The sequence below is a fragment of the Mauremys reevesii genome, linkage group 4, assembly GCF_016161935.1.
Source record: "Mauremys reevesii isolate NIE-2019 linkage group 4, ASM1616193v1, whole genome shotgun sequence".
Lineage (NCBI taxonomy): Eukaryota > Metazoa > Chordata > Testudines > Geoemydidae > Mauremys > Mauremys reevesii.
The window spans coordinates 76,008,310-76,080,398 of record NC_052626.1 but is presented as its reverse complement, the minus strand read 5'-3'; the positions used below and the strand labels follow the sequence as shown (position 1 = coordinate 76,080,398).

General features: G+C 41.6%; 1 long non-coding RNA gene across 3 annotated transcripts; it reads left to right on the top strand.

The window, feature by feature from the left end:
* Nucleotides 1-29,214: 29,214 nt before the first annotated feature.
* On the top strand, nt 29,215-65,190 carry LOC120405355. 3 transcript variants are annotated; one of them, XR_005598519.1, is made up of 5 exons: nt 29,215-29,329; nt 29,464-29,545; nt 47,279-47,424; nt 50,678-50,942; nt 64,952-65,190. It is a non-coding gene; the product is annotated as an uncharacterized LOC120405355 (long non-coding RNA). The 3 variants fall into 3 exon arrangements; XR_005598520.1 differs by lacking the exons at nt 29,215-29,329; nt 29,464-29,545 and adding an exon at nt 29,572-29,655; XR_005598521.1 differs by lacking the exons at nt 29,215-29,329; nt 29,464-29,545 and adding an exon at nt 34,352-34,426.
* The last annotated feature ends 6,899 nt before the right edge of the window (nt 65,191-72,089 follow it).

Here is a 72,089-nt window from a genome sequence, read left to right as displayed (position 1 = left end):
GTAAAATAACCTCAACTCCTATTTGAGATTTCCCAGTTTATGCATCCAAGATTGTCATTAGCCCTTTTAGTCAGAATGTCACAATGCGAGCTCATGTCTAACTGATTGTCCACCATGACCTGTACTACTTGTCTGATTCCACTGTTTTTTTCATCTGTTTCAGAGAAGAAAGACAATTGGTAATTTCAAGATAAGTTTATATCTGATAAGATTCTGCAGACCTTTCCTATTTTATTTTGGAATGATAAAATTTAGCCTGACTTAGTGTGCAATCCAGAGTAGAAGCTGCTGTGGCTCTAATAATACATATGTCTTTATTGCCCAAGTGCATAATTCAGGGTTGGCAGAGGTTTCACTAGCCACTGATTCTCCAGCCTGTGCTGTGCTAGCTCTTCTCATGGGCAATTTTATTTAGTAACAAGGCTCAGTGAATAGCTGTCAGGCACATTTCACCACTAGCACGCTTACGCCACACACCAGTGTAACCGTCCTGTATTGTGTCCATAAACAAGGCTGTGTCTACATGTATGAAAACCTACACACAGAACAGACTATCACAGAATCATGAAATCATAGAAAAGTAGGGCTAGAAGGGACTTCAAGAAGTCATCAAGTCCAGCCCTGTGTGCTGTGGCATGACCAAGTAAAGCTAGACAATCCCTGACAGGTGTTGTCCAATCTGTTTTTAAAAACTTCCACTGATGGGGATTCCACAACCTCCCTTGGAAGCCTGGTGCAGACCTTAACTACACTTATAGTTAGGAAGTTTTTCCTCTGACCTAAATCTCCCTTGCTGCAGATAAAGCCCCTTGCTTCTTGTCTTGCCTTCAGTGGACATGGAGAACAATTAATCATCATCCTCTTTATAACAGCCCTTAACATATTTGAAGACAATTATCAGGTCTGCCCTCCATCTTCTTTTCTCAATTCTAAACAGTTTTTTTTAACCTTTCCTCATAAGTCATGTTTTCTAACCCTTTTAACATTTTTGTTGCTCTCCTCTGGACTCCCTCCAATTTATCCACATCTTTCCTAAAGAGTGATGCCCAGGATTGTGCACAGTACTCCAGCTGAGGGAGAAGATAGGAGGCCAGCCAGCTCCCCCCTTCAAAGTCATCTGGAGAGCTGAGGTAGCTAGAAGATTAGACCAGGTACAGAAGGGGTCTCAGGTTGAAAGAGGGAGGGTAGTGCGGTGGGAACAGTGGTGGTAAAAGGGTACCAGGCCTGCCTAGCTCTTCCATGAGCTTTGCTGAACTGCAGTATATTTCAGGTTTGCATTGAAACCTTTAACAAAGTGAAACCAATTTAGGTGCAAAAATGTATTCTCAGCACCAGTGACAGCTAAACACCGCGCCCAGATTGTATGATCACAAGATTTTGAGAGCTTTAGTCAACGCTATGCAGACAAGCAGCCACAGAAGCTATAATCAATAAGTCATTTGCTGTTTACTCTTGTATCCACTTTTAGTGTATTAATTTGAATGCCTCTGAAATGTGAGACAAAATATTTACCCAGAAGATAATATACACTCAGAGTTCTTCATGATTATGGGTTTAATGTTTTATGTATGGCAACTTGGTTTTTTGGTTGTTTTTTGGGGGGGCGGGGGATTTGTTTGTTTTTTGGTGGTTTTGTTATTTTGGTAATTGGATGAATAATTTAACACGGGACTTAGAACTGATCCTTGCAAGAATCAGAGTCCTCACCTTAGTTCTGTGAGGTCCCCAGAGCAGGATTACAATAAAAGATAACAATACAATAAATAATGATATAATGGTTTTAGATGAATGAGTCATTTAAATAGGCTAGTAATAGTAATCAAGTGTACTTCACCAATAGAATCCATACACCTGTTCTTGAGAATTTGAGGAGTGGAAGAAGTGGGTCTTAATAGCTCTTAAATAAGTTGGCTTTTTAAACTTTTTTGCTTTCTGATTTATTCCATTTGGTTTCCAATGTGACATTGGGTAAGGTCAGCCAGGACTCCCCATGCGAAGATGGGATTTTATGTGTCCATTCCCATCTCACTTCCTGTTCACTGAGACCTGGATCCACAAAGAGACTTGGTTGTTGCAACACTGAGCATTGCAGGACCTAGAAAATCACAGGAAGAACACTGTGATCTACAAAGCCTGAGTTAGACACCTAGACTCCTTATACTATAAATGAGAAGAGATAAGCCCCTTAGAATTCTATCCACAAAAGCCAATATGCTAGGCAGAGGTCTGCATAAGCCAGCCAGTGGGAGATGTCGACAAGAGGGATGCATGCTAAATCCTGCACCTACCAGCAGCCTGGACTTTAGACACTTATCTCTGCATAATAATCTGTGAATGGGAACCTGTGTCCTGGAGTCAGGTAGCTTAGGTGCCTAAGTAGTGAGTTAGGTGCCTGCCTCACTCCACAGAGAGCAGCTGGGGGTGCCCACCTTATAATTTGTAGCCCAGTGGTTACAGCACTCTTCTGAGATGTGGTAAGCCAAAGTATAATTCCCTCCTCTGCCTGAGGGGGAGAAAGGATTTGAATCGGGGTCTCCCACTGTGACAGGTTAACCCCCCCTTTTGGGGTGCCACCTGATGTGCTGGGGTCTCAGTGAGCCAATCTTTTCCACCAGCCTGGATTTTCTTACCCTGTTCTTGCTGTGCTAGGCTCTCAAGCTTTCTGCAGCACACACACAGGAAAGGCCTCACCCAGCTCTAGACACAGAGTGAAATCAGCTCTGTGTGGGAGGACTTAGCTAGGAGAATGGCCAGCACTCACGTGCACATCTCCTTTGGGGTATAAACCCAAAATAATATTATCTTGTGCTGTATAGAAAGATCTGCACAGTGCAAGCTCATAAAAATTAATCTTCTCCCTCAATCTAGAGAGAGAGATGCACAGCTTTTTTGCCCTTTTTTTTAAATAAACAAGAAATAAGTTTATTAAATACAAAGGGTAAATTTTAAGTGATTATAAGGGATAGCAAACAGAACAAAGCAGATTACTGAGCAAATAAAACAAAACACACAAACTAAGCTTAATATGCTCAAGAAACAGGTTACAAAATATAATTTCTCACCCTACATGTTATTTTAGGCAGGTTGCAGAGTTTCTGAAGCTTAGAGTTCCAGTCCCCTCAACTTAGTTCCTTCTCCTTCAGATGTTTTTAGCAAACTTCCTTCTTGGACAGGGAGGCAATTGGGAAGAGTCCTGATTGATTTACTCCCCAGCCTTAAAAAGGTGGGAACCCTTTGTTTTCAGTGGAAAAATACCAGCAGTGTCCAAGGTGCTACTCCATACAAGGTGACATCATCAGATGACCCTGCAGTGTCAAAGCAACATCCCAGGAAGCTCCTCAAGACAGTGGGAGATTAGTATCTTCAAAGTTCTATTGTCCTTCTTAAATGGTTCATTCAGGCTGATTGCCTACTGACTGGTGGGCATTCCTCCAAGTACATAAACAGTTGTAATTGTCAATACATAGTCAATATTCCAAACTTCAGATACAAAAATGATACATATATACAAATTGAATAATCACATTCAACTAATCATAACCTTTCCAATGATACCTTACATGATGCATCTTGCATAAAATATATCTTAGTTATTCCATATTCATATCATAACAATATTTATATGAAGAATATGGGGTGTCACACCTACCTCTCAGGAAAGTGCTTTAATCATTGAACTATGGGATAGTCTGATGTGTGGGTCCCTCAGTCTCTCCTGTTGAAGTTGTTCCACTTTGGATAAATAATGAAAAAGTGATTGGAGCGGCGGGGGTTGAACCCTTCTCTCCCATCCTTTGGAACTTAGGTGAGAGATAAGTGCCTGGGTACCTAGATTTAGGAAGTGCGCATGCTGAGAGGCAGAAACTTAATCACTGAGAGAACTATTATCCTGAAAACTTAGGCACATAGTAAGTTGAGGTGCCTACAGAACTCAGTAGGATTGTTGTGGATCGCAGTGGAGTCTAAAACTGTGACTTAGGTGCCTAAGTACCTTTGCGTATTAAAGCCTAAATTCTTTCAACCCAGCTCTAAAGCAACCCAGCTTGCCCCTAACTGTGATACCATTACGTGTTCTTGTGACCCCATGCCCCATGTTCTTCATAAAGATATGTTTATGACACGCATATGTCATAACTAAGATATGTTTTATGCAAGATGGGTCATGTGAGGTATCATTGGAAAGGTTATGATTTACCGAATGTGATTATCAATTTGTATGCATGTACCATTTCTGTATCTGAAGTTAGAAATATTGACTATGTAATAATTACAACTGTGTTTTCATCCTGGGAACACCCACCAGACAGTATGCAAACAGCCTGGATGAGCCATTAGGAAGGACAATAGGACTTTGATGATACTAATCTCTCTCCTTCCTTTGACACTGTAGGGTTAAGTAATCGCGTAACCTGGTACTGGACATCATTTTGGACTTGCTGGAAGGGGGTGGGGGTCAAAATAGGAAACAAAGGATTCCAGACATATGAAAATCCTATTTAAGGCTGGGGAGTGAGTTAATCTTGGCTCTTCTCCACTGTCTCCCTGCCCAAGAAGGAAGACTGCTGAAAACACCTGAAAGAAACAAAGGAACTAAGCTGGGGGTCGGGGTGGACAGGGGCTGAGCCCAGGCGAGAAAGGTCAGCCTGTTAAATGAATACCTAGAGATTCAAGCTGCAAGCAGTGCATTTTACCTTCAAGAAACTCTGCCACCTGCATAAAACAACACTTAGGGTGAGAATTTGCTCATATTAACCACTTAATTTAGTGTAATAAACTTAGTTTGCGTGTTTTGTTTTATTTGCTCAGTGATCTGTTTTGTTCTGTTTGCTCTCCCTTATAAACTTAAAATCTGCCTTTTATAGTTAATAAACTTATTTTTTTGTTAAAACCCAGTTTGTGCAATTCTTAACTGGGGGAGGGGGCAAAAAGCTGTGTGTATCTTCCTCCACATCGAGGGAGGGAGCAAATTTCATGAGCTTATGCTGCATAGATCTCTATACGGTGCAAGGCAATATAATTTTGGCTTTATGCTCCAGAGGGTGTGTGCACCTGAGTGCTGGGCAATTCCCCAAGCTGAGTCCCTGAATGATTCTACAGCTGGGAGTGTCCCTACCTTTGTGTGGCACCCTGGAAGAGGGGTCCAACCCATCACATTCATTTCTTCTCAATCATTCACTGCAGGCAACGCTAATCCACATATATTCTCCCAGAATATAGTGCACCAAATGCAGCCTTGCTTCACCAGAGGTGTTGTATCGCTCACCTCGGAGGATTTTAGGGAGTATCTGAGATCCAAAGATACTCCTACAACTGGCTTAGCAAAAACTGATTTATCTACTGAAGAGGAATCAGGTGGGTGGAACTTAATATCAACTGAAGAGCATTTTCAACAAACCTGTAAGCTCATGACATCAGCAGTCCCAGCAGCATTCTGGCAAATTAGTGCCATGGGGAATTCCATATGTAGGCTATGTTAAAGGCACCCTCAGTCACACCACTCCTCTTTCTACTAGTTCATCTTTTGGACCACATGCAGTAAGGGGGTGACATAGAGATAAAGGCACTAATGGTGCTTCTGGCTGTTTGATCTACAGCTTCAAGGGACAGCAATAGAATTCATAAACAATAGCAGGCCAGGGAACAATAATGGAGAGGATAATATTGCAAACATATAGGGTCTAGGCCATTCGCTCATTCATCTTCTGCTAGCTGGAAGAAGGTCTGCAGTAAGTGAAGGATGGGCCAGCTGTAATGAAGCTGTCGGCAGCAACAAAAGTCACTTGTGCATGGCCTACCACTCTAAAATATTGCCAACTGCCTAAGCCAGAGCACTCATCAATCGTCGCAAATACACCTGCTGGGCAGGGAGACATGGACCATAGGGTAAGATATCATTATTTTCTCAGAGACCCCTATACTGGCTCTTCATTATCCCACATCCACCCTCTACATGAGTTATCATTGATCAAACCCTGTATTACTCCAGGTATGGCACCATGGTACATACAGTAACATCATTATTTTTTCTCACAGTTCACATCCACCTCTGAATTATTTCTTCCCTGCCACATGAATTATTGTTCAGCAGACTTTTTTTTCCTTGTGCCCTGAATACAGAGTGTGGAAAATGGGAAGCAATATCCCACTTAGCCCCAAGCTGTCTAGAATTAAATCATTCCCCATAACCCTTCCAGAACAGATGAGTGACAAGATACATTCTAGTTATCCCTAGCAAGCATCAGTTGCTCCTAGGGCCGGCTTTGAAAACAGGGTCCTGCTTGAGCCTATCCAGAGCATGAATTAAACCCTACTATTACTGGTTTGAGTTCAGAAGCAATGTTACCCTTGCTGAGCCCTGAGCTCTGTGAGCCCTCTGGGAATGCCTGGTGAGAAGACTGGCCACATGAGGAAGCTGCTAGACAAAAGAAGACTGAAATTCAATAACTTATATCTTGAGTATGAGTGGTAGGAAAAGTCAGTCCTTACGGACAAGTTTGACCAAGGTGGAAGCCCATCTGTGTGGCAAAAAGAATGGGCTGCTTGCGTATGTGGTTTACTAGGCAGGTCACAGGATGACATTTAAGTTGCAACACCACCATCACATCAGGTTTATGGTTTAGGCCAACTCATCTCTGAGCCTGAACCTCCTTGGGTTCATCCAGTCCAAGGGTCTGTTTCCTGTTCCAAGTTCTGCGTAGGTTTCTATAGGTTCTAGTTCAGCTATATGGGACCTGGGGATAACATGACTCTGTGTGTAAAGAGCATCATGTTCAGGGTCACCCAAGGAGGGGGGGAGGGAAGTGGGGCAATTTGCCCCGGGCCCCACAGGGGCCCCCACAAGAATACAGTATTCTATAGTATTGCAACTTTTGTTTATGAAAGGGGCCCCCAAAATTGCTTTGCCCCAGGCCCCCTGAATCCCCTGGGCAGCCCTGATCATGTTTGTGAATGCATAATCCTGACTTATTCCCTGACGGTATCTTCCAGTTTTCTGTGCTTTTGTTTCCTTTCAGAGCTGCATTCAATGGTTTATTATCATTCCCCATTCCTCTTTGTGAGATCTTTGATCAGCCTGAGCTTGACTGATCTTCCCCCCTCCCCCCACTTTTGTTGTTCTCATTTCCAAAATGTCTTTTCTGATAAGTAGGGATGTGATTCTATTATCTAAAGTATTGCTAAAATACCTATTGCAATCACCCTGCAGCACATTGGAAATCCACTTCAGACAAAATAAGAACTAACCCAAACTCTTTTCCAAAATTCAAAATGAACCTAAGCCAAACCGTGTTAGTTTTAGTTTTGTGTAATTCTCCACTTCCTGGTTATGGTGGGAACTATTAGTGCATGTGCCAAGATAGGGCTAGAAAACCTATCCTCACATCATCTTTTATGGCCAGATTGACAACAAAAAAGACTAGGAAAAGTTTGACTTCCAACCCAAACATATAGAAACAAGAGGTTTGCATAATTTAGCTAAAGATCTGAAATGTACTATGTTCATCCTAAGAATACCTGTTGACTTTTTGAGATTTCCCAATTACCAATGTTAAGAATGATCTCAGAGGGTATGTTTATACTGCAGTTAGACACCCACAGCTGGCCCATGCCAGCTCAGTCAGGCTCCCAGGCTATAGGGCTGTTTAATTGTAGTGTAGGCCTCTGGGCTTAGGGTGCAGCCCAAGCTCTGGGACTCTTCCACATTGCAGGGTCCTAGAGCCTGGGACCCAGTGCAAGCCTGGTAATCTACACTGCCATCAGGTCAGTACCTGAACCTTCACATCTAATTAAGGCTAGCAGTCCTTTAATTTAGAGCTCGCAGCCTCCTTCAGTCTCTTGGTTACTTTCTTAGAGGCAGCCTGGGGCACAGCTGTCTCCCCTTTGCTGTTCCAGGTCTTTCTGTTTCCCCTTCCTTCTCTGTACTCCCTCCTTTATAGCTGGCCTTTTTTCCCCATTGGTTGCAACTGTGGGTGTCTGTCTTCATGACTGGCAGCTCTGGCAGCTGTGTATGGGGTGTAATCAAGCTGCTAGCTTGTAAACAGGTGAGATTTTCTTCTTCTCGCCCTCCCCTGTCCAAGCTCAGTATGGGGTTTGTAGACACCCATTACAAGGGATTTTGCCAAAGAACAATTTTTAGTGCAGGTTGATAGATTAAAATGTGAAGGGGAGCCTGTCTGGTTTTGGAAGGAAGGATGCAGGCAATTTCTCTCAGCACATTGATTACAATTCTTTTCCCCAGCACAATGAATAGCCAGGGTCAGAGTCTGAATTATTATAAAGAGCATAAAAGCTAAATCGATTTCTTTATCTACCATTATTATAATAATAGTGTCCTGGAATCCTGAAAAATTGAACCTGGCAAATGCATTGCAAGGGCCTTCCCAGAAGAAGTAGGGGATAGGGCAGGCTAAAGAAAGATGGCAGAGGATGAATGGTGGTAACAAAACGATTATCCAAGATCAGATGTAACTAGCATTTTTAAGTCTGGTTTTTTCTGTTTCTCTCTTTTTCCCCACTGACTCTTCTGCATTACATAAACATCTGCTCCCTTTCAGCCCTTGCCATGATTTATCTTATTTAGGGGGCTTTGTCACTGGGCTAAACCCAGAAATCCTCATGCAGTCCTTCCTCAAGCAAAACTGCCATTGATTTTATTGGACTGAATTAGGATTTCAGTCATGGCCTTTAAAGCTCCTGCTTTGTTTGTGCACTCTCACCCATGGACCAATACTTCTGCCACATGATATGAGAAGGTCTCCTTGACTTCAGTGGGAACTCCTTGTATCTAGTGTCAGGAATACAGGGTCCATAGCATGGACTAGTCCTGCAAATGAGAAGAGGGGGCAGGTATAGGGACTATTCAATATAATTTGTTAGAGAAAACTAAACATGTTTTTGTAAAGGGAAATCATGCCTCACCAATCTACTAGAATTCCTTGAAGGGGTCAATAAGCATGTGGACAAGGGGGATCCAATGGATATAGTGTATTTAGATGTTCAGAAAGCCTTTGAAGGTCCCTCACCAGAGGCTGTTAAGCAAAGTAAGTTGTCATGGGATAAGAGAGAAGTTCCTCTCATGGAACAACAACTGGTTAAAAGATAGGAAACAAAGGGTAGGAATAAATAGTCAGTTTTCAGAATGGAGCGAGGTAAATAGTAATGTCCCCCAGGGGTCTATACTGGGACCAGTACTATTCAATATATTTATAAATGATCTGGAAAAAGGGGCAAACAGTGAGATAATACAAAACTACTCAAGATTGTTAAGTCCCAGGCAGACTGCTAAGAGCTACAAAGGGATCTCACAAAACTGGGTGAATGGGCAACAAAATGATAGATGAAATTCAATGTTGATAAATGCAAAGTAAGACACATTGGAAAACATAGTCCCAACTATACATATAAAATAATGGGGTCTAAATTAGCTGTTACTACTCAAGAATGAGATCTTGGAGTCACTGTGGATAGTTCTCTGAAAACTCAATGTGCAGCAGCAGTCAAAAAAGCTAACAGAATGTTGGGAATCATTAAGAAAGGAATAGATAATAAGACAGAAAATATAATATTGTCTCTATATAAATCCATGGTACACCCACAACTTTAATACTGCATGCACATGTGGTTGCCCAAAGATATATTGAGATTGGAAAAATTTCAGAAAAGGGCAACAAAATGATTAGGGGTATGGAACAGCTTCCATATGAGGAGAGATTAATAAGATTGGAATTTTTCAGCTTGGAAAAGAGACAACTAAGAGGGATATACTAGAGGACTATAAAATCATGACTGGTTTGGAGAAATTAAATAAGAAAGTGTTATTTACTCTTTTTCATGACACAAGAACTAGGGGTCACCAAATGAAATTAATAGGCAGCAGGTTTAAAACAAACAAAAGGAAGTATTTCTTCACACAACACATGGTCAACCTATGGAACTCTTTGCCAGAGGATGTTGTGAAGGCCAAGACTATAAAAGGATTAAACAAATAACTAAATAAGTTCATGGAGGATAGGGCCATCAATGGCTATTAGCCAGGATGGGCAAGGATGGTGTCCCTAGCCTCTGTTTGCCAGAAGTTGGGAATGGGTGACAGGGGATGGATCACTTGATGATTTACCTGTTCTGTTCATTGGCCTCTGTCAGAGGACAGGATACTGGGCTGGATGGACCTTTGGTCTGACCCAGTATGGCCATTCTTATGTTCCTATGTAAAAGCAAACCAAAGTTTGGTAACAATCACAGTCACCCTAGAAGTACATACATGGACAACAGAAACTTGATAATAGAGGGCTCTTCAATCTAGCAGAGAAAGATATAACAAGATCCACTGGCTGGCCATTAAAGCTAGACAAATTCAGACTAGAAATAAGGCACACATTTAACAGTGACATTTAATATTTAACCAACCAATACCAAGGAATTCTCTGACACTAGAAATATTTTAATCAAAAGTGGAACTATACTCTAATTTAAGCACAGTTATTGGACTTAAAGCAGGAATTAATGCAGGGAAATTCTATGGCCTGTGTGTTATGCAGGAGGTTATACTACACGATCACAATGGCCCCTTCTGGTCTTAAAATCTATGAATTGTTGGGGAAGTACAAGGAAACAGACAATATTGGAGAGGTTTTTTGAGGAGGGATCTGAAGGAGAATGATGAAGCAGGTTTGCTGATGTCTGTGAGGATCTCCTTCCAAAAATGAAGTGCAGCATGGGAAAAATCACAAAGGTGCTTGTTTGATGGATGGCTAGAAAAGGGCCATGTCTTAAAGATGTTATGCAGAAAGAATTGGCAAGATTATACATAGCCTGGATGTGAAGGCCTAGAAAGAGGTTTAAGTTGAAGAAGACACCCAGATTGTGGGCCTGAGTAACAGGCAGGATGTTGGTATCCACAGTGATTGAAAAAGGAGGTAGTGAGAAGAGCTTATGGTGGTGGGAAACAGTGATTGTAGCACACACAGATCATGTGTTGTGGCCCTGTGGAGGACTAGAGATCATTACATTTATTTACTTGGGGACAGACAAGTCTCCTCTGAAAGTTTAATTACCAGTGAATCAGACAACTTCTTCTGCATATTGAATGCCTCCGTTAACATGGTGTTTGTTTTGTCACCGTTCAAACTCAATTATTTCTTTTCCTCCTTATGCCACACTTGTGACTTATCACAGTCACTGTGCAAATCTCTCTCTCTTCCAGCGGCAGCTTGCACTCCGGCTAGGTTTGTGGTGTTGGCCTCTCAGCACGCACAGATTGCTCACCACTCAAAAAAGTCATTAGTGGCATTTGGATGACAGAAAAGAAAGAAAGAAAAACAAAGTGTTCAGAAATTGATTTTTGAAAAAAAGATACAAGTGAAACAGCAGTAATCAATAGGGAGTAATGCTTGAGTGGCCCCCAGAGGCTGCTGTGAGCATGGGCCAGCTCAGAGTGAGGTCGGCATTCATCCCAGCTACTGTGTAGTCTAGCTGAGAAAAGCCAGACACGCCCAAATCAACTCATCTGAGCAGAGCAAAGGACTCACAGTACCTGTGCCCAAAGGGCCCAGCCTCTGTTATTATTTAATTATTTGTATTCTAGAAGCAGCTAGAGACCTCAACTGACATCGAGACTCCCTTGTGCTAGGTGCAATCTTTGCCCTGAAGAACTTTTAATCTAAATAAAGACAAAAAAGAAGTATTATTATTTCAATTTTACAGCTTGGGTAACGAGGCACAGAGAAATTGAGTAATATTGCCTCTGTGTCAGAAGTAGGATCTGAATTCTGAGTCTCAATCCAGTGCCTTCATTTTAAGACCATCTTTCTTTCAACATACCCAGTGCTCTCTCTGTCACTAGCAGGAGAAATGTATACATCACAGATTTCAGAGTAGCAGCCATGTTAGTCTGTATTGGTAAAAAGAACAGGAGTACTTGTGGCACCTTAGAGACTAGCAAATTTATTTGAGCATAAGCTTTCATGGGCTACAGCCCCACTTTATAGGATGCATAGAATGGAACGTATAAGAAGAGTATATATATATACATACAGAGAAGATGCCATACCAGCTCTAAGAGGCTAATTAATTAAGATGACCTGTTATCAGCAGGAAAAAAAACTTTTTAGTGATAATCAAGATGGTCAATTACAGACAGTTGACAAGAGGTGTAGGGATAATTATCATAAGGAAAAAGAACAGGAGTACTTGTGGCATCTTAGAGACTAACAAATTTGCTAGTCTCTAAGGTGCCACAAGTACTCCTGTTCTTTTTGTGGATACAGACTAACACTGCTGCTACTCTGAAACCTATCATAAGGAAACAGATTCAAGTAGTGTAATGACTCAGCCATTCCCAGTCTCTATTCAAGCCAGAGTTAATGGTATCTCAGGCTACGTCTATACTACCCGCCCAGGTCGGCGGGTAGCGTTCGACTTCTCGGAGTTCGATATATCGCGTCTCATCTAGATGCGATATAGCGAACTCCAAACGCGCTCCCATCGACTCCGGAACTCCACCACCGCGAACGGCGATGGCGGAGTCGACGGGGGAGCCGCGGACTTCGATCCCGTGGTGTCTGGATGGGTGAGTAGTTCGAACTAAGGTATTTCGAGTTCAGCTACGCTATTCGCATAGCTGAACTTGCATACCTTAGTTCAACCCCCGCCCCAGTGTAGACCAGGCCTAATTTACACCTCTTGTCAACTGTCTACAATTGACCATCTTGATTATCACTACAAAAGTTTTTTTCCTGCTGCTAACAGGTCATCTTAATTAATTAGCCTCTTAGAGCTGGTATGGCATCTTCTCTGTATATATATATATATATATATATATATATATATATATACATACCATATATATATATATACACTCTTCTTATATGTTCCATTCTATGCATCTGATGAAGTGGGCTGTAGCCCACGAAAGTTTATGCTCAAATACATCACAGAGACATTTTATCATCTGTTTGCATTTTAATTGGTTCTTAAAAACAAAGAGAAAATGGCAAATATAATTTGTGATTAAGACTATGTTACTACCCTAGATAACAGCAACAAATTCCCGAGAGGAAAGTCTCTTTGGGGGAGTGTGTAATATTTAAAGACAATCCTTTTTCTTTTTCTTTTTCCATGGCAGATGAATACAAACCTCAGTGCAGAGCACCAAATGACTACCTGCTGGGGAGAACAGCAATTTGTGATGTGGAATGAAAGAGGTGATTCTTCTCCTGAGCTACACAAATAAGTTCTGGTGTGGTTTTTTTCTTGATCGTTCTCTCAGCAGAAAGCAATAATGGTTTTCTGGCCACGGACTGCCCTACCCAGCTCCACTGGCACCCATATAAAATGAATCAAATGTACCCATCTCTATGCTTGAGATCTAATAATTTAGCACTTCTAACCCCCTTTGCATCCCACCCCCAGTCAGCCTCTAATGGTCCTTACTTGGTGATATACAATTGCAACACCAATACAAATTGAACTTTCGATTGCTGCTCAAGTGCAACTTAATGACAAAGAGAATTAATCATTTAAAAGGAAAATGAAGATATTTCTTTTTTAGTGCAGTTCTGGTATATTAGCCTGTAACAGGAGCAAGTTAGACTGGAGACTGTGAGCCTTCCACTGAGGCAACTGTACCCCTCAGGATGAAATATCCACTTCCTTGCTTTGGGTTGCTGAACTGCCAGCTCATTGAATGCTAGATTGTAACTCTGGTGTACAGTATATAGCTATCTAACTCTAATGACTTTTGTCCGTACTGCATCTTTACATTTCCAGAATGCCTGGCTTCAGGCGCAATTACTGTTTTGTGAGCCAGTGTTCATGTAGCATGCTAGACAGGGAACACACTCTGAGCTCTCTCATGTGGCCTGTACTTTTGTTCTTTCTAATTTTGCTGTTTCCCTTAACCTAAAATAAAAGTTGTTGAGGGTGAATGTATACAGATGCTCTTTGTGTATTGAACACATACACATAACACGGAGCTGACTTTAATTGTGCACATACAAAAGCTTCTGTTTGACTATGGCCTGTAGTTTGCAAATCATTTTGTAAAGTTTGTTGAGTCCTTTGGGAACTTGGATAAAACATCAATTACTCTATGCTTCTTAAAGTACTTTTGTGACTCCGTGTCCCCAGGTAGTGCACCTTTTGTATGAGCTAACAGTCACCTAGTCACACTTCCACAGGAGCAGGCTCAGAGTCCCCCTGTCACACAGCCTTTGATGAATAGGTCAACACCACCTTCAGTCTTAAGATAATGTTGAGCAATTAGGAAATACCTCCCCCCGGCCCTGAAAGTTACTAGCTGTATCATTTCCCCCCTCCCGCAGCCCTCCCTTAACATAGTTTAGTCTGTGAAAACTCCTCTCTGAAATCACAAAGAAAACGATTTTGATAAGCTATCACTGCATTAGACATCTCTCCAAGGAGCGCCGAAAGAAAATGTGCAGAGACAAGGCCCTGCATTCATGCATATGAATTTGATAATGCATCAATCTGGCTTTCTCCTAGGATGTGAAAATTCAAAAAAACAACGTAGACATGGCTGATGTGACTGGAGCTCACAAATTGTCACTGCGCTCCCAAAGCCTTAGCAGCCTTTCTTTTCTAATTGGCATGTCTGATTACTTTGGGGCAGGTTTTTCCCCTTCAGTTTTCTTCATCACGCTCAAGGTACAGTCTGCTGGAGACTGGTGCTGAGAGGTGTTACTACAGTGATAAAATCTCCCTGTTATTAATTTTTGTGTTAACAAATCCTTTCTGTATATAGGAAGATGTATGTTTCACAGAAAGATGCATCTTTGTGCTGTAAAAAAAAAAGAGCTTGAATTAAATACCAGTAATGATTCCTTATCTTTTTTATCATATTACATGCTAGATATAGTTCAACGGAGGTTAGAGCATGTGGTTGGGAGACAGCTGTCCTGTGTTCTATTTTCTTCTCTGCTATTGACTTTCTAGGTCACCCCAAGCAAGTAACTTAGGGGGTGATCCACAATGCAATATAGGTGCCAAGTCTCCATGTGCAACACCACTGTGATCCGTGAAACTCTCACTTGGCAGTCACCTAAATCTGTAGCTGCCTAAACACACTCGGTACTTAAGTTTTAACTGTAAAAGTTCCCTAGGTGCCTAAGATTTAGACGCTGGGGCATGCAAGCTGCTGCCCCACTCTAAGCAGCCAAATACCTAAGCCCCAACATGATTGACAACCAAGGGAAGATAGGCATTTGGCCGCATAAGTTGCATGCAGGGCCCAATCTGGTAGGTGGCCTCTGAGTACACATACCAAATCAGATCCCATTCAAAATCCGGAATAAGGTGGTGGTGCCTACATTATAACTTTTAGCCCAGTGGTTAGTGCTTTTGCATGGTACATGGGAGAGCCAGGTTCAATTTCCCCCTCTTTGCCAGAGGAAGTGAAAAGATTTGAACAAGGAGGGGAGGGGTCTCTCAAGAGAGTGCTCTAACCACTGAGCAATGGGATATTCTGATGTGGGGCTCCCTCACTCTCCTGTTGAAGCTCTTGCACTGTGGATAAATAATGAAAGAGAGTGGAGCAGGGGGACTGGACCCTGAGTCTCCATTGCCCAGGTGGGTCCCCCTAAATACTGGATTACAGTATCATTTCCCTCTCTCTCTCTCTCTCTGGCCCAATGACTCTTCCACTGTGGATAAATACTTAAATACTCATTGGGTCAGAGGGAGAGAGATCTATTGTGCAAAAGTGTGGCCAGGGGTGACATTTTACAGATGATGGTCCATTCTGCCCCCTACTGGCCTCCATATGCCATGGCATATAGGAGTCACAAATGCACCTCAAGGGCCCATTCCCACAGGGGGAGAATTTCCTCAGTGCAGGCATTGCAGAGTGCCACTTTAAGCAGCCTGATGCTGCCCTCTTCACAACCTGGCATTGTAGGGGCCATGCCACTGATGGGGCTAGGAGTAGGAGGATATGATTCTGAGGCAGGAGTGGTTAGTTCTATAGCACATGGTAATATGGGGATTTGTGGCTGCACTGGAGCTCATAGGTAGCCCGGAATAAGCCCACATGCCGTGTTGGACAGCTACCTTTGCTTCCCTTCCTCATGAATTGTGCTTTCAGTGCCTCCCAGAGCTGCAGCACAGAGTTATATCCAAAATGTTAAACCAAGGTCCTGACCACATGTGGTCATTAGCAATCCCAAGTCAATTTTCACAAGAGTGGAGATATTAGTTGTCCTGGCCAAATTCCAATGTGTGTAATGACTTTTGCAACCTACATTCTATACAGCATTCTTCATCACTTCCTCTGTTAAATGGTTGTGTATAGCTGAGTGCTTTTAAGATGGCTGCCACATTCCAACCCACTGCCAGTGGAATCTTTGCTGTGCAAGGAGCAACTCCCTGGGGCCAAGTAATGTTCCAGGTGAAGTGGCAAACTCCCATGGACTTCAGTGGGATCAGGATAAGAACCTGCATGAAAAATAACTTCTTCAATTGAAACTGCAGAGGATAATTATGCAGACAAAATGCGATTACCTGAGATGGAATGTTTTCAGGGCACAAGGAGCAAACAACCTGACTCTGAAGAAAATTGCAAGGGCATTTTGATGACCAAAGGAGGCTAGGACCTCTAGTCTACATCTCTGGAAAGGTTGCTCCTCTGGCTGCCCAGCAGTCCCTTTGTGTTTCTGTGTACCATGTCTGTTGGTTAAGCTAAAGAAACAAGATGATTACTGTTAATCCAAATTTATTGAAAGAAAAAGAAAATCTATAACAGGGAGGGACTGTGCACACTAAATAGCTTATGTAAATTGTTTCTGGTGGTGCTTCAAAATACAGCTTAGCTGGATTAATCAGTGTTTAAAAAATAGCCAGCAAAATACAATTGCTGCGATGTGTTTAGGGCGCTCTTTGGGGAAAGAATATCTTGGTTCTGAGCCATGTCTCTTGGTTCCTCTGTTGAGTTCTGGAGTCGGCTATCATTAGGCACTTCTAAGAGATGAGAATCACAATTTGGAAGCTGGAATTTAGAACCTAGCAGGAGGAGGAGAGTGGCAGGTTGCTGTATTCCTGGAACCAGATTTCCACAGCATCTGGAGTAAGTCATTAAACACTAGTTTGCATCAACCTGATCATGGAGACTAAAGCTTTGTGGATTTGTACACCTGAATGTAACATGTTTCCATTAAATATTATACGCTATCAATGATGACTTAATACTCATGTGATAACGTTACTGAGAGACATTCCCCTTTTGCTCCATCCTTGGCAGATCCATATGTTATGTATATGACTGAGTAATCAATATGTACATAGTGGAAGCTCTGGATTGGACCTAATTAAAACAATATTGCACATTATGGGCCAGATCCTCAGCTGGTGTAAGCAGGCACAGTTCCATGGACTTCATTGGCGTTGCACCCATTTACAGCAGTTCAGGATCTGTCCTCATGGTTAACAGCAAAATTCTTGATATTTGTGTGTTTGTGAATTAAACTGCTTCACACTGAAAGTTCAACAAAAACAAAATCTGTTGGGCCTGGTTTTACAATAAGGCTCCTTTACACTGCCAGAAAGGTATAAAACATTTGTAGTAGAAATACGAATCAAGCCCATTATGTTATAATTTGCAGTTAACCTGGGCAATAACACCACACCTCTGACAGCACAAATGTGGCATACTAGGACAATGTTAGATCTTCAGCCTCGTGGCAATGAAACATGTTCTTCCTAGAGCTCTTCAAAGCAGGGAATAGCTGTTACCCAGTTGACATTCAGTTCTCTGTTACTTGAATTATTTCTTTCCTATGATTCCTATAGTAAAATTTCATGGGAACAAATCTCTCCAAATTAAAGCAATATAATATTATAACTGTTTTACTGCAGGAGACAGATAATTTCTGCATGCAAATGGTGGCTTCTTGCTTGGTGCAACAGATAACTCAAGGCTATGGGAATGCATTATAGAGCCTTTCGTCTTATGGCTCAGTTACCAGTTCAACTCCAGCACAAGTCAGTTGTTGCCATCTGATGGATATTTGGTGACCAGTAGAAAAGGAGTTAGTGCTCCTGGTGGGCTAATGATCACATCACAAAAAGTGGCATTAATTCTTGCTTTGGGATTTGTTTGGGTTTTTTTGGACTGGCAGTTTTGCCAAGAATTAAAATGGATACAGAGGCTAAACTACCATCTCATCTCCAGATCACAGTGAAGGCTAATTGGCCATGGTCTAATTAGAGAAAGTTTGCACTGTGTCACTTGTGGTGGTATTTTTTTTTCCTATAGTCACATGCCCCACCGGGAAACTAATTTAGCATAAACCACTTAACAATTGTTAAAGTCATTTACAGAGACACTAATTTATTGTTCACATCTCCTATGAAAACAGAAACACTACACAAATATAGATATTGCAAGCAAAAAATGAGGTGTTCATGCAACATTAAAGCTGAGAAATGAGGCAGTCAGAAGTCAGGAAATACTGAATTAAGACTGAAAGCTCAACCTTAATTCTGCCTTAAAATATATTCTCTCTTTATTTCATGATAAATTGTCAGTTAATATTACAAACTGGAATTTTGTATGAAGCTTCACATACGTTAAGGTACGGTACAGTGCATACAGGCCCAGATCCTCAGCTGGTTTAAATTGCCTTTAAATCAACGAAGCAGCACCAGCCTAGGATCTGGCCCTGAGTCCTTAGATTTAGCTTTGTTGTAGATCTCTCGCTGCATTCTACAAAACAAGCCACTCCGTTAATTTGAAGGAAATCAGTTCATATGTGTTTTGAATCTTTGTCCATCATTTGTTATTAAGCAAGGGTTTTGCTCTGTCCCCAGCCCATTCTTCCCCTACTTAGTTCTGCAGTGAGGTCATAATGTTAAACTTGTCACAGTAACCTTTATATCTATGGTAGCAGGATGTGATGTGACCAAAAACAATGATTATGTGGCTGTGGGTTCTAGTAGCTGAGTGCGTAAAGGCAACAACTCTTTTTGTTCAGTGATGCCAGATAACTACAAAGGTGTTATTCCTATGTATATATTTATTTGTTACGACTATTTCCTGTGTACCACCTCTTTAAATGCGAGGAGTCCTTCTGCCTGTCTGCTTGGAGGCAGTGCTGGGAGAAGATTCAGGATAGCTGTTGCAGAATTAAACACACCAATCATGCTCCTTAATGGAGAATTTATGTTTGTTCTTTCTTGGTTGGTTGTTTTCCTCAGTGTAAAATAAAAGTTATTTAGACTGTAAGCACATATTGCTCTTCGTGTATGGAAAACAGAATCAAAGGGAATGCAGAGAACACCTGGCCAAGACCTTGCACTTTGTTTAAATGTTTTTGACAAGCTTGCGCCAAAGTGAAAGTCTCTGTAAATAAAACTGCTGGATTATGTGCCACATTGTGAACAAGACAGACTGAAGCTGTTGATATGTGTTTCCAACTGCTGTTAGGTGGGTGCATTTGGGAGGCCAATTTGTGATTTATCTGAATTTCCTGTTTAGCTTTGAATAGATTTGATCATGGAAAATTGGCTGCATTTTTCTAGCTTGTAAAACCCAGTCAGCACTGACCTTTCATAGAGCTGTATCTAATTTGTACTTTTATTCTACTGCAAGAATAGAATGAGACAATGATTCAATTAAGGAATCTCACTTCACACAACCTATGGTGATGGCCAAGTGGAGGCAGGAAAGAAGAAACCCCACCAAGTAGTGTGTGAACCCTTTGATGAGGCTAACTCAAAACAAAACAACTTCAAAGAGTCATGGTGATTGATTCTCCACTCTGTTACACCAGTTTTATGCTGCTGTTACACTGGCATAAAACTGATATAAAAAGAATGGAGAATCCAGTCTGCAATCACCTTAAAAGGCTCTGGCAAACTAAATGATGTGCTCATAGGCATATAGATGGATATGGAGGAGACCACTTACCCTCAATTTTCAGATGAGACAAGAGTGCCTCCCCACACCTCATTTTAAGTACTATGGTTGGGGGGAAGGGAGAGGAAGGCAGCTGTGCCCAGTGCTGTGTCCTGCAGCACTAAGTCTCCTCCCTCCCCACCCATCTTCTAGTGCTGCTCCACCTGAATGCTGAGCTGCTCAGCTGCACAGAGATAATTGGCTCAGCAGGAGGAGCAGCAGAGAAAAGGCTGCTTCCCACCAACAGGTTGAGGAGGGATTCTGTTCCCAGCATGTGGGTGGATGGAAGAAAATGACCCCCTGGCCCTTTAGCGGGGAGGGGAAGAAGAGCCAGAGGTAGTGGGTTGAGAGCTGAAACTCTAAGTGGGTGAGAGGGGAGCTGAGGGGGTGAGGGGCAGGAGGAAGAAGAGGAGGAGAGAAAAAGTGGGGATAGGGTGAAAAACTAGGGTGAGAAGATCCAGAAAGAGAGAGTGAGTAGAAAGATAGCAGCAGTGTGAAAGCAGATATGGACACACATGAGGGAGGGAGGAGTATCTGGGGGAAAACTTGAGGGGAGCTTTGATAGACTCGGCACAGGGCATTGATGGATTTGAGACGTTCTGAAAATCTCCCCTCCCCAAGAGAGAGGATGCAGTGGTGTGCAGTGTTGATGGGGCCCTCATGAGGACAGCAGGTTTCAAGGGTGCTTGAGGAGCCAGATTCTTTTTCTCCAGAAACTTAATATCAAGGGTTCAGGCCAGGGGAGATCATAGGGAGACTATATGCGTCTGGGGGAAGCCAAGATGCCACAGGTGGTGGATTGGAGACTGACCCAAATGTAAGACCCAGAAAGCAAGGGGCAAGTTAAAGGAGATTTGTTGGAGAAACGGTTTGTGGTCCATTAGTAGAATTACAGGTAGAAAACTCTGAATTCTCCCTTATTTTTGTGATCATTAAACTAACTCAAGACAAAAATCATGAAGAGAGAGTGTGAAATTCATCCTTATAAAGAGAGCCAGCACCGGGCCTATGCAGCACTTAAGTCCTCAGTATAGATCTTAAGTGGAACCTAAGTAAGCCCATCCCTTGTCCTGGCCTTCTGCACAAGAGTGAATTTCAACCAAAGCAAGGGGGAAGATAGGGAACTGAATAGACTCTATGACCACTGAAGACAAGGAGGTGTCTATCCCAAAGAAGTGCTATTAATACTTTTGCAAAGGGATCCTACAAATTGTTCCTTCAGCCTGTGATAAATCTTGCATGTTGGGGTGAAGGGAGTTTGCAGAGAGGAAGGGGTAAGCGACTAGAGAATCTTCTCATTCTCTTCCTTCCATTTAAACAAAAACACTTTCTCATACACTAACAGGGAGGCAACACCACTTTGCAAACAAATGCCTGACGGGCATGTGCAGGCCAGCATTCATTCTTGTATAAACTGTGTCCTGTCTTTCAATCTGAAGTGGGAGGGGAAGATCTCATGGAAAGACTCTTGACCAGGAAATGTTTTGAAAATACCTACAATTTCTGGCAATCTGGTCCATTCCTCAGACTGAAGATTTATTTTTCAACATTAATTTTATCAACCCCTGTGATAATTGTTTAACAATATCCAGAAAGGGGATGACTCCATCAGACTTGTCAGGATATGTCTACACAACAATTGGGAATTTGCTTCCTAGCACTGCTAGATAGACACATGCTAGCTCTACTGAACTAATAGCAATGTAGCCAGGGAAAGCATGTGCTGCTTCGGGGGGGTCCAACAAGTTTGTACTCAGGTGGCTAGCACACTGCCATGTTTAGTGCACTAGCTCAAGAAGAGCTAGCACATCTGTCTACCCATGCTGGGAAGCAAGCTCCCAGCTACAGTGGAAACATGCCCTCAGAGAAAGTAAATAAGGAAGTGTTATTTACTCCTTCTCGTGACACAAGAACTAGGGGTCACCAAATGAAATCAATAAGCATCAGGTTTAAAACAAACAAAAGAAATATTTTCTTCACACAACGCACAGTCAGCCTGTGGAACTCTTTGCCAGAGGATGTTGTGAAGGCCAAGACTATAGCAGGGTTCAAAAAATAACTAGATAAATTCATGGAGGATAAGTCCATCAATGGCTATTAGCCAGGATGGGCAGGGTTGAAAAACCATGCTTTGAAGTGTCGCTAGCCTCTGTTTGCCAGAAGCTGGGAATGGGTGACAAGGGATGGATCACTTGATCATTCCCTCTGGACCACCTGGCATTGGCCACTGTCAGAGGACAGGATACTGGGCTAGATGGACCTTTGGTCTTACCCAGTATGGCCGTTCTTATGTTCTTATGAAACAATGCCAATCCTCCCTTAAGTTTGGGGGGAAAGAATTTGAAACAAGGGTATGCCGAGAGCCTCTTCCTGCGTCTCAGAGCCTCACTTGTTGTTATCAAAAAACATCACAAGAAAGCAAGCACTGCTTTCTCACCTTTTGTAGAAGACCCAGGTTCTGGGAGATGCACTGCTCTGTCTCTTTACCTTAACAAGAACAAGAAGCTTTCCCTGTCTCTGCACATTTCAAAAATTGACTCTTTTTTTTTTTGCCACTACTGTATGTGGCAATGTAATATTTCTGTTTGCTATTTCAATTTCACAGCTGAGCAGGATCTACAGAGACAGAGAATTCTAATAAAATTTCAGAAACATTTAATGCAATGACTGGCAGATGGGGAAAGAGTTTGTGGCAGCTCCATTTTTCTGATTATGTTAACAAAACATGGCATGTGCTTTTCTAATGCACAGACAACAGTTTCATTTACAATTTAAATCTGATGACTGAAACACTGATTAGATGACTTCTTCGGAGCTATGTTTACCACCTGAATGGTCTAATAACATAGAAATGGTTATTTTTCTTCCCTCAAATTAACGTTCCAGACTCAGAGTTTAATGAAGTTACACAGGGCAATTTAAAAAATTGTCTAAGTGCAACAACGCAATTTTAGTAAACTATTTATGCATACTTGATTCTGCAATTAGGAAACAGTGGAGTATTTTAATCTATACTAGAAAGTCCTTTAAATAAGGAATAGGCACTCCAGAGCATTAATAGGCAGCTAATGGAAAAGATTGAGGGGCTTGTGGGCTACACAGGCAGCTATGTGAACCCTTCAAAATTTGGTTCAAATTGGGGTTTTCGAGATTTATGTAAAATAACATTTGTAGACCCTGAAATCAGCATGTTTTGTCCATCAATCAACCTAACTAGCTAGGCACTTGTGAGATCCTCATCATTGTATTATTAGAGGTTCTGATCTGAATTAATCCTATGTTTGAATCATGCTGGAAAACTTTACTTAAAGTTTGCGTATGACGTGTTCATGCCCATTTCCAAAGGTTGTCTGGTTTGTCGGTTCACTGGAATCAGAAGTTGGACCAGATGTCATCTCTAATGCCATTTCAGAGCTTTGATTTCAGTGAAATAAATTTTCCCTTTTAAAAGTGGATATGATTATGAAGTGAGCCAAGATTTTAAATAATAGTGAGACAGCTCTGAGTCTACTGGAAGAATTCTAGAAGTTGCTATTGTACTCCCAACCGGAGTCAGACGGACATGGGAGCTAGGAGGAAATGTATGGTGGAGTTTTTTCCCTTCGGTTTTTCCAGCTGAATCAGAGTTCCTTTAAAATGCAGGCTCAGAAACTAAGTAAAAAATACTTCTGCTGTTTTCAGCTGATCCCCAATGATCCTTGCCTAATTAGGGGCACCAGAGAGATATTGTGTGGCTTTTGCCATGTGAATTAGGCTCAGGTCTCAGAATGGAAAAAATGAAGATGCAATACTGCAAATGCTACTAAGTAGGTGGATCATGTCCTGCTGGCAGTCCTTCTTCCTAGCAATCTCACTCTCTTTATTGCTTGTTCCCATTTAACCATGGATGAACCCCTCTCCACTGCTCTGATTCTAACTGGGCACTGAGTACCATCCCATATGACTAATTGGTAGCCTTTTTGATGGGCCAGGGAGATTGAACTCATCAGTTACCCTTAAAGGTGGTCTTCCCAAGCAAAGTTTGAGGCACGTTGGCAAGAAGTAGTGTGTATATGGGAAATTTACCCTGCTCTTGCCCATGCTATACTCATCGTGTGAATAAACAGAGAACTTCAATCTCCAGCATTGTCAATTCAGCAAGAAACTCACTTTAAAACTGAATAGAATGTAGTAACTAAGAAACTCTGAAGCACCACGCACCAGTGGCACAATAATAATAATTATTATTGATGATAATAATAATAGGAACCATCTGCACAGGCTCAGCTGGTCTCATCTGCTCCCCCAAATGAAGTCATGTTTCCTTTGCATCTCAGCACTCCCAGTTTGTCTCAGAGCAGTAAGCATTTTCTTCTAAATTAGTGCTTCCATCTTCCATCCTCTACTCCCTTCCTCTTCTGAGTTTGTTGCTATCTAAACTATAGGGAACTCTTTGGCTTTTCTGTTGTAGTCACGATTCTGTAGGAAAGACAGTGGAAGATGCTGCTCTGTTATGAGGGAGACAGGCATGGAGAAATATTCTGTCTCTCTCATAACAGAGCAGCACCTTCCACTGTCTCTCCTATCACCAGTGTGTAGCAGACAGAACCACTTCTCATGACACTTTGGTTCTTCTGTCTGCATGTACCATGCTAATACCCTCTCCTTCTTTCCTCTCCCCTTCTGAGCTTTTACCAGAAAACTGACTATGTAAAGATGACACCTTCTAATTCAAGCGCTCTGCTCTCCATGGAAGGGATTCATAAGTGTATTGCAGTCAATTTATGCTGGAGGATAAGGTCAATAATAGTTGAGCTGGCATAAAGTGGTGGAAAAGCAGGCTTAAAGACCCCCGCTTAATAACCCCAGCAGAGGGGGGAAACCCAGCAGATGCAGAGCCAATATAGCCAACTCTACACTCTTGCCCAAAGGAGCCTGAGTAGTACAAGGTGCAAATTGAGATAGTATGGTCAAAGTGTTCCTACACCCGAGTGATTCACAGATGCTGGAATAGCCCATCGGTGCTATTGGCAGCCAAGCGCAAGTTAAGGCAGCTCTAACCTGCACTAAATACATAGCCCCAGGATCAGGGATACACATTGCCTCTTCCTTCAGTTGCTGCACTGGGCTCAGGTTTAAACTTTAAGTGACTTCCCTACTGTGTATTTTCAAGTCTCATTTCTTTACTGATGCAAACATTTTCCCCCCTCCCATTAACCCTAGGAAGCCAACGTCACCATGGCAGAATGAGTTACATTCTAATGTCTCGTGCATCTTCAGAAAAAATGGGCAGCTACATTTGATAACTGAATCTTTTTCACTTGTGCTGATGTAAGAGGCAGAAAGACCCAGGTGGGTTTTCAGATCCCATGTGGAATTTGCAGCACCAGCAGTTAGAAAAAGAAAACATCTTCTGACTTGTGAACTGAGCAAATCTGATCAGAGAAATCACTGACAGGAAATAAATAGGGGACCCCGGGATGCCATTTTTAGAATCACTTTTCAGAGCAGAACTGCAATTTAAAGTGACAGCTGAAGCTTGTATTTCCAAAGAGTTCTTTTAAACAGTGTTTCAGAGAAAGCTAACAGCTGATACTTTAGGTCTCCCAACATGCATTACAAAGCAAAGAGTTAGATACCAGCTGTGCAGCAACTGTGCAGGCAAATGCAGTAGTTCACAAGTAGCCTGGGATTTTAACCTATTTTATTGAGAGAAGGAATATTTATAGTGTCCTTCATGAAAGGGAGATGGAATTCAGCTGTACTGAGCACCAAGAGGAGTCTTCACTGAGGCTGCTGGACACAGACTTGTAGTTTATTCTAGCTCCCAGAGTGACACAAACAGACCGTGGAGTGGAGTGTCACCACATAGGGTCACCATAAGGCCTGGCCTGGCCTGGCCAGTGATAGGAGAGACTACATACTACGTTATGTGATTGAAACCAACAGTGCTATGTTCACTCACTCCTTTTGGGAGAGCGCCAAAGTATCTTTTCCTTCCTCTCCAGCAATCCCATCTCTCTTCCAAACAGTAGCATCTATAAAACTACAGAACATGTTTTTTTGGGGCGAGTGCAGGATCCTGACTGTTTGTTGAGGGTGGTGTAATGAGTAAGAATGTGGCAGAGAGATTGTGTGTGCAGAGAAGCTGTCAGGGGGATAGTAGATCGCTCAGAGTCCACTAAAGGGAGTCCTGAGGCACTGGGAACACATTTTCTTTTTGGTATCTGATTTTCTCCAATATACAGTAATTCAAGGGAACATCAGTTCAGATCAAATGAAAACTGACTGAACTACCTCCTGCCCAAAACTTTGTTGAGGTTCGTTTACTTCTTTCTTTTCCTGTTTTTTGTTTTTGATTTATTTTTTCCATTCCAATTTATGTCCTTTTGCCATTCCAGAATTGGAAATGTCACCAAAGCTTGTTTTTTATGAGATGGCTAACCCATTCTGGCAGACTCAAGAAGGTATGGATACTCGGATCTCTTGTGTGCATATTTGAAGCAGACCAGACCTTCTGAGGTTACCCACCCATTGGTATGAACTGGCCTGGGACTGGAACCATTATCAGGTGGCTGAAAGGCCATAGGGCTATCAGCCGAGTCATAAATTGCCCTGTTGTCTTTTTCTCACTTTCTCCAAATTGAGGCTGAAATATAGACACCTCATCTCTCTGAATCTGATGGTTTTTTAGGGGCTTAACTTCTTCCCATACAATCTAGACTACTTATCAGTCTTGACTACAGGATTTGATTAGTGAAGTGTATGGTTGCACCTGCCTGGATGCATTTTTTTGTAACATTTGCCCTGAAGCACCATCTAAAGATGAGTTTTCTCCATCTCAGGAGAATCGTATTTATTTATTTATTTTAAAATTCTAAAGTATATTGTTTTCCGCTTGTTCAAAGTTCACCCTGCCAGTCGGCTGTTAAGGATCAAAGCTTCATATGGCACATTGAAAGGTCAAAGCATGCATTAAATCGTGCATTGTAAATCAAAGCTTTGTAATTCACAGGCTCTGGCTCAGAATTTTCATACAAAAGGAACAGGGTAAGAAAAAAGATTTCATCCCTTCTTAGTTCTGTTAGCCCCACAATTCAGTCCTGTGTCACAGCAGTGCCACTGCCTTTTGCTGATATGAAGGTTTTATTGCCATGGCTCTTCAGAGTTGCAATGTATCTAGAGCAAGTGCCTGGGAATCAGGACTTCTGGATTCTATTCCCTGCTCGAACATTGACTTGTTGTTGTGTGACCTTGGGGAAAAATTTCAAAAGTGTCTAAGTGACATAGGAGACTAAAGCCCATTTTCAAGAAATGATCTAGCCACTTAGGAACTTAAGTCTCATTGGAAGTCAATGGGACATAGGTTTCCAAGTGCCTAAGGTACATGCTTACAATGATATTTAGGCACCTAAAGATGCTGATCAGTGCTTTTGAAAATCCCACTATGCACCTACCTGTATCTTTAGATGCCTAAATACCCTTGTACATCTGACCCTACATCACTTCTGAAAAATGGGACCTAGGTCACTTAGGCGCTTTTGAAAATTTTACCCTAACCCTTTCTGAATCTCAGTTGCCCAATTGCTAAAATAGAGATTATAATACTTCACACTGGGCTTAGTGCTTGTGAGGCTGAATGAAATAAAATATTTGTGGTATGCTTTGAGATCTTTAAATAAAAGGGAATATAGAGTGTAAATGCTTTAATTTAACAAATAATGAACACATAAGAATGGCCATAGTGGGTCTGACCAATGGTCCATCATCTTGTATTCTAACAGTGGTTAGTGCCAGATGCTTCAGAGGAATGAACAAAACAGAGCAATTACCAAGGAATCCATCCCCTGTTGTCCAGGCTCAGTTTCTAGCAGTCAAAGTTTTAGGGACATGCAGAGCATGGGGTTCCAACCCTGACCATCTTGACTAACAGCTATTGATGGAACTACCCTTAATAAGCATATCTAATTCTTTTTCTAACCCAGATATTATTTTGACCTTCACAACATCCCCTGGTAATGAATTCCACAGTTTGACTGTATGTTGTGTGAAGAAGTACTTCCTTATGTTTATTTTAAACTTGTTGCCTATTAATTTCATTGAGTAAGCCCTAGTTCTTGTGTTATGTGAAGGAGCAAATAACACTTCATTATTCACTTTCTCTACACATTCATAATTTTATAGACATCTATCATATCCCCCCTTATTTTTCTCTTTTCTAAACTGAACAGTCCCAATCTTTTTAATATCACTTCATACGGAAGCTGTTCCATAGCCCTAATCACTTTTGTTTTCTTTCTCTGTACTTTTTCCAATTCTAATATATCTCCTTTGAGACAGGACAACCAGAACTGCATGCAGTATTCAAGGTGTGGGCATATATAGTGTCTTATTTTCTATCCTCTTCCTAATGGTTTCTCACATTGTTAGCTTTTTTGACTGCTCCTGCACATTGAATGGTCACAGCTAATTTAGATCCCATCATTTTGTATGTATAGCTGGGATTAAGTTTTTGAATGTGCATTACTTTGAATTTATCAACATTGAATTTCATCTGCCATTTTGTTGCCCAATCACTCAGCTTTGTGTGATCCCTTTATAACTCTTTGCAGTCAGCTTCGAACTTGACTATCTTGAGTAAACAACCTTATTATAAACAATAATAAACTAGCAATGCACTTGTTTAGTAGTAGTGATTCCACTACTGAAATCCACTCCCTGTCAAGTTTGAAGATTTGAAGAAAATATTGATTTAGTTAGGTCCTCATATCCATACAAAAGTTACACTGACTTAGCTACAATTGATTTTTTAAACCAGTGCAAATCCTGTTGTTAACATACTTTAATTGGGCTACACCTGGTTTATATTGATCTAGTTTAATTGACTTTACTGATTTTAAGTGTGTCCACACAGAGGTCTGTACTAACTAAATTGACTTAAAAAACAATTTTAGTTTTGTGATGCTGACAAACCAGGTGCCAGCTCTTGCCAAGGCTTTAGGCCTCAGCTGAGCACTGATAAGTTCATTGCTGGAAACCAGTCTGTTTCACCTGTGTGTTAGTATGGCTAAAATGGGTACTGGATTTATAACAATGTGTTTAGACTTTATGAAATGCTTGTAAGTTGCTGCATGCATTAATCTCACTTGTAATAGCTTTATTATATGCTATAAGGTAATATTTAAGCTTTGCTTTATAACTGTAAAAAATATTTGCTCTGGAACCGTGAACCTGCCAAGAGGGATTGTCTCCTGCACATCAAGAAGGCTAGCGAAACTAAATGGGCCATGACAAGGCTATGTGCAAAAGGGCTCGTCCCATCAGCTTGAACTCTGGAAGAAGGAAATAAAGATAGCTGACAAGAAAACCTTTCATCTCATTTGCTGTTTAGACTCTCACAGGGCTGCAGCTAGGAAACAAAAGTAGAGCTCCCCAGGATCAGCCTAGGTAAAGCCTAAAAAACATTCACTTCTGACCAATTATTACAATTCTGTCACCTTTTAGAACTATACACTGTAACTCATTTTTGTATATATGTTGCCTTCTTTAACCTGTAAATAACTCTTATTTCTTTTTCCTAGCTAATGAATCTTTAGTTTATTAGAAGATTGGCTACAGGTGTTGTCTCTGGTGAGAGCTCTAAGGTATAAATTGACCCTGCAGGTAAGTGAATGGTCCCTTACCTGCAACCTGAATCTTTTGTGATCTTTGGTGTATAGCAACCCCCTATCACTAAGACTGGAGTGTCCAAGGGGACTGCCTGTGACTCCATGGTAAGACTGTTATAGTGCTTTAGGAGGTCACACTTGTTACGGGTTTAGTGAAATCTACTTATAGAGCTCACAACCAGTTTGGGGTCTCTGCCCTGCTCCTTGACAATCTGCCCTGAATTTGGTACTCACACTCCAGACAGTGTGACAAGTTTAACCAGTGTAATGTTTATGTGTAGATGAGGCCCAAGAAGAGGGCAGAGAAATTGTATTTTGATTCCTCTGAGGTTCTTTGGGTCCAGTTCTGATTTAATTTACTCTGCTATCAATTTGGAGGAAGTGCACTGAAGTCCATTGAGATACAGTGTAAAAGAGATCAGAATCAGCCCTGAATTTATCTTCCTTTAATTATTTGTTCTAAATTTGTGCTCAAGTTAGTATTTATGAAAGTGATGGATTAGAGAAGCATGGTGTGAGCGGACCTATTGTGACTTGTCCACCCACAGCAATGCCAACACAAGCAGGTTTCAGGGGGTCTGCCAAGCCTGGCCAGCATTAAACTCGCCTAGGGCAAAAGCTGAAGCTCCGCTGCGCACGACTGCAGCCTGGGGCCCCAACACCTGGGACTGAAGCTGAAGCCTGAGCCACTTCGTTTCGTGGTGCCCCGGGCAACTGCCCTGCTTGCTACCCCTTAACGCCAGCCCCAACTTTTATATGAAGAAAAACATTTGTTGTGGCACAGGTCGGCCGTGGAGTTTTTATAGCATGTTGGTTGGTACTCAGAAAGAAAAAGGTTGAGAACCTGTGCTCTGTAGCACGGGACATGGTTTGCCTGCTGTGACCTGGGCATATCCCACCTAATTAATTTTCTGCCATTGCAGAGGTCTTGAGCACGTTTGGCAGCTTGGTCTCTCCTGTTCTCTCCTAGTGGCACACGGTTTAATCTCCTGAGGACGAAATCCTTTAGTCTAATTAAAGCGTTGGGCATCATATAGGGATATAAGTGTGAAAATTAATGGCCTGTGGTATACAGGAGATGAGATAATCTGATGGTCCCTTCTTCCCTTAAACTCTATGTGTGAAAGATTTTTAAACTCTCTTGGGAGAGAAGGGTTTCTTACCATTCACCTGGAGATAACCTGTGTTTGCAGGCTAGTTGCCATACAACATCACATGTAGAGCACAATGTTGAGTTCCTCAAGACTTACTCGTATCATGCAGGAAGATGCCAACTGCCACAATAAGACACAGGTAGATCTCACTGGGTGACAAATAGCACAACACAATATTACCTCCAGGATTCCAGCTGCATGGCAAGGCAAAGAATCAATAATGTGAAGCGGAGAAAAAACAATACAAGCTAGAGAATGAGACTGAGACATGAAAAAGCATCCTTCTAATTTCCATAATATAAACGTCCCCACTCAAGAATCCCAACTAATCAGAACAAAAGCAGTGACAACTAAACTCTCTGAATAAATTAAAAATCCATGAGTCTAAAGTATAAAAGAACTATCAAAGCATGCTAGGCAGACGCTGTCAGTTCTGAAAGGAATTCCTACACATCTTCACAGCAGCATCCTAATCTCTATAAACTGTTTGCAAGAGCTGGGCTGAGGCAGCCCCAGCCAACCCTTGCCCCACTTCGGAAAGGAGGCACTATTAACACTTACATAAGAAGCTGAAGCCATCCTGATATCTCAGACCTGTGCTGCTCTGTCAGAAAACAGAAATGCCCTCACTAAGCTACTCTTTTGCCAGCTCTATATTCTAAAGGGAGGACATATTAGCAGGCAATTTGATGTCTTTATGTGACTGCATAGTGCCCAGCACCTTACTATTTGGCCACCAGTGGTGTAAGGGTGAAAAAAGAAGTCTGCAAACTAACCTAAACACCATATTCCCCAGATGAGAAGTGTGTAAACTCCAATTACCCTTGACTATACTGCTGCTTACCACCCATATCCAGAATACCTGAGTGCTTGGTGGTGAGAAAGGGAGTGGGGAGAGATGGAGGGTTCTATCCCTGGCTCTGCTGTTGGCTGACTGTGTGACTTCAGGCAAGTCACTTAACCTCCCTGTGGCCTTCCATTCCCTGCAAAGGGAATTTGTGGGCCATAATTAACTGATGTTTTGAGAGACTTAAATGAAAAGTGCCAGAGATGTGCAAAGTATTTTGATGTCTGTATTTCTGTCTCTTTTTTCTAGTTTTTAGTGCGCCAATCACAATTTAATCTAGGGTCCACCTCTCAAAGTGTATTGTCCATTTAGAGTTAGCTTTTCAAAATTTGGGAGCCCAGAGCTGTGCAAAACTGTGCATCTACTTTCAAGGAAAATTACCACAATTGCATGTGCAAATAGTGTGAGGCACACAGTATTGATAGATGGCTAGATTAGAGAGAATGGCAAGTCCAGAAAGCAGGCATAAAGATAACAGTAAAGACCTTTTATTCATATAGTATCCTTCATCCATAAAGATTACAATGTGCTAGACAATCTTTGCAAACTTCTGATCTGACCTCTTGCTCTCTCTTGCTATCAACGACTGGAGAGACCAAATTCCCCCTCACTGCTACAGGTCCCTCTGTGTCACACATGAGGTACAATGGTGGGAGAATCATGCACTGCTGCTGTCCATGCTGTATTGGTCTCACATTGAGAGCCTTTATTCAGTCTGGTGGGCTGTCAGCATTCAGTGATCTATACACCAAAACAGATGTGTGAATCAAGCTAATCTATATAGCGTTGCTTTATTTTTCTTTTTTCTTCTTGGCTCTCAAAAGCAACCAGAAGGTCAGGATTAAAGAAGTGTTCCATTGTATGATAAAGAATTCCAGACTTTCCCTTTGTATGACATGGAATCAGAAAGGGCTTCAAAAACTGGGCTGCTCTGAGTACCTTCCAGTCCCCCGTATCTTGGACAACAGCTGTTACGTTTGTTCCTCAAATTCTTGCAATGATGATTCAAGTTTGTTCACTGGGAAGAAATAGCAGGAAAAGCCACAGAAGAATTTAGGATTTCAAACAAATGCACTTTTCTGTATCACTTTAAATTAAACTAAATCCACGTGGTCACACATCTTGCTGAGATTTAATATGCCATTTACTGCACGTTAATTAAATATGGTACAAATTAGTCTCTACCAAGGACTTCACAGCTGTCTCTGTGTTGCAAACCATGGTCACCCAAAGTATCCTAGAGGCAATGGGGAACTGAATTGTCCTGCTCCAAAAGTGCAAGCCCCGGAGAATAACCATTTGCTGTTAGACATATGGGGCCTATACCATACAGTTGAGCATTTCTGATTCTATGCAGCAGAGGGAAGTGGTACATACAAACATTAGTCGGTTCATTTTAATATGTTTAATTGGTTTCATACTGAGCCCAGTTCCTAGGGGAAAGGTGTGTGCATCAAAGAAAATACTGTGAAAATTGGCCTCATTTGCCTCTCTGTTGGCAGTCAGCAGAGAGACCAAGGACTGAATAGGCCACAGAGCTTAAACTTCTCTCTCACTCCTATGACTGGTCCCTCCCAACCAGGTTTGAAACCCATTGATAGGGCAGTTTAAGAGAAGCTTGCACAGCTGCTACCTGTGGCCTACCCAAACTGAAGATGGAGGGCTCACACTTCAGGGGTGCCCAACCATCACCTTTCACTAGCACTAAGACCACCAAGAAATATATTGCAATGAAAATTTTTAAAAAGTCTGTTCATGTCCTTTTAAGAACTAGAGGAGGAGGATGCTGGATCCCAGTAGGCATAGTCTTAATGAGTCTCAATGAAGTGAGAGAAAAGAGCTTTGTGTGCAGTAATTATTTAGAAAACATCGCATTTCAGGGTGCATCCATCCTATAAGGTAATAAATAGATCGTCAGTTAAACAAACTTTGGAGCCAACATGTTTAGCCAAGAATATGATCTTAACAAGCATTCCTCTAGTTATTATTAGACTGCAATATCCAGCAATTAAATATTCTAAATGTAGAAGTAGAAATATTTCTTCTTCCACCTACTGAATGAAATGAGATGCTGAGGCACCTGTTTTTGTTGTGGAGGCCATATGAATAGCATAAACAGTGGCCAGTTTGAGTGAATTAACTACCACACCCATGTGAGTCAATAGCTGTACAGTATCCCTGGGTTCTGACAACGGAGTCAATCTCATTGCACTGTAGCAAATGCTAACTAGATGCCAAATGATTTTAAAAAATAATTTTCATATGATTCCACAGTAGCTAAGGTGATTTGCTCTGCTGTGCAGCACTGCCCTCTGCAGTGTGGACTCAAAACCACTCAAATGTTTGGATTCCATTTCCCCCTTGTGGCTAGCAAACTGAAAGGAACAGAAAAGCTCTAACAATAGTGACAGCTGATGGAGATTCTCATTTAGTTCTATCTATCTCACACTTGTCCCCATGGTATCCAAATGCATGTTGTAGGTAAAAGCCTGTTTCTTCAACAGAATATTCTGCATTCTGTGTCACAAAGATGTGAGGTCTCTGTGCATAGAGCCCAGAGTATTAAAAGTGCAACACAATAAGAGGAGATGCTAAGCTCTACATAAAGGAGATCACCCTGTTCCCTTTCTCCTTTCCAGGCAAAAAAAAAAACACATATAAAGCTACTAAGGCTTTGAAAATAAAAATGGCATGTCCCTCATCCTGGAAAAGGCTTTCAGAACTATAAGAGCAGATCTTAAATTACAGGCTTTTTACTATTTCTCGGTACAGTGTGTCTATCTGCAATTTCTCTTCTGCAGCCCAGTGTCACCTCTCTTAAAATAACAGTCTGGAGCTACTTTGTGAAATTGTTCAACCTTCCAGAAATACAAAGGTACAGATTCTGCTTCTTCTCCCTTTCCCTCTGCCCTTCTGCACCAAGCTCACCAGCACCCTTTCAACAGACATTGTATCACCAATTCTTCTGGGAGGTTACTATGATTAGAGCTATTAAATATTTGTGTGCAGTGTGAAATAAATAAGATGGGGGGGGAGGTATATAGCTACATTTTATAACACTTTTCAAAGGACCTAGAAGGAATGACTGGAGTACGCAAATGAGCAAAATTCAGGACTTAGTTCAACAAAGTTACACTCTCCTGCCCAGAACTGGTTTTGGCCCATAAAGCAAACCTGCCTGTTATTTTGCACTAAATCAAATACTTGATGCCTTAACACCTGCACATAACAAATGAATGAGGCCTCTTTGACTTTTTGTTAATACACATATTCGCTATGCTAGCAAAGGAAAAAGAAACACTAGTCCTTCCAGTGCTTGTTTATGGCTCTTTAGCGCCACACTCTGGTGGTGATTTAAATTTTATAGAGAATTGTAAAATAATTTATTTTCAGAGGTAAGTAAGATGTCACTGTTATGCCCCAAAACATAGATAGTATTTAAGGTTTTTGGGGTGGAGGAGGTGAGTGGCAGGTTCCTTAAGTGAAATACTGGCCCCACTGAAGTCAGTGGGAGTTTTTCTGTAGAGTTCCATGTGGCTGTTATGTTTATTAGAAATGATTGTGAGCTGGTGAATTCACACACACAGTCAGATCTGTAATTTCCCAGTTTGCTTGGCTTGTCCAAACTGGCATTTTAGGGTCATTGCATTATACAGAGAGGAGAATAATGAAGTTCTGATTTTCCTCAAAGTGGATTCAGGATTTTAGTGCAGGTTTGTCTCCAGTTGTCTCTCTGTCTGTCTGTCTATCTATCTCTGGTTTTACAAAGGGTTCTTGTGAGCTCTTTCAGAGAATAATTCACAAGAAATAATTTTTTTCCAGCCAATTTCACCTTTTAATATTCCCCTGTTCACAAATTCATCCTGAACAAATTGTGACACTTTAGCAGTTCTGCCCACCTACGGGGATTCCACTGCTGGGGGTAAGGGGGTTTTAACTTGCATTCTGGACTTTACAGGAGGTGCTCAGAGACTGTGACAACAAGTGTGATACACATGCTTAGTCAGGCTGACAGGTTGAAATGTGCTGACTCAGCACATTCCTGGGTGCCCTGACCATGCTCTCTTCCTTCAAACACTCCCAGGGGTGTTCAGTGATCACTCAGGCTATACGAAGACTGGGAGCTAGGGGTGTGATTCCCAGCTCATATAGATATACTTGCACTAGCTTGGCAAGAGTTAGCATGCTAAAAAGTGTGATGTAGTACAGGCAGCAGGAGCAGCAGCACAAGCTAGCTGCCCCAAATATAGACCCACAAGCTTACGGACAGGTTCATACTCGGAGCAGATAGCTTGTGCCACTGTTCCTGCTGCCTGTGCTACCGCAGCAACACTACTATTTTTAGTGTACTAGCTCAATGACAGGTAGTATGAATATGCCTGTGCAAGCTGGGAATTGCACCCCAGCTCCAAGTGTAGACACAGCCTATGGCCCAAATCCTCAAAGGTATTTAGGCTGCTAACTTCCACTGATTTCAATAGAAGTTAGAATCCTAATTACCTTTGAGGATCTGGACCTCGGTGCTTAATACAATAGAGCCACATTATTATTCTGTGTCAAGCTCCAACAAGAGCTTCACAGTGCCCTGCATGGACCCTCCATCTAGGATGTTCAACCCTTAAAGGCACAGTCCCCATTGCCACACCACCCACTGTGGAAGTACCACTAACCAGCTACAAGATCCCATGGACTAAGGTTTGCAAGGATATTGCGACCCACAACCCCTTGCCTGGTGGACCTTCTACTGGGCCTTCTGCAGAGGCTGATGTAATCTTGGCCTGAATCAAGCCCACTGTGGCTGCCATCTTTGCTCCATAAATGGCAAAATGCTTCACACAAGCTTTACAATACCATGATCTGCATTCTCCCAGAACACATCACTATAGCATTTTTGTCAAACTCTAGGGGAGGTGGCTGGAGCTCACCAAACCCCATCCTCCCCTCCAACACTGCCCAAAAGTCCTGGGTTTCATAGGACTTCCTCGCTTAAACCCACAAAAACCCCTGGCCCAGCTGAAGTGGCTCCTGTCCTACAGGGCTGGCTGACCTTGGTTTGGCTCCCCAAGCCAAGTATTGTGAAATAGGGTTGCAGCACCATTCACTCAAATTTGGCCTGGCACCCTCAACCCCATTGGGGCGGGTCAGACCAAATCTGAGTAGTGCTATGATCCCATGCACAAAGGGGCAGGTTGCAATGCCCCCACAGCAGGGAGCCACACCCAGCTAGCCCTGCAGTGTGAGCGCAGGGCAGGCTCGCTTTTCAGCTCCGCCTCCCAGAGCCTTCTAAACCCCTAGGGGAAACATCTGACCCTCCCGAGGCCACCCCACTGCCCCCAGGGACAGAACCACTCCTGCTTTACCAGCTTACAGTGTTGGAAGGTATGCTACCCTCAGCACACCGCCCAATACAATAGTAACATGGACTAATAATATTTTAATTCTTTTAAAGAAAGTAAAAAAATGCATCTGCAACAGAGCACAGCTTGATTCCTCATGGTCTAGTTCTTGTGTCTCCCACACCCACCTTTTCTACACCCTTTACTTTTTATCCCTTGTTGTATATCTAAAATAGATTGTACAGCCCAGATTGGGGTGGCAGAGTTCTATCTTTTTGTATTTGTCCATCAAGCATCATGTTTTGCTATGGTTCTACATGAAGAATAATAATGGTGTGGAAACTGAGGCCCCCCCAAAAAAGTTATGCCTCTTGTCCAGCTATACTGGTATAAAGTGGTACAGCTTCCTTGTAGACAAGGCCTAACTCACAAACTGTTTGCTGTCAGTATTTGTTACTAGAGCTGTGTGATTGGTCACACAAGTCACATGGTGGCACTGTTTTGTTCTCTGATTGGATATCTAGACTTTATAAGCAGTAGAAAGGGCTGACTAGTTTGGCGAGCAGAGTATTTTACTTTTATAGAGATAAAAAGGTGTAAGGCATTTTAACAGATGCTAGCCTTTATTTCTTTCTCATTTCCTACAATAGTATTACATTCAGGCTATGTAAGTGGACCTCAGATTTAAAAAAATACCTGGGTTACTCCCAGACACAGAGCAAGATAGACATAAACCACTGGAGGCAAGATTTACTGGCTATTTGCAGAAGACTTTAATGTGGCAGAATAGACACCTATGAGTAAGAGGAATTGAGAAAGCAGCTGTGTCTACTTTTATAAGAGATTTTGTTGGGTCTAATTGGAGTGGGGTAATAAAAGGATTTAGTTTAGCTGTGGGCTGTTTGAATGCTGCCTGCAATTATAAAAGCTTTACTTCAGGGAGCTCAAGGACACAGAGCTAACGGGGGTTTTGTCAGTTACATTCAACAGAGACATTTTTACCTAGCAAAGAAATTGTGTACTTTGGGGTATAATAGTTTTCATTGGGTTTAAAATAATATTCTGCTCTAGCATTATTAGTGACATGTTTACGTGTATGAAATAAATGTTTCAGCACAGAATTACATGTGACTTTGGGACTGCCTAATTAACCCCACACCCTGTTTACATTAAAATCTCTTTTGTCACATTCCCACAAAATAATTGCACTAGTATACCCAAGTGCATTGTAGTCGGTGAAGGGTCTGGGCAGAGATGCTGGTCCATCTCACCTGATTAATTGCCTCAGTGATGGAGTTTCACTGTTGCATCCCCTGTACAACAATATTTCATAAGTATCTCAAGTGTCTTTACTGAACGTACTGGTCTCCTATTTTCTATAACCACCCATCCCTTTCACTACAGTTTAGGACACTCCCTCTACTAGCACCCTTTCTCTATTTTCACAGTCCCACTCCCTGATAGTGAGAAGTGAGGATAGCTACCCAGTGTTAAATAACTTCTTTGACTTGCAAGGTGGTGACATGGAAAACATCAGACAGATCCTCCTTCACCACCAAACCTACCTTATGTGGTCCTCTTTCTTCTTGTGACACTTCTGTTTGTCTTCTTCTGTTTCTTCACCGACACCCAGGGCACGGGCTCCTCATATCACCTTAGTGTTTTTACCTCTGAGCACAACCTTTCTAGGTTGTTCCAGAGGTCATAGGTCCCAGCAGGGCATCCATTCCCCATCAAAGAAGCTGATAGCACTCCTGAAAGTTGGCTGAATTTCCATATGTCCTTACACCTAAAGTGCCACCAGGCTGGGGACTTTATCCTATTTTACCTCACATGGTGATGGTGGTGGTATGACAATGCTCATCATACCTGTCTCTACGGTACTCTTCCAAACCTTCTTCATTTCCTTTCAACTCCCAATCCCATAAGATAGATGCACAAACACTTCCAGGATCAATCATCTCATAAACACATTTGTAGGATCACTCAAGATTTTTGCTTTACATGCACATTCTTGCAAAACAAAGTCTCTCACACCAGTATTGGTGGAAAGTGGATGAAAAGGTCACGAATGTCATCAAAGCAAAAGCAAATTAAAATTCAATTCAGTGTTTGTGGATCATTTTCTGTGCTATTCTGCCTGCTTTGGGTAAAACTCTGAACTCAGGATTTGACAGGTTAAGTAGGGGAAATGCTTTTCAACTTTGTTGTTTTAAGATCTGTGCAGTTGTCATTTTAACATCTGCACTGAGATTCTGTTAACTGATCATAAACAGGTTGTTGTGTTTCTTTCATTTTAAAAAAAGCTTTTCTGTTCATCTACAAGAAAAATATCTATTCTGATGGATGGATAATATGCATATGGAAAAATAACTTTTACAAGTGACTGGTTAGAGCCTGAAAGTGGATGTTTTGTATGCATATAAAAATACACAGGCCAGTGATGTTTAGGCTTAAAAGGAAAGATCATTATAGTGTCACTACACGCATCTATGCTGCTAAATTGCCTTGATCCTAGGGAGCAAATCCTTACAAAAATAACATATGGTTTGCCAGTTGGTTAAAAAATCAGATTCCTTTGAATGCTGTCTTCTTCCTAGATCGTACTGCTGTCTCCATTATTTGATATATGGTTTTTCAAATATTAAAGTATTTTTTGTTGCCACACAAAGGACAGCTCTGGAGTCCATGTAAAAGATTTACAAGAAGCACTTAAGAAATTAGAAGGAAATCAAGAGCAGAAAATATCCTAGTTACACAGGTCATGTCAAATATTCAAAAAATTAGATGCATTATGGAATACCAAATCCCAAAAGGTTCCATTCTGTAAGTCAGACACTAATAAAACCATGAGGACTGAGAGGAGAACTGAACAGGTTCAGGAATTATGAGTGCCTTGAGGCAGGTGGACTGAGATATAATATGGGTGAAAAAATCTGTCTCGTGACTATACATTGATTATTGCTGTTATAGTTATGTGAGGGAACTGCATGACTTTAAGGTTTGGAAATGGGAGATGGAGCCTTTTGCCTGTTGGTCATCAGACCCCACTGGTGGCAAATGGAAATGATTGCCATCTGATGGCTGTCTGGTGGCCCCTATGTGAAATGAGTTGGTGGTTCTCAGTGCAGTTGCCAGTGCACAAAATCCACATAGTTAAAATTATTATTCCAGTTTGGCAGCCTCAGGAGAGAGGCCAAACACTGATTTGAGAATGGAAACTGGATTCTCTTTTAATCCACTAGGCAATTCCTCTACCCCATGCTGCATCTTTTCAGTGGATATAGAGAGGATTTCAAACTCCAGGGCTATTAACCTGTCCCCTTTCAACCAATGATAAATTCACTTTAAAGAAAAGAAAATGATCTCAGACTTCTCTCTGCAGGGGACAGGGCAGGGTTACAGGAAACCCCATGGTTTCTATCCAGCCTCACCGTGTTTTCACTTAGCAATGTGTTTGGCTGCAGCACAAGATTTAGCTTGGAGGCCATCAAGCCAGTACCATGTATTATCAATCCTAACTTCAGCTGTCAGTCCTGCTCCTTTAGTTCAAAGGCATGAATTAGGTTTGAGAAGCCACTGTTCTCTTAAAGCCTTTTTAGACCATCAGTGACTTTTGGCCTCCAATTACTAATCAGTTATAGTCCACCTCAGCACATTAGGATGATACAGGATGGTCTTTGCTCACCCATCACCAGCCTTAATGGAAGTCTGAATTTGACTGTCACAGTTATTGAGCGAATGGCTCCTTGAACCCCTTCTGATCTATTTGTGTGCACCCCATCTCAGGCCATGAGCCACAACCTCTCTTGGGGTGAAATTATATGATTTCTCCCACTGTCAGGCTGGGCCTTAGACTGCAGCCCCCTGGTACTAACCATGATTATCTCAGCAGGTCTGACTGGGCTTGGCCCCAGAAATATCCTTCTCTCTGGGAACCATGACCAATGGTATCACGAGACCAGACAGCCTTTTTAAAACAAAGTTTTATTTTATTTAGAACCAAAGCATTTCAGAGAAAACAGAACTTAAAACACTGAACATACAAGTCCAGTGTACCAAGTGTCTGTCTGTTTTCCACATGGGGATCCTGGAGGTCTAAGCTTCTTAGTGACCACAAGATCTCTAGAGTTTGAGGGTATGTCAACACAGCAATTAGGTAGCCATGGCTGGCCCATGCCAGCTGACTTAGGCTCATACGGCTTGGGCTGTGGGGCTGTTTAACTGAGGTGCAGACATTTGGGCTTGGTTTGCAGTCCAAGCTCTGGGACACTCCTGTCTTGCAGGGTCCTAAAGCCCAGACTCCAGTCCAAGCCCAAACATCCATACCCCAATTAAACAGCCCCCCAGACCGAGTCCTGCAAGCCTGAGTCAGCTGGCACAGGCCAATCATGGGTTATGAAGAGTAGTGTAGTCATACCCTGAGTGGCATAATCTGTTCCCTTAACTTAACTGCTTCAGGGGGACTATTTTTAAATCCCGCTCGATCACTTGAATGCCCCTCTTGCCTTTCTCTCTAGAGAAACTGTTTAATGTTCTTTTGATCTCAAAGGGTATGTCTAGGTTGCGTTTTAAAACTCACAGCAGCAAGTCTCAGAGCCCACGTAACAAACTCGGGCTCGCACTACAGCACAAAAAACAGCAGTGTGGATGTTCAGGCTTGGGCTAGAGCTCGGTCTCCTAAGCCCAGAGAGGGATGGGTTTCAGAGCCCCACTCCTATTGGCCCAGGCTCTGAGATTCTCTGCCACGGTTTTTAAAACCCACTGTAGACATACCCTAAGATCTCAGGCACAGCAAAACAGCTGTGTAACTTTGGGTTTGAGCCTGGAAGTAGCATCTTCACTGCTAACAGCTCAGCTCTTGTCTTGTGAGTGTCCCCAAGTGCTTGTTGGGAGGCTGCTTCCTTAGAACTAGTGTGGTGTTCTTCAACTTGTTTTTCCAACAGCCCCCTATTAAACTAGCTCAGTACATTTATGCATTAAAACCCATACCCTATATAGCTATACAGTGACTATCTCAATGACCATGACACATATAGAATCCATAAAATTATTATTGATCAGAATTCCTAGCTTATTACATAGCAGCTCCACATCCACTACAGTGATCACTGAGGAATGCAGTATCGGTTGGAATTTCTCAGTCGATATTATCTTGGCCCTCTCCTAAAGTTATGCAAAAATGGAGGCATAACAAAATCAGAGAGAACTTTTGAGACTGTATCTTTCCCAAGGTCACACAGTGAATCAGTGTTCAAACCAGGATTACAACCCAGATCTCCTGACTTTGGGTCTTGTGCTCAGACTTGCTTTGTGCAAAATTGATCATAAATCTTAGTAACTGCTCCTGCAAGCTGATCTGATGAACTGGAAAGCAGATGTATGTGATGGACAAGATGGCAGGGGAAGGGATAGCTCAGTAGTTTGAGCCTTGGCCTGCTAAATCCAGGATTGCGAGTTCAATCCTTGAGGGGGCCATCTGGGGCAAAAATCAGTACTTGGTCCTCCTAGTGAAGGCAGGGGGCTGGACTTAATGACCTTTCAAGGTCCCTTCCAGTTCTAGAAGATTGGTATATCTCCAATTATTATTTTATATTTTTATTATAGAATAAATAAATGAAGCTGGGGAGAAGAAAATGAAAATAACCAAGTCCAATGTATTTGGTTTTTTGGAATGCAGATTCTTGGGGTGATGGGGTTTGAAAGCAGATTTTTCTAGTGGTTTACATTTTACAGGCTTCACAGGCAGCAAATATCCTCAACTATTTATACCAACCATCATCTACTTTAGGTCTGAAGGCAAAAAATATATTAAAAAGTGATGTAAATATTAAATTCATTAAAGAATTTTAGCAATACCAAAGGACTCACCCAGCATTCCCTGCACAGCCAGGGTGCCTGTTGAGTTCAATGGGATGTCATTTTTTAAAAAAATTATTTATGAATTTTTATAAAAACTTCACAAAGTTTTACACAAAGCAAGAATCTATTATTTCAAAATTCTAATATCATATAAATGTAAATGACCCAGCAATCAGACAAGTGAATTCATCATAAACAGCTTATTTACTGAAAGAGATGGGGGGAGGGGAAATACTGCAGATAAAGAAAAGAATCTCATTACACCAATGTGAGAGTATCTGACTGTAATAGTATTTGACATTATCTGACTATACATCTTATGGAGAACCACAGGGGGAGTAAATACAGAATATCCAATCAAAAACAAATCACTACTTTAAAAACCCTTTAAGAAAAAGTCTTTGATCATATCTTCTGAGGAAAGTGACTCTTGTTCAGCCACTAAAATTGTATAATGAGTGTTCTGAGTGCCAAGAAATTCAGGATCAGAACACCAGATATGGCCAGGTTGTCCTTTTTTCAGGCAAAACCTCTCGGGGGCACCGGGGAGGTTCCCCTCTCAGAGTCTCTGTTGGGGTAGAGTGAAGTTTTCCCTTCTCATGGAACAGAGTTCTCAGAAACTGTGGATTCTAGAACCACTAAAGGTGCCCTGGCACCCAGTGGGCCTAGGCACCCTGTCTCCACTGAAACCATGGTTCTGGGGCACTCTCCTTCCTCTTTCACCTTGCCCCAGCTGCAGCTGCCACTAGGATACCAGTATAGATGATACAGTCTCAGAATACAGGGACAGATTTTGTCCCCTGACCTGGCCTCTATATACTGCTGCAGTGGCACATAGGGGCTGCAAATGTGCCCCAAGGAGCCAGGAGAGAATTCCCCCAGCACAGGCACAGAGTAAGTCTGCCAGAAGTGGCCCTGTCCTAGCCCTTATAGACCCTGACACAGAGGACTATGCCAGAGTGGGAGTAGGTTGGCCCATAGCATCAAGTGCTACAGAGGATTCTGGGCCCCTGGTTGCTCTAAGTTATGCTTGAGTTGCACTGACCCCAGGAGTAGGCCAGAATCCTGAAAGCACAAAGGCAATTTAAAGACACCTTTCCCCTCCGGCTGCATAAGAACATAAGAAGGCACCCGTCAGACCAAAGGTCAGGTCCATAGCCCAGATCCATCTACCAGACAGTGGCCAATGCCAGGTGCCCCTGAGGAGTGAACCTAACAGGCAATGATGATCATCTCTCTCTCTCTCATCCCCATCATCATCCTCCCATCAGGCTAGGGACACCTACCTTACCCCATTCTTAGCCATCACCATTATTTTTTTAGCCACCCCATATTTATTTCCCCCCCTCCCTAACATTATTACATTCTATCCCTAGCCTCCTCCCCAGGTAACGAGTCCCAAGTTCACGTGAAGTTCACAAGTTGAAAAAAAAACTTTTTTTTTTTTGTTTGCTGCCTATTAATTATTTTATTTTTTTATAAATTTCTTTTATTATATTTTGGTAATTATCCAATTTTTTCTTATATTTTTTCTCTCCATCTTTATCTTTTTTATATATACTTTTTGTCTCCTCTTCTAGTCTCTCCTCTCCTCTCCCTAGTCCTCCTCTCTTATGGGACCTCTAATATCTCCCCTCCTCTCTTTCCCCCCTAATCATTTTATTTTAGTTTTCCTTTTCTTTTTTTTTTTCTTTGATTTTTTATTGGAGAGTGAGAGATTATCTTACATGTGTACGAGATGGATATGGGCGTATTTTATTATATGGATATATAATATATTCTCTCTTATATTCTCTATATTATTTTTTAATTTTTTTTTTTTTTTTTTTGCTTTTTGCGCCTCTGCACACACTTTCAGAGACATCAGAACCATATCCGAGAGAACTTTCACTTCTTCTCAGAATTCATTCATTAGTCATCATGTTCATATTTGTATGTATATGTATTTTTGTTTTGTATTTTTATTTTTTTTTATTTTTTTTATTTTTTCATTTATTTTTTTAATTTCATTTTTTTTTTTTTTTTTTCTTTTTTTTTTCTTCTCTTGATCTTCTTCACAATCTGCTTTTTTCTCTAGTTTAGTGTGAGTAGTTTAGTGTCATCTGCAAACTTTGCCACCTCTTTCTTTTCATCATTTATGAATAAATTGAATATAAATTGAATAGGATTGGTCCTAGGACTGACCCTTGTTATCCTCTCCATCCTCTCCATTCTGAGAATTTAATTTACATCCCTTCCCTTCCCTTGTTCCCCTTCCAGTTCTCAATCCATGATCTTCCCTCCTTTATCTCCTGACAGCTTACACGCAAGAGCCTTACGTAAGAGCCTTTGTCACTTGCTTGTCATTTCTGAAATCTATCTCTACTCTATATCTCATCTCCCCCCTTGTCCACTTGACCTCTTCAAAGAAGAACTCTCTAAGATATTAGTAACACATTTTTTTTACAGAAACCATGTTGATGCTCAAGTTCAAGTTTTTTTTTTTATGTGTTGACAATTTATTTTATTACTATTGTTTCAACTAATTTGCCCGGTACCGACGTTAGACTTACCGGTCTGTAATTGCCAGGATCACCCCTAGAGCCCTTTTTAAATATTGGCACTTTGTTTTGCACATCCCGGAGGCACTGGATAGAATATTAACCATTTTCTTTTCTTGGGCATTTCTGTGGGTCTGAAGGGTAGCCAATGTACATCACTCCCAGGGCCACTCACTCTTACCCTCCACCTTTCTCAGCCTCCACCCCGTCCCTCAGCATGTTCCTTGGAGCACTCTCCATGCAATCTGTGTCAGGGTGTGGATAGGGATTTAGTAGTGATTGAGCCCCTTCTCTCCAAGCAGGGAGAGAACTACACCCAGAGAGGCTCCTCCAGGCACACATTCAGGGGGAACAGTCCCGTTCAGAGGCAGGGAAGTGAGAGGCTAAACTCAGATTAAATGCAGTTTGTTGTGCCATATTTTATCACATCTGAACAAATAACAGCTGATCTATTGATTCAGAAAAAAAAAGTCTCAGAACAACATCACAAGCTTGAGACAAGGTAATCAGAGTCCTGAGCCACTCATACCAGCTGTGACCAAAAGACAGCCTTTCCTCTTAGACTGAACCTTCTAGACAAAAGCAGGAAAGAAAAACTGGGACACAGAACTCTGCACACAGACTGAAAGGATCAATCACTAAAGAAGCCAGGCAGCCCTGTCTTTAACATGAAAACTAAGGACAGCAGAAAGGTTAGCTTTGAGGTATCACATGAGAAGAACAAAGGTTAATGACTGGAAAGACTCAGGTCCAAAGTGGCCCAGACTTCTTGTCAGGGCCATTCTGAGCATTCATTAATAAACAAATCAAACTCACCACCCCCTTTTCTGACAGTTTTGTTTTGCGAGCAAAAAAGCTGTGAGCAGGGAAGATATTTATTTAAAGGGCCATGCTCCAAAGGATTTGCCTTATCAAAGTAAAAAACTGATGTGGTCTTACCTGTGTTGCTCATAGCACCTTCTGTTGCTAAAAGTGAAAGAATCTTAAATATTTAATTACTTTCCACCATAGTTTTGTTGTGCCCAGAAGAGAGGAAGCCATGACTCTGTGCCATTATCCTCAACTTCCTCATTGCAGATACCCCTTGAGTGGTCCATGTGAGTCAGAGGACCTGTATGTAAAGGAGTGGACCAAAGGGCATGTCATTCTCTGCAGCATTGTTCCCTTCCATCCCTGCAGGATAGTCATGACTAAGTCAGCATCATCTTTCATGGTGTGAGCCATTACATCCCTACTGTGACACCCTGTACACCATGTTCACCACTTTTATTTGGTTATGATATATTTTGTACAAAGTATGCCTTGTGGGGTATCATTTGAAAAAAAAATCATAATTGGCTGAACATTATTATCCTGTTGAAATGTGTGTAGCATAACTGCATGCAAAATTATTAGATTTTGCTATATGATTGTTACTGAAATATGTTGTATTTCTGGGTAATGCTCACAAAGCATTTTCTCAGAGACAAAGTCATACTAGCACACCAGGAAAGTGCTAATGGGCCATTACCGGCTTACCTGGCCATCCACCAGCAGGGGAGAAGGTATAAACAATAAATTTACATTTCACCCCAGAAATGATTCAAATCTCACGTACACAGGGAACTGTTTGTCCACACCTCTGCGGGGGAAGGAGGGTAATCCTTAAAGAGAGGAGGAGGGTGTAAAAATAGGAGACAGTGACCTCCACATCATTCCTCTCCTCCTCCTATCTCTCTGCTCATGGCATCAATGAATACCTGAAGGACATTAAATTGGGGGAGGGTCCATGGCTGAAAAGAAATCCGGCCTGTGAACTGTTACAGCTTATGGTGAGAGAGACCTTTTGCTTTTAATTTCATTAGATATTAGCTCAGGGTTTTATCTTTTTTAAATCTATCACTTAAAATTTATCACTTAAAATCTATCTTTCTTTAGTTAATAAACTTGTTATATTGTTTTATCTAAAACAATGTGTTTGGACTGAAGTGTTTGGGAATCTCTGTTTAGGATGATAAGGCTGGTGCATAATTATTACCCAGTGTTGGAATGATGGACTTACTACGAGCTTATACTGTCCAGGAGAAAACTGAGCAGTGGAAAACACACATTTCTTGGGAACAAGGCTGGGACTAAGGATTTCCGGGTGTCGCCCGGTATGTACAGTAGTTCATGAGTAGCTGGGAGAGCATTCATGTATTTAGCTGGGATTGAATTTACGTGCTGAAGGCATGTTCAGGCAGTGGCTGTTCAGGCAGTAAAGTAGTGTAAAAGGTACCCCAGTTTTCAGGGGACACCACTGTTCTAATGTCACACCTACTAACCCAAGAAAGGACTCAGGAACAGCAGTTAGGAGTCTATGAGAACACAGCTGCTACACACACCATAATGACATAGGAGACTGTGCAAAGGCACACAGCCTCTTTGTGCACCTTTTTGGATCTCCTGAGATCTACATGTTTAGAGGACTGAACCCCTGGACAATTGCCTAGCTTCTCAGTCATGACAATTCCATCTGAGTGGGAATTCCTGTCCCTTATGTGGGTTTTTCCTGCATAGAGGGATCTGTTCCTCAGTTATTTAGAACTTGGGTGCAATCCAAAAAATATAAACCCACCAAAAGCTATACTAATTAGTTCATAAGCACAATGTAAAAAACAACAACAACCCTAGCTATTATGCCACGAAACTCCTGGAATGAATCTGCTTCTCCAGCTTCTACCTAAAATTATTAGTTCTTAAATAAATATTGCCTGGGATGTATTTGAAGACATCATTTGCAATTCACATCAGATTTACTTTCTAATTAAACAGTGCTTACAAAGTACTACTAATAAAACGCATGTAAAATCATCAAGTGCAAATACCCAGAGTGACACATGCTTGCAACACCCCCTCATATCCAGAGCATTTATGAAATTCTCAGAGTTCTAGCAGCTGTTCATACACTATTGTATTTAATTAGCAAAAAAACACCTTATTAAAAGGATGTAGTCAACTTAGCTAGGATTCATATTTAGACTCTTTAAAAGGGTGAGCAGTAGAGGAGTAAAACAAATGTTAGTAGGATATGTGATCAGGAAATGTGAGGCAAACCCCTATTACAAAAAGAACCACTAGATCTTTAAAGTCCATAACAGCAGACAGAAACTCAATTTTTAAGGTCTTGTCTGGAAGCTCAAGACAGTATGCTATATAACCTTCTTATCTACAGAACCTAGGAAGGTTGAATTAGTGAACTGACCCTATGGGGATTTAAACCTATGGTTCTAGAGAATCAAGATACAACGAACATAAAGCCAAAGCATCTATACCATCTGCTGGGGCTTTGTCGGCTATCTGGTAAATGTAATATATATCTTGGGTGATATTTATACTGGTGACACAGCACGAAGATTATTGCTTATATCGATTTATATATTAAGTGAAAAATATCTTGTCTGATCTGCACTATCCAACTCAACTGAATATCTTGCACTCAATTCCTAAGAGAGCTGGGCAAATACTGCAAAAAAGGACTTGTGAACATATTATTTGAATAAAAGCCATGAATTCCCTTGGATGGGATTCACAACCTATTTGCATAAACATTTGTATAAGAAAATCTTTGTTTGCAAAAATGTTTACAGAAAGAAAGTGTCATGAATACTCATGTGAATGTGTATTTGCACTGGAAGTATTTGTTTGGCCATTTTGAAAGCTCTCTGTGGTTTTGTGACAAATCCAACCAGTAAGCATGTGACTGAGGTTCCTGAACTACCAAAGGACCAAAATATGTTCAAATAAACCATACAATGAATGTTTTAATAAGAAACAAGTAATATTTGTCTGACTACAGAAACTACATTCACAAACGTTAAGATTCCAGTTTGATCCAGCAGTGTTCCGTTCCTTTATTATTCACAAATACCTGACTCTTTGGAGGTAGCCTCAAATGCACTCATTCTAGATATCTATTCAGCCCACTGTGGTCCTTATAACACTTTGTTCGTCCAATCAGTGAACAGAAAAAAAATAATATGACATGGGTGGCTAATCTTAAAGTTTGCATACCAAATACCAACACTGCATACTTCATTATGCTTAGGCTTGGAAAGATTAGATTTTTTTTCCATAAAGGTCAGTAAACGTCAATTTCACCATACAAACACAAACCAACAAAAAATCTTTCTATTGATAATAACTGAAATGTACAAGTAGGCAAAGTAAGAAAAATGCTGCTTACGAACTTATTAGAGTTTGAATTAAGAATATTTTATGTCTATATTTTGACATGTGATGTTGACAATTGTGTTTTAATGGATTTAAAGCCTTAACTTTTTGAATCTGAACTTCTATTGTCATTAAATAATTATTGTCTGAGGCCCCATTGTCTGACTCCCTCCCATAATTTCCTGTAACTGTGAAAATTTAAATCAATAGAAATCAGAAAAAATGTTTTAAAAAAAACAATTATATCATCCATCAAAATTATTGGGGAAAAAAATGAATTCTGCCATGCCTAACTATGCCTCCTTAGACTATCCTCACTTGTAACATCAGCTGAATATTTTCAAACACTGACATTCTCCAAAACCAGACCGAGGACAGTATTCACTAAAGATAGGATTTGGCAAATTTCTACTTAACCAGTTTTACAAATTCACAAAATTCAATGTCTGTACATGAATAATTTGCAAATGTAGGAGGAGGTTAAATTTGTCAACTAAATGGTTAACGGTGCCCTGGTTACCTAACGTTATTCCCTACCCAAAATGCCCTGTGGTCTCTCTTGATGTTCACTGTGTGTTGAGCATAGAAAAGAAATTCAGACAGTGGAAAAGAGAGGTGTGTTAAGATTCGGACAGGAGAAATTCACAAAGTTTGTGTGTGTGTGTGTGTGTGTGTGCGCACGTGTGTACGTGAAAGTATTTAGCACTGATGAAAGACTGGCATTTCTGGAGTCTGTATGTTTTATTTAAACTACAAACAGGCGCAGTTCACAGAAAGAATATGGAAGCTTCCTCAACTATGAAATGGAGGGAGGCATTTCTAGGAACAAGAGGGGAGTTCAGTCTCCATGGTACAGTCAGCCCTGGGCCTCTCTGCTAGTACTATCAACACATGTGCCAATTAGCACCAGAGTATAATAATTTTAAGTTACTCCTGACCTAGGGTGGCTTTGAACCCTTGGGACACTCTGTCTCACATTACAACTCACTTGAGCCACATGGTCTTCTTTCTAAGTCTAATTGTGAAAGGTAGTTAAAAAGAATGTTGTGCTGGTATGTCCCAGGCTCTTGTAATCATTCAATGAAGGACACTTGTGTCCAAATTTGGTTAACAAATACAAATTAGTTTCTGAGTCATACAAGTAGTGAACAAGGATCACACATTTCTCTTGTTTCTTTTTTCATTCTGCTGGCTCAGGGGCTGGGGAAGGTTCATTATACAGTAAAAAAAAAAAAAATTTGCTCCCTCAAACAAACTGTGGGCAGCTCAGTTGGAGAGGAGCTACTGGAGGAGAAGGACACCTCTCACCTGTTGCTGGCGCTCGGACCCAACAGCAACTGCTGCAGCACCCAAGATCTGGAGGCACTGCCAGAGCTTCTGGTCGCCGGAGACATCAAGGAGTTGCCAGGGCTGTCGTTAGCTGTTTTCCCAGTGTGAGATGGATATTGACCCCGGGACCCAGGTACCCCCTTGAACAGGAGTGTAAGAAGTAGGCCAGGGGAGCTCAATATCATTTGTCTGTGTTGCTGACTCACAGCCGGCCAGCGTGTTGCGACCAGATTTCCCCACTGACCCAGTGGCAGACCACTCTGCCACTGTTAGGGCCCTGGGCTGGGATGCAGAGGAGTTGAGTGGGCCTGCATCCCCCTACCCCTACCACACCACCCCTGGGGTAGCAGCCTCCCCACCACAGGCCAAGAGGTCTGCGTTTGTCAGTGGTCTGCAGATCCAGGACCCCTGACTGTTTGCTGCCCCATCCTGTTTGAGGGCCTGGGCTTAGAGACTCATTAGTGCTCTGTGTCCTGAATACTGGCCAGAGCTTTCTCACTTTGCTGCCCTGCCCTGTTTGAGGGCCCGGGCTAATAGACTCATTATTGCTCTGCCCTGAATACCGGCCAGAGCTGCCTAACTGCTCACTGCCTTGTCCTGCCAGAGGGCTGGGGCTTATGAACACTGCTGCTCTACAGTCTGTAGACTACAGCCCCCTAACTCTTTAGTGCCCTATCCAGTCAGAGGACTGGGGCTCCTAGACTCAGTACTGGGTTACTCTGCCAAGTGGCGGAGACCCCGATGCTAATCCCCCTCGAACTGTGCTCTTCCAGAGGACTTGTAGTGTAGCCTGATTTAGGGTGTACTAATAATATTAATTTAATGTATCAATTTACTTTTTATTTAATTTAATTAATAATAATAATAATCATCATCATTAATATTAATTAGTATGGGTCTTAGGCTCGCCAATCAGTTTGATCAGAAGATAAAAGTTCTTGTCCCGAATCAGGCTCCACAGAATTTACAAAGGACCCTCGGGGGTATGACAGGAAGCTCACACTGAGACAGATAGAGCCTTAAAGACTTTTTATTAAAATCAATAATTGTAAGTAAATGGTAAAATAATCAGAGTTACAAAGTTACAATTGCATTACTGCTATTCAAAAGATACATATAATAATATAGTATTATATGCTACAAAGCTTTGGTTAATATACTCACACCCTTCCTTGATAACCTGGTGGTAAGAGACACAGGACCAGCTTTGCAGTTCAGGTTTCTCAATTCTTGAGTGAGGGATGCAGTGTTTAGAAAAAGCTACTGCTACTTAGGGTTTACTTGACTAACAAACTTAAAATCAAAACCTAATAAACAAACTAAGAATAAAAACTTAGGGAAACCAAGCTTAGCCTAGTTCCCTTGAAACTTAAAGTTTAAGAACAAGTACAGCCTATTAATAATAGTAGTCATCATAGATAGATAGAATAGATAGAGAGAGATAGAATAGAAATAGAATGTAAGTGGGTCACCTTTTTTATAGGGCACAAGTGCTGGAAATCCTTCCTCCTATGCCCAAATTTCATTCCTCACCCACGAAATGTTAGGGCACACTTACTCCATAGGCTAGTATGTATGTGCGTATTGATGACATGTACCTACGCACATATGTTTCCTTGTGGTGTACCTGTTAAGTCTGTGGGTACAACATTGAAAACCCCCCTATGCCATTCTCCATTGTCTAGTTAAAAGGTCTTAGATGTAGGCGTGGGTACTTATCTATTTAGGTAACAAGATATAGGTCAACTTTACTTTCTAGGTAAAAAGTTTTAATATAGACTAACTTTGCCTTAGCTTAACATACAGGATATGGCCTGGAGGTCCCTTTGCATTACAGCCAAACTTATTTTTAATATGATCTATAAACCTACTACAATACAGCAAATACTTAAACTATAAGAAAATATATATCTATATATGCACGCAAGCAGGTTAGTCCTATAGGCTACAGTAGTGAGGGGGCATGGCCTCCCTTCCAGACAGACAGAGGGACAGCTTCAACCACCTTACAACACCAAAGACAACAAAATGACAAAGGTAGAGATTCTTACAGCCACTATTGAAAAACTACATAGATCTGGCAGATCCAAGGGCAAATTTTACCCTGCTGTCCTTATTGATTATTATTTCCTAATCCGTTCTCTATAGGTAAAGAAGATCAGTAACAAATACTGACTGATGAGAATTGTTAGGCAGCTGTAAATCAAAGGCTTTCATCCTGTTTTCTGTGTATGGTCTGGGGAGGTGAAAAGTACATAAGGATGCTGCTGACTGCACTTGTGTGTGCTCTCTTGGGAGTACGGTAAATTGGCCAACATGAATGTTTGATCTCTGTAACACATTGTTTTCTCTCTACAAAATGAAAAGAAAGGAAGTAGTGTAAGGTAGTAGTTAGAAAAGGGGGCTGGGAGGCTGGACTCTTGATTTGTTTCTGGTTCTGCCACTTGATTCAGTCTGACTTCAGCCAAAATTTTCAAAGACAGTTGCTGATTATGGAAGCCTCTGTTTTTGAGTGCCCAGCTTGAAACATCTAGGAGTCTCGACTTATGCACTCAAAAATCCAAGCACCCAATATGAATGGACACTTTGTAAATTTAGGGCCTGAGACAAAGCTCATTGAACTCAGTCAGACCCCTTCAATGAGCTTTGGATCAGGCACTTGGATTTTAACTTCTGTGTGTCTCAGCTTCTCCATCTGTAGTCAGACAAAATGAGAATGCTCCAGAGAGACAGTGAAACCTAATGAATAGAGTATTGAGCTGGGGTTGAGGAAATCTATTCCTGGATCTACCACTGATGTGACCTACACTGCTTTAAGTCTTAGGAGTAAAATTGGAATAATATTTTTCCACCTTTGTAAAGCACTTTGGCCCAGATTTTTAAGGCAATTGGGCATTCCTCCGCTCGGCATTGCAAAACTTAAATGTTTTGGAAGTCCAAATCTCATTTTCAAAAGGAATTAAGGCACTTAAGAGCCTAAATCAATGGGATTTGGGCTCCTACGTGCCTAAACCACAGTTGAAAATGAGTGAGGCTTCCAAATCAGTTAAGCATTGTAACACTGAGCACCATAACACCTTTGAAAATCTGGGCCTCTGTTATCTATGGATGGAAATAATTGTATCAAAACTAAGTATTAAAAGAGCAGATGTAATATTTTTCCAGGAGGCTATGAGGCTTAATTATTTAAAAGACTTTGCCAGGTACTATGAAAGTGCAAAATATTATCATTAATAATAATAGTGCAAACAACAGAGAGCCTTTCTCAGTAAATTAATACAGGGTCACAGATCAGTTCCAATGTTGTTTTTTTAAGCTTAGCATTTCTTTCTGATGGCTAGATGAGAATCTTTGTCCCTTCATTCATTGCATCCAACAGTTAATCTCAGATTGCTTTTTAAATATTTAATACCTGCTTGGGACGTTTTCCTTTATTGCAATTCTGCAACATGCATCCCTAGGCTCCTAAATCCAGTGCTGGGTCTGAAAACAAACAGAGCTGACTAATTGCTGTATAAATCACATGAACCTCCCTTAGAGTTTCCAGAAGGTCAAGGGAAACATCCCAAGGAGGCTTTGTTTTTTTTTTCATTTTTCACACCCTTCCCTCCACCCACCATCAAATCAAGCAAAGCTTCTCTTAATCATTATCAGAGAGACAAAAGTTATAGCGCAAAGCAATGGACCAGAATTTCACACTCCATTTGCACAATAACTCAGAGGGCCGCTAATGTGCTGTTTGCTTTTTAGCAGGCATCTCTGCAGCCATCTCTGAAATGCATTTTGGCGCTGCTCCCAGGGCAACTTAAGTATTTATGACAGCTTGTCTTGAAGTGCCTACATGAACATTAGGATGTCCATAGCAATCTGCAAATTGACCCATCCACATGGCATTGGGGATCAGATGGAAAGAGCTTTAATAATGTGATGAAGGTTAGGGTAGATGTCATTTTTAATTTTTTCTTTTTACTCCAAGTTCCAACAGCAGCTCTGATTCTCCATCCCATCTTTCGGCCAGGATATGTCAACTTGTGAAATCCTCCCATATTAACAGATGCTAATGACCTGACTCGAACTATTTTTTGTTACACACTCAATCAGATAATAAACTAAAAATATAAACTCCCACCTCATACGCACCACCTCCCTGCGGACAGGGAACATGCCATGCCAAACCAGACTGTTTACTATTTGTCCGTTCTGAGCAACAGATAACTAATTTAAAGCAAAAAGTCTTCATGACATCTTTCATCTCTACAGTGCTCCAAGGTTCAGAGTTGTATTTTATGCTCCAAACTTTATATCAACTTCATTCCTTAGCAAAGCTCCTTAACAAAAAGAAAATTTTGTATAAGCACAGATAACAGCAGAGAGTAGAAAACAACTTCAGCTGGGATCCATTTTCATACACTCAGTTTGGAATGGTGGACTATGGGAAGAAATGTGATCTAGTGACTGGAAAAGGAGATTCTGCAGGTAAAGAGGGAAAGAAAGGTCAAGACTCCACTCAGATGCAGCTGAAAGGGCAGCACTTCTTGGGACAAGTCACCTCACCTCTCTGTGTCTCACTTTCTATATTGAAAGGATACTTTCCTGTTTCTTAGGAGTTTTGTGAGACTTAATTTCTGTTCCTCAACTTGTTTGAGCTCTTCAGATACCATGGAAGAGAAAAGTGGTTTTAATCTGTAGGGTCATAGGTAATACCTAAAACAAAAAAGTCACTAGTCATTTCCCTTCCCTGTAACTTTGTTCCCCTTCAACTCTGTCTGTTCTGTCTATTTAAACTGTAACATTGTCTGGGCAAACACTCTCTCCTGATGTGTGTGTGTGTGTGTGTGTGTATAGTATATAGCACAATGGGGCTTCGATCTCTGTTGGGGCCTGTAAGCATTACTTTCATACAAATAATTAATCTCAGAGTCTGGGATTTTCAAAGGGGCCTAAGGGAAATGAAAGCAAATGGGAGTTGTGTGCCTGATTCCCTTAAGCTCCTTTGGAAATCCCAACCATATTTCCGATACTGGTTTAGACCCTGATCCTGCATCCATTGTTGTCAGGTGCCAGTGTGGGGCCAAGATCTATAGCAGGAGAGCAGGACAAGCTTGCAACTGAAGCTGTATCTGCCCTAGACTTTTGTCCTTTAAAATTGCCCACCATTGCTATCACAGGTGCATCTCCTCTGGAGGCAGCAGAAGTGAGAGCATTAGTGTACACCAACCACTGACCACCAGCTTGTCATTCAACTAAGGGTACATCTTCACTACCGGCCAGATCGGCGGGCAGCAATTGATCCAGTGGGGATCGATTTATCACGTCTAGACTAGACGCAATAAATTGACCCCTGAGCACTCTCCTGTCGACTCCTGTACTCCAGCTCGGCGAGAGGTGCAGGCAGAGTCAACGGGGGGCAGCAGCAGTTGACTCACTGAGGTGAAGACACCACTGTAAGTCGATCTAAGTACATCGACTTCAGCTACATTATTCACGTAGCTGAAGTTGCGTAACTTAGATCGATCTCCCCCCAGTATAGACCAGGCCTTAGACAGAGCAGGCTGACATGATATGCTGATTAAAATGTTGTCAGCAAGTCTATGCTAGTTTTTACACTGCTGCTACCACAAGCAGATGCCCCAGTGATTGTAATACTGCACGCATTAAATGGATTAGAAACTGGCTAATGGATAGATCTGAAAATGTAATTGTAAATGGGGAATCATCATCAAGCTGGTGTGTTCTTAGTGGGGACCTGCAGGGATCTGTTTTTGACCTCTTAATCAATGTTAAAAGGAAGAAAACATAAAATCATCACTGATCATGTTTGTAGATGACACACAAATTGTGGAAGTGGTAAATAACGAAGAGACCAGGTCACTGATCCAGAGAGATCTGGATCACTTGGAAAACTGGGCACAAGCAAACAATATGCATTTTTAATATGGCTAAATGTAAATGTATACCTCTAGGAACAAAGACTGTACACCATACTTACAGGTTGGGGGACTCCTAGAAAGCAGTGACTCTGAAAACAATTATCCACAATGGTGGATAATTAGCTGAACATGAGCTCCCAGTGTGAGACTGTGGCCAAAAGGGCAATATGATCTTTGGATGTATAAACAGGGAAATCTCAAGTATGAGTAGAGAAGTTATTTTACTGCTATATTTAGCGTTCATGCAACCACTGATGGAATAATATGTCCAGTTCTGGTGCCTACAATTCAAAAAGGATGTTGAAAAATTGGAGAGGGTTTAGAAAAGAGCCACAAGAATGATTAAAGGATTAGAAAATGTGTCTTATAGTGATAAACCAAAGGATCTTAGTCTATTTATCTCAACAAAGCAAAGGTGAAGGGGTGACTTGATTACAGTGTATAAGTACCAACATGGGGAACAAATATTTGATAATGGGCTCTTCAGTCTAACTAATAAAGATATAACATGATCCAATGGCTGGAAGCTGAAGCTAAACAAATTAAGACTGGAAATAAGGCATAATTTTTTGACAGTGAGGGTAATTAACCATTGGAACAATTTACTATGGGGTCATGGTGGAGTCTCCATCACTGATAATTTTTAAATCAAGGTTGGATGTTTGTCTAAAAACTATGCTTTTAGAATGATTCTGGGCAAGCTCTATGGCCTGTGTTACACGGAGGTCAGACTAGGTGACCAGAATGTTCCTTCTGATCTTGGGATCTATGAATCTACATGAAATATTAAAAAACAAAAGACAAAAAGGTCTCGCATGGACAAAGTCAAACATGACTGCAGAATGGTCAGTAATCATATCAGTTTGTCATGTGCAGCTGGTTAAAAATTAAAAGAGAAGAAAGAAAAGACATTGTTCTCATTATGTAATTTTTCAACAACATGTATGTCAGCTGTGCTCTTCATAAAGGTACAATTTAATTTCATATGCAGCTGGAAGTTCAAACAACTAATGATTATAAGTTTAACTGCCCGAGCAGGGGAGTAAAAAATAAACAGTCTTTAATAAAAATCTGGATGATAGCAATTTTTTTAACAAACCATCAGTGGAAGCAGCTACACCATATTGCACTGGTTAGCACATGGATCATCACCACTGTCCTCTTCTGAACGGAATCTGAGCTGCTCAACTCTGTGTCAGGCTCTATACCACTACAGCAAAAGGAGATTCTCCTTTAACACAAGTGGCAAGGATAGGATTCTTCCTTCTGCAGGGAAAGGATCAGCTTTCTATCCACCCACTCTTGCAATAAAGTGGCCAGGGTGGGCACTAGAGTAACAACAACCTGGACATGGACCTGTAACAATATTTTCTTCAGACCATTCTTTCGCTTTTTCATTATTGCATCATAGGTAGAAGAAATACATTTCTAAAACACATAGTATTGCCTGGACACAGTGTTCACGAGGTGTGTCAAGAGAACATCTTCTTGGGCAGGAGGTTTATTTTTATATTTTTGTCCTTTTTGGTTGATTGATTATTTGTTTGGTTTGGTTTTTTTTAAAGCCAGATGAACAAAGAACATGTGAGTGTGTTTTGTCCATACAGGAGGCAACATGCTCTGTGCTTTAATAAGGAAAATGGAACTATGGCTTCTTTGAGAGAGTATATATCAGAAAATGTTCTTTGCCTATAGCACCAATGTTGGAAAAATCATAGTGCTAATGAAGCCTTTCCGTATTAGGCCTGAGTAAACCAAAGTTATGTTATGCTTGTCCAAACTGTGTTGGAAAGCTTACAGAACTCATTAGACTGAAGGCCGTGTATCTACCTAAGTCAGCTATTTCGCTTATCAGTTTTGTTTGGCTCCCCAAGTATATGTTGGCTCCCACATGTATGCATCCAAAGTATCTAGTACAAAGGGTCAACGGATGTATCTTGTGTCCCCTTCAGAATGACAAATGTATCCTCAACAGCTGTATGTCTCTGTAGCCCCCACAAAATGATATATGTATCCTGCATATCCAATTATCCCCTAACAGATGCATGTACAGGTTCTACAGGTCAACCAAAGTTGTTTGTTGGTAGGCCCATCTGGCCATGTAAGGTGTGTCTCTTTCTCTGGCACTAGCCGAGAGGAACACCCGCTCAGCTGACCGATCAATAAAGGGTGTGGTACTCGTCTTCCTGTCTCGGCTAACAAATGGCGACGAGCTATTGGTTTGCTCGAGCTCCATAGAGAACTCCAAACGACACGGAGGCAAGACAGTACCAGAAGAGGAGTCCACCTGCTACCTCCTGGGTTTGAGGATTAATGCGAGTGAGGGTTGGGACCTTGGGCCACAAATAGGAAGGTGTGGTTCAGACACGGCTAATGAATAATTCCATTAACTCCACGAGTCCGGGGCCGTGCTGAACAATTACTGGGACTTAGAGCAGCCCCAGGGCTGGCTTTTCTTTTACTTTTGTTTCTTGTTCTATTGGTATGCTGGAAGCCAAAACTGTAATCGGGTCTAGGCCATCTTCTCTTCCCCCTTCTTTTCCGTGTGGGTAAGGGACAGTCTAAACATTCCACCTCACACATTATGGTTCTAAAACCTGCAGGTATTTAGAGAATTGGAATCTTTGAAGATCCATCTAAACAATGCCCATTAAAAGGTACCTTTAATCTAGATAGGATCATATATCTCAGAGGAGCTTTTAATCACCAAAGAAAAGCCTCTGACACAGTGTGAGCAATTTGTCTAGAAACGGGTTAATTTAAAACTCAGCTTCGCCCAGAGATAAAAAGAGAAAGTTGTTTTATGCTCAAGGTCAAGCAAACCAAAGGCAGTACAAGTTACAGAACTGAGATTACATTTGCAAAGCTTAACTGTTTGGTGAGATCCAACAGTCTGACTTTGTGACGGATGCCGGTGCTGGTGTGGCTTGGTGACACTGGAGAAGCCACAGGTAGCTGACCTGGACTAGAATCTCTGAAAGAGACACCGCAGGAGATTCCAGGGTGTAAAAGAACAGCCCTCCCAAGAGCGGAAGCATGTTGGAAATTCTGAACAAGCTGTATACAGGATAATCTCCCGTCCACCTATTCCCCTTTTCTGAATGTTATATACAGACGTGGCCAGTCTGGATATGTGTAAGTATGGGGCATTTATATCTTTCTTGAGTGATGTGGGAGCATTCCCAACACTCTCCATTGTTGTTTTATCATTTTAATGAAGCTTTAAAATTTGGTTATATGGTGTATTTTCTCTATCCTCCTGCAACGTCCTGCAGTGTCAGTTTGATCACCTGACATGAGGCATAAATTGGTAACAGAAATTTGTCACAGTTTGGTGAGCAATAGAGAATGGGGGAACCCTGTAGAATTTACACCATCTATTTGTTTTACCCTTGTTGTTTTATGTTTGTTTTATTTGGTTCTGTTGGTGTTATATGTTGAGGATTGCATAATTAAAGATGTGCCCATTCTCAGCTGCAGTAAGTCTGAGAACTGGAGAAGGGTTTAGCATTCCTCTCTCCACCCTGGTTGACCAGGAAGGGTGGCAGGTGAAAGGATCTACCCCAGTCGTAGCAGGACTGGGCAATAGAGTAGTTGGAGAAAAGGAAGCCCTGGCTAAGCAAGTACCAGTCCTTCAGGGACTTGTTAAAATGTAACCATTCGTGCTCAGCATTAACAGCAGTGTGTTTGCTACAAGAGGCAATTAAATAGTTAACGCCAGTGGGCCATGCGTTTTGCCCAGGTGGCAAGCCTCACGAGGAGGACTCGGGTCGTCTTGTGAATAAAATGTTTTAGGAAAAACCAGAAGGGTGGGGCAGAAGCCCATGAAAGAAACGGTTCAGCAAAAAAAAAAAAAGGCAACAGACAGAGAGCTTGGAGAACAGGTTGGAAACTTTTGAGGGTCTCGTGGAAGGAAGAAGTAAGTGAGTATAAGCATGGGGATTTCAAATACTCAGGAGGATATTTGGAATGGTGATTTGAATTGGTAAGTGGCTGTTGAAAGACAAAGCAAGTGATATAAGGAAAGAGCAAGTGATTTGAAGGAGAGTGAAGAGTTAACTCTGTAGTTGCTGGAAGGAATAGTAGTTGAACTTTGTAAAAATGCTAAAGAGAAAAGTTCTTGGTGTTTTTTTTATTAAATGTTTGTAAATAAATTCAGGCAAAGAAATTATTAGACTGCAATCATTTGGCTATGAACAATTTTGTTAAATTAGCTAAAGAATGTATACAGTGCTGTGTAAATGAAAATTTATTAGGCTCTAAGGCACTATCAGTGGTGATGTTTTCTTTCAGTGTTTAAAAGCAGGAGTTAAAAGTAAAAAGCAAGCCAGAAAGCATCTGTATTAATGCAAATTATCTAACTGATAAGGTAAAAGCCACTGAAACCTGGGCTGCCTATAAAACATATACAAGAAAATATGGTATTCCCCTGTTTTGCCTAAAATCAACAAGGGTATTTGTATATTTTAAGCAATAATTGACTGCCCAGAAGGGGTAGACCTCTGTTTTTGTCTTTCAGATAATCAAAGAAAACTAATGCCAGCTAAACAGCATACAACATACCATGATTTACTGGCAGAGTAAAAATTATGTTTTGTGTTCTATGTTCTGTCTCGTGGTGTCTGTCTCAAGTGGCCAGAATGTGTTTAATATTTTCATGGGATGGTCTGGTTTGAAATAAAGCAGAAGGCTTGAATTGAAATGCAGATATTTGTTTTGTTCAACTTAAAATACAAAGTGTTTGAATACATCAGAAAAATGTAATATACTAAAGTCTTATGTATTTTCTTAAGTAAAAGAAAAAAAAAACTGCATTGGCCAAATTGCATACTAACAGTCTTTGGAAGCAAGGACATAAAAAGTTAACCCACTCCCCATATTGTACATGGGATCCTTCTGGCTACCTCAGATTTCTAGCCAGAGGGCTGGGGATGGTGGGAAGCTATTGAACTAGAGCTTGTATTAAATGAACTCATCAAAGTGGGTGTGCTTGTCCTGGCTTGTTGTTCCAAAGCTCTCTAATAAGGTTATTTTAGTAGAAGGGTATATGTGGCATACATTAAATAATAAGACTAATGTACTGTATAACAGCAATGTGTATGTGTTCATTGTTAACAAAAGGTGTATAAGTACAAAGTAAAAGTTTCCTTTGTAGGTTAAAAAAGGAAGCCAAAAAGGGGAAAAGGAAAAAGAACGAGTTAAATGAGAAAAACTTTAACTAGCAAGCTCAGTCCAAAAAAAAAAAAAAAAATACACTGACTTCGTTCAAGGACACTTGGCTAACAACCAGAAAAGGGGGGCTGTACAATCTGCAAAGACACTAATGCAATGTGTTAGGTTTCCTTTTTACACAGGTAAAGACGCACTACCCGAAGACCCTAGCAGCCCTGCCACTCCATGGAACCTGGAGACCGGATCAATGTACAGGTCCACCAACAAAAGACTGCTTTGGCTCCACGCTGGAAAGGCCCTTAGTGAGTCCTGCTGACTACCAACACCGCTGTGATGTACCAAAGACTGACTGCTTGGACCCATGATTCTCACTGCAAAAAGACCCGTCCACATAAGGAGAACTCTCCTATATGATTAGCCTATTCCTTCTTCTAGCTCCACTGTGCCTTCTGGACAACAGGGAAAAAGGACAAGGTGACGTGCTAGCTAACCTCTCCCTTGTCCGCTGACAGACCTACTGTGCCTTTGAACTTTTCTAGAAGAATCAAAAACCATTACAGGGTGATGTGCTGATAATCTCTCCCCTGTAGAATGCTAAACTACAATTGTTTTGGGAAAGGAGAAAAAAAAACACTCACTCCACTGACATTGCCAAAGTCCAGGAATTCCTGACTAAAAAGGACATTGAGAACTGACCCTGGTAAAGAAACAAAAATTCTACACTGGCAGGAAGAAACTTGTGGGATCCTGTTTGGAAATGTGGTATTAATTGAATTTTGGGGTTTATTCTACAGGCTGCGCCCTGTGTTTTGGATAAATCCTTTAGTATGTATTGCCCTTCCTAATTGGATTTTAAATGACATTGTCTTTATCCAGTTTTCAAATCACTTTTACATACCCAGATTGCTCACAAGGGGCTGCCATTAGCTTAGCACAACAAAGAGCCTGGGTTATTTCCTCTGGAGAAAGGGGAATTGACCAGATCCCTGTGGGCTGGGGCCAATAGTGTTGCAGTCATCTGAATTATTTTTCAAAGCCAAGAATATGCTAAGAAATTGGGCCAACTAGAAAAGGCCACTAGCCTTATTTTTGAAGACAGAGATGGTATTAAATATCACTAAGACTGGGAAGGCATTGCAGTGGGATCTAGTATGTTTAGAAATCCAGGATTTCCTGAATGACCAGCTGATGGCCATTTGGAGTAATCTTGAGTACCAGACTTGGCCCACTGCCCTTACAGACACATCTGAAGTACCATCTGATCTGTGGTCATGGAAACATATTCGGACACTTTCTGGATGAAAGTGTGTACATTTACAGTGCTCCTTCCAAGCATATGGACCGGTTAGGGTGGGTGTGGCTCCCACATACCGAATCCTGCCGGGTCCATGGGGAGGATGCATATGGGACTAAATTATTCACTGAGACATCTGGGAAATTAAACCATTAGGTATACCTACCTGAGTTATAGTCAGTGCCCCAATCCCTTAGTTGTTCAATGAACAAGGTTCCACTCTTTTGTCCATGCATTCATTCCTGGGTTGGGGTGACTAAGCTTAAGAGCAGTTGTAAATATTTCTGCAGAGCTTCATTGCTTTTGTGTGAGAAAACTCAGCCAAAAGGTTTGGTGAGTATTCTCAAAGGGGGGAGTTGTTGGAAAAATCATAGTGCTAATGAAGCCTTTCCGTATTAGGCCTGAGTAAACCAAAGTTATGTTATGCTTGTCCAAACTGTGTTGGAAAGCTTACAGAACTCATTAGACTGAAGGCCGTGTATCTACCTAAGTCAGCTATTTCGCTTATCAGTTTTGTTTGGCTCCCCAAGTATATGTTGGCTCCCCAAGTGTATGCAGCTGCGTTCACATGTATGCATCCAAAGTATCTAGTACAAAGGGTCAACGGATGTATCTTGTGTCCCCTTCAGAATGACAAATGTATCCTCAACAGCTGTATGTCTCTTGTAGCCCCCACAAAATGATATATGTATCCTGCATATCCAATTATCCCCTAACAGATGCATGTACAGGTTCTACAGGTCAACCAAATGACGTAGACAAACGTAGGCTAAGTTGTTTGTTTCGGGGTATAAAGGTAGGCCCATCTGGCCATGTAAGGTGTGTCTCTTTCTCTGGCACTAGCCGAGAGGAACACCCGCTCAGCTGACCGATCAATAAAGGGTGTGGTACTCGTCTTCCTGTCTCCGTGCCTCCTTGGTGTAATTAGGTAAGCTCCAGGGGGAAACGAGCCCTTTTGGCTAACACCAACAGTACTGAGCAAATGCATCTTCCACAGCTCACAAAAGGCAGCCATATAGCAGCAGGAATTGATTCCTGTACCATTAATCATTCACAAAATAATGGAATGAGTTCTTCAGGAAGGGCTCAGAACTCCAGTTGACTCGGGATCAGGGCCTAAAACACAAACTACAAAAAAGGGCTTCCTATTTGTGTCCTTCCTTGGCAAAACCCGCTAGTAGAGGTGGGCCTGAACAAATTCTGAGATCCCGCAAATACTCATTCACTGCTTTGTTAGAGATCTCTGGTTGTCTTTGCTCTGTGGGAAGGTGTAAGGGATCCCTGGCAATCTTTAAAGCTTTATCGTGTCTGTAATTGCCTCTCCCCACAACTGATTCCCCACAGTTGTAATCAGAGGTAGCACTTGAGCTATCAGCTCCACCGTAACTTTCACTTAACTTTCTAAATCACAGTGAGGATGAAAGACATGATAGATGACAAAGTTCCCCTTGTGTTGTGATGAAGAAGTAGCTGTTTCTCACATCCATTTTCTCAAGTTTATGTTGAAAGATAACATGCCATCTGTGCGGTTGCTGAAATATTTCAAAAGATGTTACATGTTGCCACAAAATTAACGTGGCAACACATTTCCCACTGGCCAGGCCTTCCCAGAATCCAAGGACCCTCTTTCATATTTTCAGCTTTGATTGTTTGCAGTCAGTTGTAGTCAATTTGACCATAGAGAAATCTTTGTACCATGCCCTCCGAGGAAGGGATATGATTCAGATCACATTCTTCTAACTACAGGCCTGAAGCAGCAAATACATTGAAGACTTCTACTGGGATTGCTTTTGCATGGAGTTCTGAGTGGAGACCCTACATCAAGAATGTTGTTAACAAAATCCACTCATGTTCGCTAATGATGACTTCATACCTAAATGAACATGTGTTTGAATAAAAATATGAGTGGATATTGACATGTAATTGTCTGTTTGACTGTCTTAATAAAGAACAGGAATTACATGATGTCCTGTGGTTAAAGCGCATAACTAAATCAGGAGATCTTGGTTCTATTCTCAAAGGTACCACTACTTATTTCCTATGGGATATTACTTCCTTCCCACATAGGGGAATTGTGAGGCTTAAATTAATTAGTGTTTGTAAATTGCTTTGAGATTCTAGGATGGAAGATTCTGTGCAAATGGAAAATATCATCTCAGTGAACACTCATAGCAACATCAGCTCCATAATTTTATAATGTTTTTAACTGGGATTGAAAAAACACACTCACCAGATGAGAAACAGAGAGAGAGACTGAAATACTCTTCTTCTCCTTTAAAAAAAATAAGTTAAATTTAGCAGTCATTACAGGTGCTAGACTGATAGCGCTGGATGAAGACTGAAGACATTTCGTTACTCACAGAATTAGACACAGCAAAGGCAGCAGCAGGGCAAGCTGCTACACAACATGCCTCAACTAGAGCTGGTTGAATAATTCACAGTAAATAATTTATGTCGCAGTCTTGCATTCTGTCCTGTGCAAAAGGGCCCTTACACCTCTACAAGGTCCCACTGAAGTCAGTGGGGCTCCACACAGGCACTAGGGTCTGACTGTATGGTTCACATTGCAAAATAAGCTCAACAGAGTAGGTCTTTTTTTTTTCTGTTTGGAAATCTTTCAGGAAAACCCCTTGATTTTCTCTATTTTATTTGTTATTTGAAATTAATGACCAGATCATTACTACAGGCACCAGCTAAGCAAGCTCGTGCTTGGGGCAGCAGATTCTAAGGGCCGGCATTGCATCCAATCCTAGGGTGGCACGGCTGCCTTTTTATTTTATTTTTTTGGTTCACCGCTCCGGCCGCCCTGTGCCCTGGTGTGTTTTTTTGATTGGTTGGTTGGCTGGTTTTTTTTGTTTCGCCGACGACTTTCAGTGCACCTCTGTAGGGGGCGGCGGCGCGAAGGAGGCGAGCGCCCTGCTGGGAGCGGGCCGCACGCTCCGTCTGCCCCAGCTGGTGCCAGGTCTGCAGCAAGCCCGGCAGCCCGCGTCCTTCCCTCCCCGCTGACTGACGACTTTCAATTCACCTGCAGGCAGGAGTGGCGCAGCGCATCAGGAGGGGCCGAGTGGTGAGCGCCCCGGCTGAAGGAAGCCCTGGCCGCCCCCATTCTCTTTCTCCCCCCTGCTCCCTCCCCCTCTACCACTAGCTGGGGCACGCATTCCGCTGCCCAGGGCATGTCTGCAACGCAGGGAGTCCCGCTAGCCAGAGTGCAGCCGCCACCCGCCCAGAGGCTCACCAGCGCAGCCGAGGGAGGCAGCCGCGAGCCACCAAGTAAGTGGCACCGAAAGTTTGCACCCTGGGTTTTTTTGTTTTTTTGTTTTGTTTGGTTCTCCGCTCCGGCCTCCCTGCACCCTGGTTTTTGTTGTTGTTGTTGTTGTTTTTGCTTGGGGTGGCAAAAAAGCCAGAGCTGGCCCTGTCTTCAAAATCTGGGGGCTCTGGGGCTGCAGTCCATGCAGAGCATATTTCATGTTTCAATTGAAGAAGAAAAAAAAAACACATATAATTGGAGCAAACTTTATTGAACGATCTATTTCTGTGGGTTACTGGCAAAGTTGGGACTAGAACCTGACTGAATCCCTTATGCAAATGAAATTATAAGGGTCTGTCAGGCTATGCTATAGATGTTCACACATGTGTATATACAAACTCATCTTCCCTCCAACTCTCTCTGCATCCCTTCCAATACAGATATATCAGACCTTCCCTCACAGCTCCTTGAAGGACGCAGAGAATATATCCCCTCAGCTTACTTAAAGGACACACAGCTCTGAGGGCTGGAGGAAGAGTCATTCAGTTTAAAAGAGAACGGCTGTCACCTGTCCCATAATCAAAGAGACCCAGGTGAACAAATTGACAAAGTTCTTTGCTGAGTGTTTTTAATCACCTTTCTCTAATCAATATCCCTTTAGAGTCCCATGAATCTATTCCCTAACACAGCAGCTCTTGGCTCAGGAACATTCCCTGCACACAGTTTACTTCTCTATAACTAGAAATAAGAAGTGAGCAAGGGGTGATGCTTGGACAAAAGGAAAATGATTAACCTCGTGTGGAAGGAATGTACAAGACAGGACAGGTAGGAAAGCAAATACTATGGATGGGTTGATCAGTTTGGACGTACCCAGCCCAAGCAGTTCACTCAAACCCAAATCTTTGTGAGATTTGAAACAGCATAGTTAATGTCGCTTTATCCAACACTATTTTTCATGCTTTCATGTGGAACCAGTGCCAGTCATTGTGAGATTTCTCACCCATTTTTACAGACCCAAGCAGTTCAGAAAAGCACATCAAAACCTAGAGTGCTTATGTGACCAGAATCTAAATTTTGAACCTTCTGCCTATCATTAACAAATACATTGCACATGGAGTAATAAATCGAATTGTCCTATCATTTGGAGGCTGGAGGCTAATGTAAATAACACTGGTTTACAGGAGTAACTACATTGATTTCAATGGTTTTATTCTATATTGGTTTTACTGAGATCATAACTGTGCCCTTAGGTTGTTCTTAACCAGAGATCCAGACTAAGGGCCTGATTCTGAAATTAGTTACTACAGGGGTAGTATATCAGGAGTAACTCGATTGGCGTCAGTAGAATTACACTAATGTTCAGTTCTTATAAGGCAAAAGAGAATCAGGCCCAAAGTGTCTTTGCTTTCTGGAAGGCAAAACGGCAGTCACAAAATTTATTATTATTCCCTATTGCAGTAGCCCAGGACTCTCAACTGGGACCCAGTGTTCTAGGCATTGTACAAACAAGCAATACAAAGGCAGTCTCTGCCCTAGAAGAGCTCATGATCTAAGATTTAAATAATATGAAAGACGTCAAATAACGTTTTAAATGTGATGGATTTGAGAGGATAAGATAGTGGGTTTGTGAATTTTGTTTGGATGTGCTTGGCAAGCGTGAGGGTGGCATGGAAGAATGCACAAAGGACTTTCTGAGGCCAAACTGAGGTCTGACTGAAAAATCTAGACCGTACTGTCTTTCTGCCTATTTATAATGCTCTGCAAAATTTCATAATTACTCTGTTTTATGTAATCAGGATGATGAAGGGCTGGGAAATGAAAGATGCAGGAATATAGATTTATATACATATATTTTAAATGTCAGCACCAAAAATGAACATAAACATAGGCTAATCACTATATCCCAATTTCACAGTAGATTTTTTCTGCTGTGAGGCTGTCTCAAAATATTTCTTCCTACCACAATTTATGCACAAAGGCCCAGAAAATTATTATAGACTAAATGCCAAAAGATGATAGTTCATGAAAAAAATTGCACAAATTAATCTTGAAATGTTAGAAGAATGTCTCCTTTCCACTACTGACAGGGCTCTCCAGACACAAATTCAGACTCCAGTGGGATTAAGCATTGAACAGAACTGAGATACAGAAAAAAATGTGCTGACTGTATAGGGGAGGGGTGCTTTAAAGTATTTGCAAAAACATCATACACTGAGTACTATTTGTCATCAGAAAAGTGAAGAATTTAGTATCAAAGGGTATAAGCAAATTTCCCACACACAGCTATGCTGATGCAACTCAGTCTTGACCTAAAGCATCCCTTGTCAGTCTTGGGCACCCCTACACATAACTGATGCATCTCAGTGCTTGCTTACATAATAACTTGCTATCCCAGTCCTGGGGTCACCAACAGTTTTGCAAATGCACCACAATCCTAAGCTTCAGCACACTCTGCTATCCAGTTCTGCCTCTCTTAAACCCAAACACAGCTCTTCCACGCAAGTCCTGGCCTCCAGCACCTCCTCGCTAATTCAGTCCTGACCCATCACCTCAACTATCCCCAGTCACCACAGTTCTATCAGTTCATCTCTCTCCACAGTTGACAGGTGAAGACTTTTGGTCACTACAGACCTGGGTTGGATTTCAAACAGTAACTGACTTTGTATCCTATTTACAATCCCTTGGACCATTCAGTCTCTATGAGTTATAAACCCAATAAAACCCATCTGATCTGGAACATCCATGAATTGTTCCGCCACAAAAAGAAGTATTCATTAAGATCACTGCAGTCACCAATAGTTGATTAAACTAGGAGGTGCTCTAATATTACAGTGATGAGGGCCATCTAATTATCTAGATAGATTTTAGCCGTGATTTACCCCTTTATTAATAACACCTTATGCCACAAGAAGCCCATTTGAAGTCTAACATCTTTACTCACACTGAATGGTATTTGACTGCACAAGAGGTGCATAGGCCTTGTTCCACCTCTCTGTACAGAGGTGCATATCAGACAATGTTGGCTAAAACAGAGAAAGTTGGCTAAAATATTCAGGAATCCCCAGTTTAGAGAATTTTTAGCCAGAAATTTGATTTTCTTTGTGCTGGGAATTACCCCTGCTCCAGTTTGATTCCAGCAGAGCCACATGTTCAGGCAGCCACAGCTTGGAGGGAGAGGGGGTTAGAGCAGATTCCCCTCTATCAATATTGTTTTCTAGGTCAGTCAGGTCAGGTGCAGCCTAGTTACTTAGATATGGTCACTCTGTGCCGCCTTCCCAACCATTGCTGGTCCAGAGCAGCCAGAGAGCAGATGGCAGCATCAAAACCAGCTCCCTCCTTTGTGATGCATCTCCCTAGCCACAGGGTCACCATGCAGCTTGGCTTCAGCAGTGCTCGAATGACTATATTCCAATGGGCAGAATGAGGCCAGGCAGAAAGGCAGGTATTTGAAATGAGCAGCCTTATGCATGACGTGATGCCACGATTAATTAACGTAAGAACATAAGAATTGTCCTACTGGGTCAGACCAAAGGTCCATCTAGCCCAGTATCCTGTCTTCCAACAGTGGCCAGTGCCAGGCACCGTAGGGGGAATGAACAGAACAGGCAATCGTCAAGTGATCCATCCCGTCACCCACTCCCAGCTTCTGTCAAAGAGAGCCTAGGACACTATTCTTGCCCATCCAGGCTCATAGCTATTGATGGACCTATCCTCCATGAATTTATCTAGTTCTTTTTTGAACCCTGTTATGGTCTTGGCCTTCACAACATCCTCTGGCAAGTAGTTCCACAGGTTGACTGTGCATTGTGTGAAGAAATACTTCCTTTTATTTGTTTTAAACCTCCTGCCTATTAATTTCATTTGGTGACCCCTAATTCTTGTGTTATCAGAAGTAGTAAACAACACTTCCTTATCTACTTTCTCTACACCAGTCATAATTTTATAGACCTCAATCATATCTCCCCTTAGCCATCTCTTTTCCAAGCTGAAAAGTCCCAGTCTTATTAATCTCTCCTCATATGGAAGACTTTCCATACCCCTAATCATTTTTGTTGCCCTTTTCTGATTGTTTTCCAATTTCAATATATCTTTTTTGAGATGGGGTAACCACATCTGCACACAGTATTCAAGATGTGGGTGTACAATGGATTTATATAGAGGCAACATGATATTTTCTGTCCTATTATCTATCCCTTTCTTAATTATTCCCAGCATTCTGTTCACTTTTTTGACTGCTGCTGCACATTGAGTGGATGTTTTCAGAGAACTATCCACAATGACTCCAAGATCTTTCTTGAGTGGTAACAGCTAATTTAGACCCCATCATTTTATATGTATAGTTGAGATTATGCTTTCCAATGTGCATTACTTTGCACTTATCAACATTACATTTCATCTGCCATTTTGTTGGCCAGTCACCCAGTTTTGAGAGATCCTTTTGTAGCTCTTCGCAGTCTGCCTGGGTCTTAACTATCCTTAGTAATTTTGTATCATCTGCAAATTTTGCCACCTCGTGGTTTACCCCTTTTTCCAGATCATTTATTAATATGTTGGGGTCCCAGAACAGACCCCTGGTGGACACCACTATTTACCTCTTTCCTTTCTGAAAGCTGACCATCTCGAACCTCAGATTGTCTGAGGAGCCTCTGGCTGACTCTGGGAATAACAAAGCAAAGGAATAAGAAAGAAGATTTGCACCTGCCACGCGCATGCTATGCTTTTCAAAGGGAAAAGCCCAGGTGCATTGACTTTTTCTTGACTTATGTCCAAACACAGATTTTCCTCAAAATATTCTAATTTGGAAATGAATATACAAATTCTGTAATTAGGCAGCAGATTTATAATGGTTTTGCCCGTAGTTTAAACAGAAAATCCAATCTCCATTCCCTTTTCACACAGTAAAAATCAATCCCAACCTGTATCAACCGAGTAGTTCTAGAATTAGCATGAAAACCATGAGCCAATGGAAAAGGGGTAGACTGCTCACTTATGAATAATAGGCCTGATTTTCACAGACACTGAGTAATCAGAACTCCCATTGGATTCAGCTGGAGTTGTGGGAAAATCAGACTGAACCCCTTCCGTAACCTGGTTCATAGGGGCTGCCCCCTCTCTCTCCAAGCTTGGAATTTGGCCAAGACATCTGATGATAGAGCAGCCCAAGGTGGTCTTGCTTTATGAAAGCAATATGCTCTTGGCAGCAGCACAAGTGCCTCCAAAGATATCAGTTCCCAAAGGAGGAACCCTTCCCTTCACCATTATCCTCTTCTCTGCATGTAAAAGAGTCGTTTTGCTTTATACCCAGCTCTGTAAAGTTTCATTGTTTTCTCTTGTCCCTTTCTCCATAAGGCCTTTTATAACCCTAGTCAAAGGATCCAGCACCTCCACCCAGACCCACTTTTCAGCATCTTGCAGTGATCCTCTGACATTTCTCACTGGCACTCAGAGCACACCACTAACAACGAAGATCCATGCTCATGTCTCTGCACACAACATGCTAATTCAATTAGTGCTGTTTTGTTTGCTAATTATTATTCCAAAAAGGCAATGTTTGATAAAGTGGCATGCTATACATCAAATGCAGGCTGGAAACAAATCCATTGTAAGCCTCAGACTTGGACTAGAAGAGGGTTCTTA